The 72,089-nt window shown below is 30.1% G+C and overlaps 1 long non-coding RNA gene across 1 annotated transcript; it reads left to right on the top strand.

Moving 5' to 3' along the window:
- The first annotated feature begins 35,852 nt into the window (after positions 1-35,852).
- LOC119613074 lies at positions 35,853-65,702 on the top strand. The gene is made up of 3 exons (XR_005232203.1): positions 35,853-35,890; positions 36,121-38,234; positions 65,538-65,702. It is a non-coding gene; the product is annotated as an uncharacterized LOC119613074 (long non-coding RNA).
- Positions 65,703-72,089: the final 6,387 nt, after the last annotated feature.

The following is a 72,089-nucleotide window of genomic DNA, read 5'->3' as shown; positions in this document are numbered from 1 at the left end:
ATTATTATGGTGTTAAAATTTTATTGTCAAAAGGAAAAAGCACCGAAAAAAAGAAAAATTAAAGACTATTAAAACTTTATTATTTTTCCAATAAAGTAATATAAAGGAAGGGGACAAAAAAAAATAATCAAAATTACAGTTTTCCTTTATGACTACTACTCGTAGATAGTTGGTGATAGTTGATTCCTTTTTTCTTCATTTCTTTTCCGGTTAGCTAGTGAATTAATATTTAGTGACAAGTTTATGGAATTTTAACGATAATGTCCACTATTTTAATGGAAATTCATATTAAATAAATGGAAATATATTGTTTTTAGTATAAAAGATGGCTGGTAGTAGGGAAGTAAATTCAACCTGGGGTTCATTGGTTTATTGAGTGGAAAATGTAAACATTCATATATGTTAATGGAATAGCTAAACGAGATTATTAATCATTTAACATATCATTAAGTAAATTTAACTTAATGTAGTTTAAATAAATGAAAAAAAAAAAATTAAATAAAGTTTCACCTAAAAATATGCTTTAGTTACAGACTTAATTAACTCCTGTAAGTATTCCTACTCAATTTGAAAAGCTTTGTTGGTTTGAGAAAGGGAGAGAGAGACATTCTTGGTCATTAAAGTAGTAATTAACTTTAACCATTTACTATATGTTTTTCTATAAAAAGCTATATAATTTCCCCTAAAAGTATATATTACTTAGCAAAGCTACCTATTCCAACTTAAGACTTATATTTTATTTCCAAAAATAAATTATTTTTTATTGAACATATCATAAAACACATTTTGTTTGTAAGAAAACGAACTCAATTCTTTCTTAAATATAAACAAACACCTAAAAATAGGCTTTATTTCGACAACTAATTTACTCCTATAAGTATGTTACCTTAAATCATTCAAATTTTCATTTAAATAATTTTTATTTTGCTTTAAAAATTTTTAACAAACATTAAACACTTACCACAAAATATGTGCTAATATCCTTTTGTAATGACCACACTTCTGCAACAATAACAAGAAAAAAAGGATAATATAATAAAATAAATTTAATGCAAAAATATATAAAAAAGGCAAGACAATGGGAAAAAAGTACTAAAACCAGCAGCAAAAAAGTAGCATGTGGTGTTTATGGTAATTTTTAATATTGTGGTTTTTCAGTTGGTTCACTTACTTGAGGAAAAGTAGGGAGTAACAAATTGTTTTAAAAATAGGAAACTTTTATAGGAGACCTTTTAGATAACGAACTAGACTAAGGTCTATCAGTCAGTCTGTCCGTCCATCTGTCCGTATGTATAAATCGGAATGGTTTACGTGATTACCTGCCTTATTTCATGGAATTTACGCTATAACATCACTTCCGTTTACTGATTTTCTCTATTGATTCACCAACAGCACCTAGAGATGTTATCGCTATACCGAAGTACGAATCCCACAAATAAGTCAAAAACAGGTTCACTTAATCGTAAATAACTTTTAAATTAATAATGATTTTCTACGGATTGGTCCATAATTGGTCATATATCCTATGTAAGGTCCACTTCCGAATACCTCCTCATCGTAAATAACTCATTAATAACAACAGTTATCGGGACGAAATTATAATCGAATTTGTTTTGTATATTTTCAAATCATTCTGTGAATATTATTCCCGATCGGCCGAAAATCACCAAATCGTAAATAACTCATGAATTGATAATGATATCATCGATAAATGAACATCTAGTTATTTTTCGGAACGAGAGTAGTATATGGGCTAGTCAATAGTGTAGTCCATAGTTTAACGAGTAGACTAGTCCACATACAGTTCAACAGATCTGTCTATTTGTTAGTCAATAGACCAGTTCAATAGACCAGTTCAATGTCAAGTCAATATACCAGTTAGTAGAAGAGTCCATAGAACGGTAGTCCACAAACTAGTCAATACTACATAGCTTAGTCAAATGTCAAGTCATTCGACTAGTCTATAGTATAATCAATTGACTTGTCAATAGACAAGTCTAGTCAATGGACTAATCCATAGAATTGTCAACAGACCAGTTCATATGTTATTCAATATATATTAGTCTAAACTACTTTATAGCTTAGTCATAATACAAATCATTTAACTAGTCTGTAGTCTAGTCAATATGCAAAGGCGTAGTTAATGGTCTAATCGAAAGACAAGACTATAGACTAGTTTATAGCTTAGGCATTGCATGGTCTAGTCTATTAACTATTACATCCCAGCAGTTCGACGGGACAGTCCCGAACTGACCACTTAACCTACCACTTGTGGTGGCCCCTAGCCACCTGACTACCCAGGTGACCAACCATTTTAACATGGGCTTGTCCTACGAGGAAGTCAATCGTCACTCTACACCCTACAAAGATACAGTAAAGAGACGATTGCCTCCGCTCTCGCTTACAAAGGGGATACTAAAGTGACGACTGTCTTCATTCTCGTTTACAAAGAGTTTATTTGTGACGAAAGACCAAAAACATACGAATTGGAGGTGGTAAGATATTAATGGAACTAAAATTTAAAAATTTCAAGTGTCTACTCTCTAGAATACTATGGGACAATAATGTGACGATTGACCCGAAAGATATAAATTTGAGTCAACCAGATGGTGGCACATTATTAGAAAGTAACAATCATTTCTCCAAAAGATGGGTAAAATAGCTACTTTCGGAAGTACAACAAAAAAAAAAAAAAAAACAACTTAAAGTATAATCTCTAGGTTACTTGAGGACAGTAAAGAGACGACTGTCTTCGCTCCAGCTTACAAAGAGGACACTAAAGTGACGACTGTCTTCATTCTCGATTACAAAGGGTACATTCGTGACGAATGACCCTAAACATACGAATTACGATCATCCAGGTGGTTAACTATTAGTGGAAATTACTGTCTTTTTCGTATGCATTGACTCTTTGTCGAACTGCTGGGATATAGTAGTAAAAAAGTGTAGTCCAGAACTGATGATGCCGCTGCCACCGATATAATGAATTTATTGCACTTATTAAATCTTATCTTTGCCTTACTATAGGCTACCTTATTGTCTGCGGATTTATCTAAGTGTATATGTTTAGCATAGTTTTAGACGGTCTGCAATAATACCATTAAGTAGAACAATACTTAGGCGTTAGTTGTTACTTATCAACTATTTATGTATGCAATAATAGTAAGCTGTAGAAAAAATTTTATTTAAATATTTTAAATAATTTACTGCAATATCTAATATAATGTCATAAAAAATTAGTTTTCATGAAAATTTGCCTACATTTAAGACTTTAATAAAACTACTAAAAGTATGCTAAGAATTTTTGTTTAATGACAAAACAATTATAAATAATGTGATAGTCAATCACAAAGTTTAACCAATACTTAATATTTTTTTATAAAATTTTAATCTTAATATCCTAATACACTTTGTCCTAAAGGCAATTCTTAAGAAACATTTCTGAAAGTTTATGTTCAAATTGATTGAAAAAATGGTCTTTATACATACAACTTAACATAAAGACATTTTAAACATTTGTATCTCTGGTTTTATACTTTCTTTTTTAAATGTCTGGTTTTTACTTAAATCCTTTAAAACTTATTCAAAACCTTTATTAAACCATCGCTTTAAAACGCTTTACCATTTAATTGAAATTTGTAAACCAAACTTATAAAACATTTATTGCTAAAATTCCTATATATATACATAAGTATTAGCCTCATTAAATATTTTTTAAACTTTCTTATATCTTTTAAGTTTTCAAAACATTTTACAGACATTTAAATATTATTTAAGCTCAAAATATAATTTAATTTTTACGCAACTTTTTCAATGTTAATAATATTCTTGCCATTCAAACATTTTCTTTTATCTTCAATTTTAAGTAATTTTAAAAAGAAATTTCTTTATTTTTAACAACTTCACAGGCACTTTTGATTAACCCTTGTAGCTGAAGACCAAAAACACAAACTTTTTGCTTTAATAACACAAAAAACAAGACACATGAAACAACAGCAACAAAACCTTGGCATAATCCAATTGCTTAAACATTTGGAAACTGTAAATAATATGAAAAAATAAAATAAAACTTCATCTGCTGCTCGTTTTGCCCAACTTATTTCGAAAAAATCTGTCCTGTGGCCGCCCTTGTTGTTAAAGTGTGCTTGTAAAGAAAATTTGTATGAAAAAAAACTTGTTTCTTTGGAGTTTATTGGTAACAAATATAAAAAAATCCACAAAAATAACAAAATGTGAAAAAACATGTAAATTGGGTCGTCAAACGACAACCGCAGTAATTGAAAATTAAATTTCATTTTATTGCCAATGTTGTGAAACATTTTTACACACATTCTAAACTTTATTAATAAAAAGTACATGTATTTAGATACAAACATACGCACTTGCAAAATATCATTTTACACACACATTAACTTCCTGCAAAAGGCACTAACCCAACAGACATTAGGAAGAGAAAACTGTAGCGACTTTTGCAGACACCAGAGTTTATTAGCTTTCGGCAGTTCTAGTCCTTTCTAGTTCAGTTCTAGTTCAGTTCTAGTTCAGTTCTAGTTCAGTTCTAGTTCAGTTCTAGTTCAGTTTCTAGTTCAGTTCTAGTTCAGTTCTAGTTCAGTTCTAGTTCAGTTCTAGTTCAGTTCTAGTTTCAGTTCTAGTTCAGTTCTAGTTCAGTTCTAGTTCAGTTCTAGTTCAGTTCTAGTTCAGTTCTAGTTCAGTTCTAGTAGTTCAGTTCTAGTTCAGTTCTAGTTCAGTTCTAGTTCAGTTCTAGTTCAGTTCTAGTTCAGTTCTAGTTCAGTTCTAGTTCAGTTCTAGTTCAGTTCTAGTCAGTTCAGTAGTTCTAGTTCAGTTCTAGTTCAGTTCTAGTTCAGTTCTAGTTCAGTTCTAGTTCAGTTCTACTTCAGTTCTACTAGTTCAGTTCTAGTTCAGTTCTAGTTCAGTTCTAGTTCAGTTCTACTTCAGTTCTAGTTCAGTTCTAGTTCAGTTCTAGTTTCAGTCTAGTTCAGTTCTAGTTCAGTTCTAAGTTCAGTTCTAGTTCAGTTCTAGTTCAGTTCTAGTTCAGTTCTAGTTCAGTTCTAGTTCAGTTCTAGTTCAGTTCTAGTTCAGTTCTAGTTCAGTTCTAGTTCAGTTCTAGTTCAGTTCTTAGTTCAGTTCTAAGTTCAGTTCTAGTTCAGTTCTAGTTCAGTTCTAGTTCAGTTCTAGTTCAGTTCTAGTCAGTTCATTAGTTCTAGTTCAGTTCTAGTTCAGTTCTAGTTCAGTTCTAGTTCAGTTCTAGTTCAGTTCTAGTTCAGTTCTAGTTCAGTTCAGTTCAGTTCTAGTTCAGTTCTAGTTCAGTTCTAGTTCAGTTCTAGTTCAGTTCTAGTTCAGTTCTAGTTCAGTTCTAGTCAGTTCTAGTTCAGTCTATTCAGTTCTAGTTCAGTTCTAGTTCCGGTTCTAGTTCAGTTCTAGTTCAGTTCTAGTTCAGTTAGTTCTAGTTCAGTTCTAGTTCAGTTCTAGTTCAGTTCTAGTTCAGTTCTTAGTTCAGTTCTAGTTCATTCTAGTTCAGTTTCTAAGTTCAGTTCTCAGTTCAGTTCTAGTTTCAGTTCTAGTTCAGTTCTAAGTTCAGTTCTAGTTCAGTTCTAGTTCAGTTTCTAGTTCAGTTCTAGCTTTCGAGTTCTAGTTTTTCAGTTCTTAGTTCAGTTCTAGTTCAGTTCTAGGTTCAGTTCTAGTTCAGTTCTAGTTCAGTTCTATTTCAGTTCTAGTTCAGTTCTAGTTCAGTTCTAGTTCAGTTCTAGTTCAGTTCTTAGTTCAGTTCTAGTTCAGTTCTAGTTCAGTTCTAGTTCAGTTTCTAGTTCAGTTCTAGTTCAGTTCTAGTTCAGTCTAGTTCAGTTCTAGTTCAGTTCTAGTTCAGTTCTAGTTCAGTTCTAGTTCAGTTCTAGTTCATTTCTAGTTCAGTTCTAGTTCAGTTCTAGTTCAGTTCTAGTTCAGTTCTAGTTCAGTTCTAGTTCAGTTCAGTTCAGTTCTAGTTCAGTTCTAGTTCAGTTCTAGTTCAGTTCTAGTTCAGTTCTAGTTCAGTTCTGTTCCAGTTCTAGTTCAGTTCTAGTTCAGTTCTAGTTCAGTCTCTAGTTCAGTTCTAGTTCAGTTCTAGTTCAGTTCTAGTTCAGTTCTAGTTCAGTTCTAGTTCAGTTCGTTCAGTTCTAGTTCGTTCTAGTTCAGTTCTAGTTCAGTTCTAGTTCAGTTCTAGTTCAGTTCTAGTTCAGTTCTAGTTCAGTTCTAGTTTCAGTTTCTAGTTCAGTTCTAGTTCAGTTCTAGTTCAGTTCTAGTTCAGTTCTAGTAGTTCAGTTCTAGTTCAGTTCTAGTTCAGTTCAGTTCATCAGTTTCTAGTTCAGTTCTAGTTCAGTTCTAGTTCAGTTCTAGTTCAGTTCAGTTCAGTTCTAGTCAGTTCTAGTTCAGTTCTAGTTCAGTTCTAGTTCAGTTCTAGTTCAGTTCTAGTTCGTTCTAGTTCATTCTAGTTCAGTTCTAGTTCAGTTCTAGTTCAGTTCTAGTTCAGTTCTAGTTCAGTTCTAGTTCAGTTCTAGTTCAGTTCTAGTTCAGTTCTAGTTCAGTTAGTTCAGTTCTAGTTCAGTTCTAGTTCAGTTCTAGTTCAGTTCTAGTTCAGTAGTCTAGTTCAGCAGTTCTAGTTCAGTTCTAGTTCAGTTCTAGTTCAGTTCTAGTTCAGTTCTAGTTCAGTTCTAGTTCAGTTCTAGTTCAGTTCTAGTTCAGTTCTAGTTCAGTTCTAGTTCAGTTCTAGTTCAGTTCTAGTTCAGTTCTAGTTCAGTTCTAGTTCAGTTCTAGTTCAGTTCTAGTTCAGTTCTAGTTCAGTTCTAGTTCAGTTCTAGTTCAGTTCTAGTTCAGTTCTAGTTCAGTTCTAGTTCAGTTCTAGTTCAGTTCTAGTTCAGTTCTAGTCAGTTCTAGTTCAGTTCTAGTTCAGTTCTAGTTCAGTTCTAGTTCAGTTCTAGTTCAGTTCTAGTTCAGTTCTAGTTCAGTTCTAGTTCAGTTCTAGTTCAGTTCTAGTTCAGTTCTAGTTCAGTTCTAGTTCAGTTCTAGTTCAGTTCTAGTTCAGTTCTAGTTCAGTTCTAGTTCAGTTCTAGTTCAGTTCTAGTTCAGTTCTAGTTCAGTTCTAGTTCAGTTCTAGTTCTAGTTCAGTTATAGTTCAGTTCTAGTAAGTTCAGTTTCTAGTTCAGTTCTAGTTTCAGTTCTAGTTCAGTTCTAGTTCAGTTCTAGTTCAGTTCTAGTTCAGTTCTAGTTCAGTTCTAGTTCAGTTCTAGTTCAGTTCTAGTTCAGTTCTAGTTCAGTTCTAGTTCAGTTCTAGTTCAGTTCTAGTCTCAGTTCTATTTCAGTTCTAGTTCAGTTGTATAGTTCAGTTCTAGTCAGTTCTAGTTCAGTTCTAGTTCAGTTCTAGTCAGTTCTAGTTCAGTTCTAGTTCTAGTTCAGTTTCAGTTCAAGTTCTAGTTCATTTCTAGTTCAGTTCTCGTTCAGTTTCTAGTTCCAGTTCTAGTTCAGTGTTCAGTTCTAGTTTCAGTTCTAGTTCAGTTTCTAGTTCAGTTCTAGTTCAGTTCTATTCAGTTCTAGTTCAGTTTCAGTTCAGTTCTAGTTCAGTTCTAGTTCAGTTCTAGTTCAGTTCTAGTCAGTATCTCGTTCCGTTCTAGTTCAGTTCTAGTTCAGTTCTAGTTCAGTTCTAGTTCAGTTCTAGTTCAGTTCTAGTTCAGTTCTAGTTCAGTCTAGTTCAGTTCTAGTTCAGTTTCGTAGTTCAGTTCTAGTTCAGTTCTAGTTCAGTTCTAGTTCAGTTCTAGTTCAGTTCTAGTTCAGTTCTAGTTCAGTTCTAGTTCAGTTCTAGTTCAGTTATAGTTCAGTTCTAGTTCAGTTCTAGTTCAGTTCTAGTTCAGTTCTAGTTCAGTTCTAGTTCAGTTCTAGTTCAGTTCTAGTTCAGTTCTAGTTCAGTTCTAGTTCAGTTCTAGTTCAGTTCTAGTTCAGTTCTAGTTCAGTTCTAGTTCAGTTCTAGTTCAGTTCTAGTTCAGTTCTAGTTCAGTTCTAGTTCAGTTCTAGTTCAGTTCTAGTTCAGTTCTAGTTCAGTTCTAGTTCAGTTCTAGTTCAGTTCTAGTTCAGTTCTAGTTCAGTTCTAGTTCAGTTCTAGTTCAGTTCTAGTTCAGTTCTAGTTCAGTCTAGTTCAGTTCTAGTTCAGTTCTAGTTCAGTTCTAGTTCAGTTCTAGTTCAGTTCTAGTTCAGTTCTAGTTCAGTTCTAGTTCAGTTCTAGTTCAGTTCTAGTTCAGTTCTAGTTCAGTTCTAGTTCAGTTCTAGTTCTAGTTCAGTTCTAGTTCAGTTCTAGATCAGTTCTAGTTCAGTTCTAGTTCAGTTCTAGTTCAGTTCCTCGAGATAAATACAATTCTATCCTATGAGAATACTGATACTGCGATGAATTTGAACGTGGAAGACAATTCTGGGGTACTTTAGCGATAACAAATGTTTGCAGGGACATGTTTTCTCTCCTACCTTTATAAAAATTGGAAGTTATTTATCAGAACTTATTAGCTGCGCATTATTTTGTTCATATGTTTTTAAAAACACGAAAAGGTTATAAATTATATTTATTTAGTGAAAGTTAATAAAATGCTATAGAGTTCAACAAAGAGAATAGGACTAATTCGGAATCAGGTGATATGTTCTCTACACAAGCTATTACAAATCATTCAGTACTTGTAAAATTTGTATTAAATAAAAATACAAAATTTACTGTCGAATGTTTAGAGACCGCGAGTGGTTGTAAGGCACTCGTCCGATTCTCGTTGAACACTAAATTTATTTATAAAACTAAAAACTTAATAACTAAGAACAAAAATCTTAAAACTAACCTAGAATACATGTTTTAAACACATGTGCGAGAAATAAGGGTTGTTTTACACATGTGTAAACCCAACGCACATGCGTATGTCTTATCATAACAAACTCATTATTTATATACATATGTATGATAAGAACGTCAGTGTGAACTGATAAGGGTTTCTTATATATTTTACCCAACCTACACTTCATACATTCTTAAACTAAAATTTAAACTAAATACTTAGGAATGAGGAAAATACAAACATCATTAATGCAGATGTTGGTATTTTTGTTTGTGCGTTTTTATTGCAAACATATTTTCCTAATACGAGTCAACTAATCGAATAGATATTATGACTTAACCTGCGCATAAAAATAAGCATTTAAATCATGTTCAAATAGATATGTTTGAACAGTACTTTAATTGTTATTGTTAATTTTAAACTGTTTCCGAATTATAAAGAGTTTAAGTGGACTCTAATAAAAAAATTGTATCTGCATTATTGGTCATAGACCAGATGCTTTGATTTCGTATATACCAAATCGATTTTTAATTTAATATTTAAACATTTTTATACCACTGTTCTACTAACAAATAAATATAAATTCAAAAATGTGCTTGTGAGTTTTAACAAATGTTTTATGACAATATAATTATACGCTTTATTTAAATAAAAAAACATGTGATATGTATGCATGTGTAAAAAACATGAAAAAGGAATTTTTTATAAGCCCCATTAAATTGATATCCTTTACGCACACACACACATATACACAAAACACATTAGTTAGAAATAAAAATATAAAAGCAAAGTTAAATACTGTCACCATTAATATTAAAGGACATTTTAATATGGTTTTAAATTTACATATTTTCTTGAGGGTAAGAGGGTGTTAAGTTGAGTTACAAATGTTTAGAATGAGTATTTTTGTTTTGGAGGTATAAGTATAATTATGTTTTAATTATTTAAGTTTTTAATTGTATGTAATGGTGCTAATTATAGTGGTTTAATGCTTTGTATCAATTTAATAAGTTTTTTATAAAGAACAGTTATATAAGTTGATATACAGAAATAAATACTCTCAAGAAAAGTCTCACCGTGTAATGGTGATTCATTCAGTTCTGAAAAAGTTGACAAGGCTTCCCTAACATCGTCTATAATTTAGTATACAGTTTAGTCTACAGTCTAATTTATAGTCTAGTCTATAGTCTAGTTTATATTTCAGTCTATATTTTAGTCTATAGTCTTGTCTATAGTGCACTCTATAGTCTAGTCCGCAGTCAAGTCTAGACTCAAGCCTATAGTCAAGTCTATAGTTTAGTCTAGACTCAAGCCTATAGTCAAGTCTATAGTCAAGTCTATAGTCTAGCCTATAGTCTATTCTATAGTCTAGTCTATAGTCTAGTCTATAGTCTAGTCTATAGTCTAGTCTATAGTCTAGTCTATAGTCTAGTCTATAGTCTAGTCTATAGTCTAGTCTAGTCTAGTCTATAGTCTAGTCTAGTCTAGTCTATAGTCTAGTCTAGTAGTCTAGTCTAGTCTATAGTCTAGTCTAGTCTAGTCCTATAGTCTAGTCTATAGTCTAGTCTATAGTCTAGTCTATAGTCTAGTCTATAGTCTAGTCTATAGTCTAGTCTATAGTCTAGTCTATAGTCTAGTCTATAGTCTAGTCTATAGTCTAGTCTATAGTCTAGTCTATAGTCTAGTCTATAGTCTAGTCTATAGTCCTAGTCTATAGTCTAGTCTATAGTCTAGTCTAGTCTAGTCTATAGTCTAGTCTATAGTCTAGTCTATAGTCTAGTCTATCAGTCTAGTCTATAATCTAGTCTATAGACTAGTCTAGTCTAGTCTATAGTCTAGTCTATAGTCTAGTCTATAGTCTAGTCTATAGTCTAGTCTATAGTCTAGTCTATAGTCTAGTCTATAGTCTAGTCTATAGTCTAGTCTATAGTCTAGTCTATAGTCTAGTCTATAGTCTAGTCTATAGTCTAGTCTATAGTCTAGTCTATAGTCTAGTCTATAGTCTAGTCTATAGTCTAGTCTATAGTCTAGTCTATAGTCTAGTCTATAGTCTAGTCTATAGTCTAGTCTATAGTCTAGTCTATAGTCTAGTCTATAGTCTAGTCTATAGTCTAGTCTATAGTCTAGTCTATAGTCTAGTCTATAGTCTAGTCTATAGTCTAGTCTATAGTCTAGTCTATAGTCTAGTCTATAGTCTAGTCTATAGTCTAGTCTATAGTCTAGTCTATAGTCTAGTCTATAGTCTAGTCTATAGTCTAGTCTATAGTCTAGTCTATAGTCTAGTCTATAGTCTAGTCTATAGTCTAGTCTATAGTCTAGTCTATAGTCTAGTCTATAGTCTAGTCTATAGTCTAGTCTATAGTCTAGTCTATAGTCTAGTCTATAGTCTAGTCTATAGTCTAGTCTATAGTCTAGTCTATAGTCTAGTCTATAATCTAGTCTGTAGTCTAGTCTATAGTCTAGTCTATAGTCTAGTCTATAGTCTAGTCTATAAGTCCTAGTCTATAGTCTAGTCTATATAGTCTAGTCATATAGTCTAGTCTATAGTTCTAGTCTATAGTTCTAGTCTATAGTCTAGTCTATAGTCTAGTCTATAGTCTGGTCCAATAGTCCTAGTCTATAGGACGTAGACTATAGACTAGAAGATAGACTAGAATATTGACTAGAATATAGACTAGAATATAGACTAGTCTATAGACTAGACTATAGACTAGAATATAGACTAGAATATTGACCAGACTATAGACTAGTCTGTAGTCTAGTCTATAGTCTAGTCTATGTCTAGTCTATAGTCTAGTCTATAGTCTAGTCTATAGTCTAGTCTATAGTCTAGTCTATAGTCTATGTCCTATAGTCTGGTCAATATTCTAGTCTATATTCTAGTCTATAGTCTAGTCTATAGACTAGTCTATATTCTAGTCTATATTCTAGTCTATAGTCTAGTCTATAGTCTAGTCTCTAGCTAGTCAATAGTCTTAGTCTATAGTCTAGTCTATAGTCTAGTCTATAGTCTAGTCTATAGTCTAGTCTATAGTCTAGTCTATAGTCTAGTCTATAGTCTAGTCTATAGTCTAGTCTATAGTCTAGTCTATAGTCTAGTCTATAGTCTAGTCTATAGTCTAGTCTATAGTCTAGTCTAGTCTAGTCTATAGTCTAGTCTATAGTCTAGTCTATAGTCTAGTCTATAGTCTAGTCTATAGTCTAGTCTATAGTCTAGTCTATAGTCTAGTCTATAGTCTAGTCTATAGTCTAGTCTATAGTCTAGTCTATAGTCTAGTCTATAGTCTAGTCTATAGTCTAGTCTATAGTCTAGTCTATAGTCTAGTCTATAGTCTAGTCTATAGTCTAGTCTATAGTCTAGTCTATAGTCTAGTCTATAGTCTAGTCTATAGTCTAGTCTATAGTCTAGTCTATAGTCGAGTCTATAGTCTATTCTATAGTCTAGTCTATAGTCTAGTCTATAGTCTAGTCTATAGTCTAGTCTATAGTCTAGTCTATAGTCTAGTCTATAGTCTAATCTATAGTCTAGTCAATAGTCTAGTCTATAGTCTAGTCTATAGTCTAGTCTATAGTCTAGTCTATAGTCTAGTCTATAGTCTAGTCTATTGTATAGTCTATAGTCTAGTCTATAGTCTAGTCTATAGTCTAGTCTATAGTCTAGTCTATAGTCTAGTCTATTGTCTAGTCTATAGTCTAGTCTATAGTCTAGTCTATAGTCTAGTCTATTGTCTAGTCTATAGTCTAGTCTATAGTCTAGTCTATAGTCTAGCCTATAGTCTAGTCTATAGTCTAGTCTATAGTCTAGTCTATTGTCTAGTCTATTGTCTAGTCTATAGTCTAGTCTATAGTCTAGTCTATAGTCTAGTCGATAGTCTAGTCTATAGTCTAGTCTATAGTCTAGTATATAGTCTAGTCTATAGTCTAGTTTATGGTCTTGTCCATAGTGTAAAATATATGTTAGTCAATAGTCTAGTCTGAAGTCTAGTGTATAGTCCAATCTGTAGCTGTCCTCTAACCATAAAAAGTGTAGAAGGTTTTTAAACTTATAATTGAAATGATAACAAAACTTACCCAAATAATGAGTCTTGTTGTGTATAGTTCTGGATCTGGATGTTTATTTATATTCTGCACTACGTAGTAATATTTGAATAATATTAAAATTTTGAATAATATTTGGATTATTGTTTTCAATTATTTTTATATTTTTTAATTTATTTATATTATTTTAAAAATTTTTTTAAAGACTTATTTCGTTATATAAAAGTTTTGTTGTAATATTATTTATATAAATTTATATTAGTTTTAAATATGGTTTAGATTAAGATAAGATATGTACTTAAATCGTGTTACGTTTTGTTCTTAAAGAACTTGATATGTATGCGATATTTAAGAATTTCTTTTGTTATAAAACTAACTCATGTGTTAATATGAGCTTTGAGTTTTGTTAATATGAATATTATTTAGATTTTTTTAAAATAATTAAGTTTTAGGTTATAAAAGCATTTTCTATGTAAAAAAGGCTTTTTTTGATATGTTTAGTTGATAATGTGTTTTAATTTTTAGTTAAATTAAAATCTCATTATTTTTATATTTATTTTTTTTTTTGCTTATAAGCTAATTGATATGTAAGTGATAATGAGTTTATATTCTGTTTAAATATTTATAACATTTTTAATTTATTTTTTTTTTTTTTGTTTGTTTTTATGTAAATTTTTTTAAATTATATTGATAATTAGTATGTTTAGCTGATTTTTAATTACAAACCATGGTTGGTTTTATTTAAGGGAGTGGGTATAGTTTAGTATTATGATTATTTTAGTAATACGATATAAAATTTAGTTAATTATATAAATATTTAGAGATTTGTAATTATTTTTATGAAAATTGTTAATTTTATATATTTATTTTGAAATTTTAAACACTGATATGTATTTGATAAGAATTATATATTTTATGTTTAATTTATTTATTTTAATTTTTTTTGTAATTTTTATATTTGTTTATTAGTTTTTAATAATTATTTTTTATTTTTTTAGTTTCCTAAGGTATATTTATATTTTTATTTACTTTTTATTTTTTTAATATTTAAATTAAATATTTTTAATTTTAAAACATTTTATTATTTTGTTCCTTGCAGCAGGCTTTTCTCTTAATTAGTTACTCTGAAGAGTATTTGTATTATTTTCTTTTAATTTTTTTTTGCTGCAGCAATTAAAAAAAATTTTCACTTTGTTTTACTTTTAAGAATATTTTAAAACTTTGAAGAATTCATTTTCTTTTCCTTTTTCTTCTATATAAGTATTAGTTTCAATATTTTTTTATTTATATTTATAATTTTATTTATATTTTATATTTATTTTTATATATTTTGTTAAATATTTTATTTTTTATTATCTCATAAATTATCTTAAAATTTTCGTTTGTTTTTATTACTGTGTTTTTTTCCTTTTTTTAATTTGTATTTTTTTTAGTTTTTTACTTATATTTTCTTTTTTTTTAGCAAATATTGAGATTCAATATTTTTTTTAATAAAATTGCATTTTGTTATTTAAGTTGTGTGTTCATTTATTTTCATTTCATATTTATTTAATTTTTTTGTTTCATTTAAATTAATTGATTTCATATGCTCTTTTCATATTTTCCAATTTTTTTTTTAAAATTTAGTGTTCAAATCCGCTTTTGAATTAACTGATTAATAATGCTAAAAATAATAAACAAGAAATTAGTAAGAATGTTATGCTCGATATCGGCTGCTTCATACGGTTCCGATTCGTATTTATATCTTCCACCAAAGCTTCTTTATATTTTTAGTTTTCGTAGTTAAGGCTTAGACCTTGAACTAGACTCTGAGTTTTGCTAAGACTAAGTTTATATATGTTTGAGTCTACAGTCTATTCAATATTCAAATTCGAGGGTATAATTAATAATCTAGTCTAGAGTTTAGTCCTTTCTGTAATATCTTGTATGTTCCGGTCTATAATCTGTCATTTGGTCTGTGTTCTAGTTCTGTTCTAGTTCAGTTCTAGTTCAGTTCTAGTTCAGTTCTAGTTCAGTTCTAGTTCAGTTCTAGTTCAGTTCTAGTTCAGTTCTAGTTCAGTTCTAGTTCAGTTCTAGTTCAGTTCTAGTTCAGTTCTAGTTCAGTTCTAGTTCAGTTCTAGTTCAGTTCTAGTTCAGTTCTAGTTCAGTTCTAGTTCAGTTCTAGTTCAGTTCTAGTTCAGTTCTAGTTCAGTTCTAGTTCAGTTCTAGTTCAGTTCTAGTTCAGTTCTAGTTCAGTTCTAGTTCAGTTCTAGTTCAGTTCTAGTTCAGTTCTAGTTCAGTTCTAGTTCAGTTCTAGTTCAGTTCTAGTTCAGTTCTAGTTCAGTTCTAGTTCAGTTCTAGTTCAGTTCTAGTTCAGTTCTAGTTCAGTTCTAGTTCAGTTCTAGTTCAGTTCTAGTTCAGTTCTAGTTCAGTTCTAGTTCAGTTCTAGTTCAGTTCTAGTTCAGTTCTAGTTCAGTTCTAGTTCATCTAGTTCAGTTCTAGTTCATTCTAGTTCAGTTCTAGTTCAGTTCTAGTTCAGTTCTAGTTCAGTTCTAGTTCAGTTCTAGTTCAGTTCTTGTTCAGTTCTAGTTCAGTTTTAGTTCAGTTCTAGTTCAGTTCTAATACAGTTCTAATTCATTTCTGGTTCAGTTCTAGTTCTGTTGAAATGTATATAAGATATGAGGTGGAACTAAAAGCCGAACGCTCTTAACTTTTAGCGAAGTAACCAAAGGCGGGTATAAGACACGTCATACAAACATATCACGTCACGTCATATTCACAAAAATTGGTCTTGTTCGGTCACAGAATTGATTAATAATTAAATTGATCTTAAATGATCTTAAACATTTTATTTTCTATAGCTTAGACGTTGATTTACTCTGTGGACTATTCTATATCATTTTCTATAATTTAATTTAAAATGTGTACATTTTTATATTAAATTGTGATTTCAACTTTAACCATTGTTATAAATTTCAGATTGGAAAGATGTAGTTTGTAGGCTTAGTATAATATTTTAAATAATATGCAGCATTTCTTAATCAGAATCTTAATAAATTTAAAGATTTTAGGCCCAAAAACTACACATTTTCCATTTCTTAAATATGTCCATTTTATTATTTTTATTCGTGCACTTTTTTGTTGTTTTACCTTACTCCAAATGGGTTTCGTTTTGAACACTCTCTTCCTTTATATTATTTTAAGATTTGGTTTCTCTTTGAGTTTTTTATATAAACTCTTTTTGTTCAGATTCTACAAAGTCGTCAAAATGTTTAATAATTTCATATATATTTCACTATATAGAATATCTGAACCAATATTTTGAATCTTAGTGTTTTAGATGTATTTTTACTTGATTTAAAACATTTTCTTTTCTAGAATATTTTAGATTCTCTCTTAGTTGAAAACTCTGTCTCTCTTTATAACGTTTTTTTAACACTCTTCTACACTTTTGTTTATATTATTTACTCTCTGTTTTTATATATAAACACTCAGTTAGTTAACACACTTTCTCTCCTTCGCTCTCTGTCTTTCCATACTTTTTTTTCTCACATTCCACTTTTCTTATTGTTGTTATTGCTTCTTTCTTTATAATTCCTTTATTTATTTGCTTATACTTTTTGCACTTAAATTTCGTTTAAATTACACACAGAAGACCTTTGGCCAATGAAGAAATGAAAAATTAAAGAGAACTGGCCAAAAAAATCGGCAACAGCAACAACAATTTACAATTTCTTTTTTCTGATGTATACTTTTCGGCTTAGAAATATCAACTTTTCTACTGCCTACTTTAACAATAATATTTATGGAATATTTTTTTATTTATTTATATTTTGTTGAAGATATCTTTTTTAATTATTTATATTTAACTTAATTTAGCAATTGACTTTTAGGGATTTGTTATTATTTAAAAACACCTTTCTGTACATGTATGCTTAAACATTAATAAATACACAATACTTAGCCTACTTTAAGGCGTTATTAAATGATATGTATAATTTTTATAGGATTTATAATTAAAAAAAGTTTAGTTAATTTCTTTATTCTGTTTGTTTATTATGTTTGCTATTAAATATCAAAGTTCATTGGCAAAATGTACAAAGCACTTTATAGTTTTATATGCGTAAATATTGTTTTTTTAACTTTATGCCATTATTTTTAATTTATTTTATTAACAATACACCATAATCTCTGTTTTTTAATTATTTTCTTCACCAGCCACCGCTTTTCTTAAATAAATTTTAACTTTTCCCCAGTTTTTTCGTAACAAAAGTAGTGCAAATTTTTAGTTTTTCTATTTTCTTTTAGAGAATTTCCAATGTTGAAAAGTTGAATGTTAAACATTTACTCATTGATTGTTGTACTGGTCCATAACGGTGAAGTGAAATTCTATGAATTTTTCATGTTTTGTACTCATTCCACCCATATGATGAGATGTTAAAGATGTTACAAAATCTCCCTGTAGAGATTTTTATTTTAAACGGCTTGTATAAGGGAAGTTTATAAGGGGGGCTTTTTTGTGATTAAAATGTCTCGCCAGTTCGCCTTATTAATGCTGCTTTTAAATATTTTATTATTACAGCCTAAAAGTTTACTTTATGTTTGACTTCTTTGTCTCAAATTTATCTCACTTGTCCACTTTGTTTTTGATTTATAAATTTATATATAAAACATTTTGCAAATTTCTTAACTGCATGTGATTTTCCTTTTTAACTTTTTCTTTATTATTTTTAAGTGTGGGGGTAGTTTAATGTCAACATTAATATTTTAATAGGGGTAACAAATTTCTTCATTTTATATTCTCTGTTTATATTTTGTTTGTTTTGTGAGAGTCTCTTAGAGCAATTAACTGTCAAATTTTGACATATCGGTTTCATATTGAAGCGCATGCTTCAATTTGTTTCTAGTCATTCTATTACAATTTCTCTATTACATTTAGCTGGTATTACAACCAGGGTTGTTATCTAAGCTATATTGTTTGTTGAGTAAACTAAGAATAGATTTTTCTTTACAGTGCTTGTCAAACTAAGAGTAGTAAAGACACTCTGCTACAGCATGGAAAAAGTGTCTGAGAAAAAAAATTAAAAATGTCTTTATAACATAGCAGCAGTGTTACCATTTTGGCATTTTTGCAGCTAGATTTAGCATTTTTTATTTTGATTTAGCTGTAAAATTTTAATTTAGCATTTGGCATTTTATTTAGCATTTTTATAAAATATTTTTAGCATTTTTAGCTTTCTTTGCAATTTTAGTATATAAACAAAAAAAGACAAATTTTTGCAAAAAAAAGATTTATATTGGAAATAGGTTTAACCGGAAAAAATCAGAATTAAATGTCTACCCAAACACAAGCAACAAGAAATATGAGAAATGTAATAATTTACACTGTAATTCAAAATAATGCAAGAAGATTCATGAAGATAAATAACTTAAAATTACGCCAATACAAGTGAATACTTTAAAATGTTGTATTCTAAAATATATTTCTGGAACCCAATGCTTTTTTAAAGTCGAGGTGATAGAAAAAATTCAAGAGATTTCATATATTTTTACAAATACGTTCAGTACGCTATTTTACAAAAAAATACTTTTTGTTTGCTCATGGAATAAAACATATAATTTTGGAAAAGGCTATGTATGACGGTTAATTAACAAATTTTATTTTTTCCTATATGAAATAAAGAGGTTTTAATTTTCTTGTTAATTTATTGAAAATAAGTATTGAAAAAAATCGATAATATATAATTAAGACTTTCTCATCCTACTTTCTGTTATTTTTATTTTTACCAAATTTTTAGTAATTTTGTTGTCACGTTTTTTTTTTTTTAATTAAAAAAAAAAAAAATACATAAATTTCGAAAATATTATTGACAATTTATTCCAGAATTACAAACTTACGGATTTGAATATATCTCTCAATTCATTTCATACATTCTCATATATATTTTTTCGAAAAAATCTTGGAAGTATGAGTTATAAACCTGACATCTATTCACCGAGATTTAAAATTATTTCAACGGAATTTTTAATATTTTTGTGACATGAAAACCATTTTTAAAGTGTTTTGAGGAAGACAAATAAAATTGTTTATATAAAAAAGTAAAACTAGAAATATTATACTTTTCCTTCCGAAAACACATATAGGTTTTATACCATGAGCAACTAGTGTAATTAATAGAGTTTTAATGTAATTTTTGCATTCAGAAATATTTTAAAGTTAGAGACATTACATATTGCTAAATTTACAAAAATTTTGAAATAATTTTTAGCATTTCTGTTTATCTTAATACCACGGAACTTAATTTTTTACCCTACTCCACTATACTAATCAAAGCAATAAGCACGTATGCTTTTTGATCCAATGACAAAACCTTTTAAAAATGGTTAAAGTCCGTCCTTTATTTATATACAAATGTATAAAGCCTTTCTCAGAAAATTAGTTTAAATATATCGGAACCAAGGTTCCATTCAACATAAATGCTTTATTACGAAAAATAAATCAAATTTTATACTCATATGGTCAACCACGGCAGAATATACTTTCTTACTTGATATAAATTACAATGAATTTCACTTACAAATTAATATGAATTGTTCATAAAAACACTTTTAGCATTTTTTTTGGCATTTTAAAATCAATTTAGCATTTTTTCTAGCATTATTTTGGATGGGATTTAGCAGCAACATTTTTTGAGACCTGGTCACACTGCATAGCAGTAAAATTTCGATTACGATTAATAATTAATTAAATTATTTTTCAAAAATAATCGTAATGATTATTTAATTCTCTGGTATAAAATTTCTGATTATTAACTGATTACGATTAAAATTAATCTAAAAATAATCAGGATTAATTAAAATTAATGAAAATAATCAAAAATAATCAGAATTAATCAAATAATTAATTTGATTATTTTCAAGGATTAATTTTGATTATTTTTGATTAAATTCAATATATTTGGTACAATTCTCTATCTTTTTACATTACGTGTAATGGAAAACTGTTTTTCAAGTTACAAACTATTCGATTATATGACTGTTTTATTGAAAACAATATATTTATCAAGTTTATTTCGATTGAAAATCTTGATCTCAGTACAAGATACTAGAAAAAAAATTACTGCAATCTTTTCGAAATGGGTCTCAAAAAATCCGTAATTTTTAGCGGATTGCCGGAAAAATAATTAAATTTATATTAGAGTTTTTTTTTCGGAGGAAATTATACTAAATATATGGAAAATAATCAAAATTAATCCTTAAAAATAATCAACTAATTTTTTGATTAATTTTGATTTTTTTTTTTTGATTATTTTCATTAATTCCAATTAATCCCTGATTATTTTTAGATTATTTTTAATCGTAATCAATAATTAATTTAAAAAATTGAAAATAATTGTTAATTAATCATTAATTTTACCTATTTAATAAAAATAATCTAATTAATAATGATTATGATTATTAATCATTATTTTACAGCTATGCTTTATAATGAAATTTTTTTAAATTTTCATAAAAAATGTTCCATGAAAAAAATGTTAAAAAAAATACTGAAAATGGTAGTAAGTTACATTTTAGTTATTTAGTTAGTTAGTTGGTTAGTTAGTAGTAGTTAGTTAGGTAGTTAGTTAGTGGTTCGTTAGTTAGTAGTTAGTAGTTAGTTAGTTAGTTAGTTAGTAGTTAGTTAGTTAGTTAGTTAGTTAGTTAGTTAGTTAGTTAGTTGAGTTAGTTAGTTAGTTAGTTAGTTAGTAGTTAGTTAGTTAGTATAGTTTAGTTAGTTAGTTATATAGGAGTTTAGTTAGTTAGTTAGTTAGTTAGTTAGATATTTAGTAGTTAGTTAGTTAGTTCGTTAGTTAGTTAGTTAGTTAGTTAGTTAGTTAGGTTAGTTCGTTAGTTAGTTAGTTAGTTAGTTAAGTTAGTTAGTTAGTTAGTTAGTTAGTTAGTTAGTTAGTTAGTTAGTTAGTTAGTTAGTTAGTTAGTTAGTTAGTTAGTTAGTTAGTTAGTTAGTTAGTTAGTTAGTTAGTTAGTTAGTTAGTTAGTTAGTTAGTTAGTTAGTTAGTTAGTTAGTTAGTTAGTTAGTTAGTAGTTAGTTAGTTAGTTAGTTAGTTAGTTAGTTAGTTAGTTAGTTAGTTAGTTAGTTAGTTAGTTAGTTAGTTAGTTAGTTAGTTAGTTAGTTAGTTAGTTAGTTAGTAGTTAGTTAGTTAGTTAGTTAGTTAGTTAGTTAGTTAGTTAGTTAGTTAGTTAGTTAGTTAGTTAGTTAGTTAGTTAGTTAGTTAGTTAGTTAGTTAGTTAGTAGTTAGTTAGTTAGTTAGTAGTTAGTAGTTAGTTAGTTAGTTAGTTAGTTAGTTAGTTAGTTAGTTAGTTAGTTAGTTAGTTAGTTAGTTAGTTAGTTAGTTAGTTAGTTAGTTAGTTAGTTAGTTAGTTAGTTAGTTAGTTAGTTAGTTAGTTAGTTAGTTAGTTAGTTAGTTAGTTAGTTAGTTAGTTAGTTAGTTAGTTAGTTAGTTAGTTAGTTAGTTAGTTAGTTAGTTAGTTAGTTAGTTAGTAGTTAGTTAGTTAGTTAGTTAGTTAGTTAGTTAGTTAGTTAGTTAGTTAGTTAGTTAGTTAGTTAGTTAGTTAGTTAGTTAGTTAGTTAGTTAGTTAGTTAGTTAGTTAGTTAGTTAGTTAGTAGTTAGTTAGTTAGTTAGTTAGTTAGTTAGTTAGTTAGTTAGTTAGTTAGTTAGTTAGTTAGTTAGTTAGTTAGTTAGTTAGTTAGTTAGTTAGTAGTTAGTTAGTTAGTTAGTTAGTTAGTTAGTTAGTTAGTTAGTTAGTTAGTTAGTTAGTTAGTAGTTAGTTAGTTAGTTAGTTAGTTAGTTAGTTAGTTAGTTAGTTAGTTAGTTAGTTAGTTAGTTAGTTAGTTAGTTAGTTAGTTAGTTAGTTAGTTAGTTAGTTAGTTAGTTAGTTAGTTAGTTAGTTAGTTAGTTAGTTAGTTAGTTAGTTAGTTAGTTAGTTAGTTAGTTAGTTAGTTAGTTAGTTAGTTAGTTAGTTAGTTAGTTAGTTAGTTAGTTAGTTAGTTAGTTAGTTAGTTAGTTAGTTAGTTAGTTAGTTAGTTAGTTAGTTAGTTAGTTAGTTAGTTAGTTAGTTAGTTAGTTAGTTAGTTAGTTAGTTAGTTAGTTAGTAGTTAGTTAGTTAGTTAGTTAGTTAGTTAGTTAGTTAGTTAGTTAGTTAGTTAGTTAGTAGTTAGTTAGTTAGTAGTTAGTTAGTTAGTTAGTTAGTTAGTTAGTTAGTTAGTTAGTTAGTTAGTTAGTAGTTAGTTAGTTAGTTAGTTAGTTAGTTAGTTAGTTAGTAGTTAGTTAGTTAGTTAGTTAGTTAGTTAGTTAGTTAGTAGTTAGTTAGTTAGTTAGTTAGTTAGTTAGTTAGTAGTTAGTTAGTAGTTAGTTAGTTAGTTAGTTAGTTAGTTAGTTAGTAGTTAGTTAGTTAGTTAGTTAGTTAGTTAGTTAGTTAGTTAGTTAGTTAGTTAGTTAGTTAGTTAGTTAGTTAGTTAGTTAGTTAGTTAGTAGTTAGTTAGTTAGTTAGTTAGTTAGTTAGTTAGTTAGTTAGTTAGTTAGTTAGTTAGTTAGTTAGTTAGTTAGTTAGTTAGTTAGTTAGTTAGTTAGTTAGTTAGTTAGTTAGTTAGTTAGTTAGTTAGTTAGTTAGTTAGTTAGTTAGTTAGTTAGTTAGTTAGTTAGTTAGTTAGTAGTTAGTTAGTTAGTTAGTAGTTAGTTAGTTAGTTAGTTAGTTAGTTAGTTAGTTAGTTAGTTAGTTAGTTAGTTAGTTAGTTAGTTAGTTAGTTAGTTAGTTAGTTAGTTAGTTAGTTAGTTAGTTAGTTAGTTAGTTAGTTAGTTAGTTAGTTAGTTAGTTAGTTAGTTAGTTAGTTAGTTAGTTAGTTAGTTAGTTAGTTAGTTAGTTAGTTAGTTAGTTAGTTAGTTAGTTAGTTAGTTAGTTAGTTAGTTAGTTAGTTAGTTAGTTAGTTAGTTAGTTAGTTAGTAGTTAGTTAGTTAGTTAGTTAGTTAGTTAGTTAGTTAGTTAGTTAGTTAGTTAGTTAGTTAGTTAGTTAGTTAGTTAGTAGTTAGTTAGTTAGTTAGTTAGTTAGTAGTAGTTAGTTAGATAGTTAGTTAGTTAGTTAGTTATCGAGGTCAGAATTCCTAGACTAGATTGACATATTATATCACTTACACTTTGGGTTGTCGTTATGGATCCATTTTTTCATCGCAACTACACGCCGTTCAAGTAGTATATCTGGCCTTCGAGGTCCTTCAGATTTCTCTCTTATTTTACTCCAATTCGCGCTTTTGTATGGATCCTGGTGCTCGTAAACGTTCTAAAATTGCTGCTTTTGATTTTCCCTTGATTTTGTAAAAGCTTGTTGAGATGGTCAATAATCTGTATGAATTAATGCTTTCAATTATTGATCTTTAAACTCTTTTGGTTGGTCTGGACAATCATTGCCTCCCATAACCAAATCACCACTTCAGAGACGTACAAATCAATGGAACACATTTACCTATCCTTCGGTATTTCTTTGCTACAAGCTACGTCAAATGTTATGAATTCTGAATTTCGCAATAATACTTGTAACATTACATTGTACATTTCTTAATTTCTTAGTATTACTATTTATAAAATTATATTCAAAAGCTGCAACCTTTTGCTATTTTTATTATCATTAATATTATGCCAATGTTTTTGTCTTTTCTCCAAAACTCAAATGTCACATTATAAATATCATATTAATTTAAGGTATTCTTTAGAAATTACCTTAAAACTTTTAAAATATTAAACACCCACACATGTCTTTCACTGATTTAAACTCCTTTCAACTTCATGTACGTCACACAGCTGTGTATATTACTACTTGTGGTCCAGCAGAAAATTTGATGCTTATTTTTTATTCTCCTGTAAATTTTCATTAAACGTACATACATATGTATATATATAATTATAAATCAGTACCTAACTCAATATAATAATGGTTTAGACAAACAACACAACCAACACATTTATGCACTTACTACACACACAAAATTTACGTTTTCATACAAAAACATAAAAGAAATTTCATCATCGTCATCAGCGCTATCAACAGCCAGCTAACAATAATGAGCATTCATACAACAATGTGTGTAGATACTGGTAGTTTTACAAGGAGTCAAGTTATCCTTTTGGTTGTATTAATAAGTCATAGTTGAGTTCGCTTGTCCAGGACAGTCTCCCTGAACTGCCTGGTTGTATAAAATGTGTGTATGAACTTGTAGTTGTTTACTTAATATTATCAATCATTAAAAATCTACAGCAGCCCAAAATGAAATTAGTTACGCACACAAACACACAGATCAACATCAAGTTGATTACGTAGGTTTTCACTGAACAATGACTACCAAAACAAACTATGTGCCATTCACCCCCCACACACACCGTTGCAAAGCTACATGCCACAGCAACAATAAAAAACGACAACAACATCACACTAAATTAAGGATATTGCAGCAACAACCATAACAGCTGCCATCACAGCAAAGTAAGAGCAGCAAAATGTTATATGTATTTCGAAATTTTTGGCAGGATTTTTTTAAAAAAAATTTAAATATTAGTTATAGTCACTAACTTTTTATTAATGGTCCATCATAGTCGCAACAACTAATCTCCTCAATTTGAATTTATTTTATAGGTGTAGAAATTTATTAAAATTTTTTTTCTTACATATTTTGAATTGAACGAAATGTGCACAGTACTTTATGATAAAATTGAGTAAATTCTCTTTCTCTCTTTAAATCTAAAGCAACTCTCTTCCTGCCAAACTTGATTTAAAAACTCAATACTCGAAATTCATTGAGCAGCTGTTGTACAAAGTAGCAAAACACTACCCAGTAAAAATTGGAGCTTACATGCAAGCAGGTTTGTAAGGGAACGAAGCTATTTTCTCTCTTACAAACCTGCTTCGATAAGGCATGATTTTTATATAGCGAATTCCCACTTGGAAGCATTCCCACTAGTAAGCTTAAATATTATTTAAATATTTCACTTACAATCTGCTTCTCTGTAAGGGATAGTAGTAAGCTTTTAATTTTTTTCAGCTTACATTATGAAATTACTCCTATCATTGGTATTCCCTTATTTCCTGCTTCTCAGTAAGGCTTAATAGTAAGTGAATACAGATGCATTTACTTCCCTTTTTAGCTTCCTAAAGTATAAAAATTGTTTACTGGGTAATATGATAGATGAATCTAAAGGTATTAAATGTTTAAAGGATAGTTTTCATAAGAGTATCCGAATAGAGAACATTTTCTATAGAAACATTTACATAAACAGCAAATTTTCTATAAGAAGTTACATTGCTATAGAAGAAAAAAAAGAAACAGTCTCCAAATGAAGGCAATTTTCTATAAGAGAACAGTATCCAAACGAAGATAATTTCTTATAAGAAAGCTGTCTCCAAACGGCGACATATTACCGGAAACGGAAACAATTTTCTATAAGAAAGCTATCTCTAAATGGAGAGAAATGTTTCCAATTGAGACCATCTTCTATAAGAAAAGTGATGTCTCCAAGAAGAGACTGTTTTCTATAAGATTAGTAACTCCAAGAGGAGACTATTTTCTATAAGTAAAGTGTCTCTACTAGAAGACTAATTTCTATCAAAAAACTATCTCTAATTGGAGACTATTTTCTATTAGAAAAGTATCTGCAATTGAAAATTATTTTCTATAACAAAAGGGTCTCCAATTGAAGACTATTTTCATTAAGAAAAGTATTCCAGTTGGAGACATTTTCTAATTGGAGACTATTTTCTATTAGAAAAGTATCTCCAATTGGAAATTACTTTCTATAACAAAACTGTCTCCAATTGAAGACTCTTTTCTATTAGAAAATTGTCTCTAGTTGGAGACTATTTTCCATTCCAATTGGAGACAATTATCTAAAAAAAATATGTTCCCATTGGGAGACTATTTTTTATAAAAAGGTGTCTCTAATAGAAGACTATTGTTCCTAATTGGTGACTCTTTTGTTATAGAATAATATCTATAAGAAAAGCGTCTTCAATTAAAGAAATTTTTCTATAATAAAAGTCTCTTCAGTTGCAGACTGTTTTCTGTAAAAAAAGTGTTTTCTATTTGGGACAATTTTCTATTAGAATAGTTTCTCTAGTTGAAGACAATTTTCTATAAGAAAAGTTTCTCCAATTGGAGACTATTTTTTATTAGAAATGTGTCTTTAATTGGAGACTATTTCGTATTAGAAAAGTATAGCCAATTGGAAATTATTTTCTTTAAGAAAAGTGTTTGACACTTTTCTTATAAAAATAGGGAGACACTTTTCTTATAGAAAATGGTCTGCAATTGGAGACACTTCCCCTATAGAAAATTGTCTCCATTTAGAGACTCTTTTCCTATAGAAAATTGTCTCCATTTAGTGACACTTTTCCTATAGAAAGTTGTCTCCATTTAGAGACACTTTTCCTATAGAAAATTGCCTAAACTTGGTGACACTTTTCCAGTAGAAAATTGTGTCTAATTAAAGAGACTTTTCTTATAGGAAAAGGTCTTTGATTGGAGACTCTTTTCTTATAGAAAAATGTATCTAATTGTAGACAATTTTCTTGTTAAAATGGAAAATTGTCTACTAATGGGAACATTTTTCCTATAAACAAGTTATTTGCTTATGGAGATACTGTTTCTTTAAGAAAATTACCAAACACTTTATTAATCATTAATATTTCCTTAGGGAAACAAATCTTATGTCCGATTTAAACTTAAAACTAAGAATGAAATTATATTATATTAAAATACCAGCCACTTCAATATAAACATATGCACAAGATAATATTCCTTTACACATACGTCATCTGGTATTTACGTTACTGGCTCAAAATACTAAAAACCACTTCCTATGTCTTCAAATACCCCTTTAAATCATGACAAGCATCAGCGTAACAAAAATAAACCCTAAAAAAACTTATATAAATTATTTTTGCCAAAATAATAACAAAGGCAAACACAAACACACACAAAATATTATTTTATACACATTAAAAAATTTATTCCACAACTACGACAACAGCGGCAACAACAATAGCGATAAGTTAAGGATACACATGCAGGATATGAAAGTCTAAAAGAAAGAAAAAAAAAAAAAAAACAATCAACAACGATATGATGCAAAAGGAAATACAGGGGTAACAAGAGTTATCAGCCATAGATAGATAAAGAGAGAAGGAGAGGGAGAGAGAGAAAAGGAAAGAAGAAAAAAAAAAGACAAACAAAGAACAAGCTGAAAATAAAAATCAATAAAAAGCTCAATGACGTCAGTATTAAGTATACATACTACGTCTAAAATTATGTATGCAATAGTATGTGTGTGTGTGTGTGTATGTGAGTAAGATTGTTGTTATGAGATTTGCCAAAGGTTTAGTTGTGTGTACAGAGATACATAGAGTTTACAGCCAGTAGTAGTTGTAATAGTAGCTGCAACAAACAAAAAAAGTGAAAACTCATTCATTGTAAAAACCACCACAATGGCCACCATCCACCATCATCCTCATCAACTGCACGCCATCACTTTACTCTATACAATAAAAGATTTTTGGTTTCAATCACAGCAAGAACAACAACAATATTAGAGAATACTACAGCAGCTGAGTTTAAATAGCAAAAAAAACACACGCATAGTTAAGCCTTAAAATTATATCTTAGAAAGCTGACGTATGTTTTTGTACTATATTATATCAAACAAAACAGCAACAACCAAATACTCATCAACGTCTGCTACAACAACTAAAGATAATGTCAGAAAAAAATATATTGTAGTAAAAATTGAAGCAGATCTGTGTCATAAAGGAAAAATGCGTAAAATTTACAAACTTACAATGCAACCCACTCATATTTACAACAGTTCAATATTTACTATGTTACACAGAAGGATTTACTCAAAATATTAATACAACTTTTACAACTTTTACGATGGGATGGTATATAATTTCCTATAAGAAAAGTGTCTCCACATGGAGACTATTTTAGTTGGATACTATTTTCAATAAAAATTTACCTCCAATTGTATACTATTTTCTATAAGAAAATGCGTCCAATGGGAGACAATATTAAAAATAATTTCTCTAGGAAAAGTGTCACCAATTAGTCTCTATTGTCTACTAGAAAAATGTCTCCAATAGAGATAAGTGCCTCGAATGATAAGACAATTTTCTATAAGAAAAATACGATTTTTCATGTCTTCAAATGTCTATAAGAATAGTGTCTTTAATTGGACACTCTTTTTTAAAAGAAAAATGTCTAATATAGAGACAATTTTCTATAAGGAAAGTCTTTCCAATGCGAGATATTATTCTATAAGAAATGTACTTCCAATGGGAGACACTTTTCTATACGAAAAGTACTATTGGGCACTATTTTCTATAGGAGAAAGAAAAATGTCTCCAATAGATAAAATTTTATAATAGGAAAGTGAATTCAAAGGAAAACAATTTTTTATAAGAAAAGTTTTTCCGCTAAGAAAACTATTCTAAAAGAAATATCCCTCCAATATAAGAAAATTTAATATAGAAACATTTTCTCTAATGGAAAACAAAAATGACGACCTATTAGACAAATTTTCTACAAGAAAACTGTCTAAACATTGTAAACTATTTTCTCTAAGAAAACTGTATCCGAATATAAATCATTTCCTATAAGAAAATGACTCCAATAGTCCCCAATCTCTCATAAGAAGTTAGTTAGTTAGGTAGTTAGTAGTAGTCTAGTTAGTCAGTTAGTTAGTAGTTAGTTAGTTAGTTAGTTAAGTAGTTAGTTAGTAGTTAGTTAGTTCGTTAGTTAGTTAGTTAGTTAGTTTAGTTTAGTTAGTTAGTTAGTTAAGTTAGTTAGTTAGTAGTTTAGTTAGTTAGTTAGTTAGGTAGTTAGTTAGTTAGTTAGTTACGTTAGTTAGTTAGTTAGTTAGTGATTAGTAGTTTAGTTAGTTAGTTAGTTAGTTAGTTAGGTAGTTAGTTAGTTAGTTAGTAGTAGTTAGTTAGTTAGTTAGTTAGTAGTTAGTTAGTTAGTTAGTTAGTAGTTAGTTAGTTAGTTAGTAGTTAGTAGTTAGTTAGTTAGTTAGTAGTAGTTAGTTAGTTAGTTAGTTAGTTAGTTAGTTAGTTAGTTAGTTAGTTAGTTAGTTAGTTAGTTAGTTAGTAGTTAGTTAGTTAGTTAGTTAGTTAGTTAGTTAGTTAGTTAGTAGTTAGTTAGTTAGTTAGTTAGTTAGTTAGTTAGTTAGTTAGTTAGTTAGTTAGTTAGTTAGTTAGTTAGTTAGTTAGTTAGTTAGTTAGTTAGTTAGTTAGTTAGTTAGTAGTTAGTTAGTTAGTTAGTTAGTTAGTTAGTTAGTTAGTTAGTTAGTTAGTTAGTTAGTTAGTTAGTAGTTAGTTAGTTAGTTAGTTAGTTAGTTAGTTAGTTAGTTAGTTAGTTAGTTAGTTAGTTAGTTAGTTAGTAGTTAGTTAGTTAGTAGTTTAGTTAGTTAGTTAGTTAGTTAGTTAGTTAGTTAGTTAGTAGTTAGTTAGTTAGTTAGTTAGTTAGTTAGTTAGTTAGTTAGTAGTTAGTTAGTTAGTTAGTTAGTTAGTTAGTTAGTTAGTTAGTTAGTTAGTTAGTTAGTTAGTTAGTTAGTTAGTTAGTTAGTTAGTTAGTTAGTTAGTTAGTTAGTTAGTTAGTTAGTTAGTTAGTTAGTTAGTTAGTAGTTAGTTAGTTAGTTAGTTAGTTAGTTAGTAGTTAGTAGTTAGTTAGTTAGTTAGTTAGTTAGTTAGTTAGTTAGTTAGTTAGTTAGTTAGTTAGTTAGTTAGTTAGTTAGTTAGTTAGTAGTTAGTTAGTTAGTTAGTAGTTAGTTAGTTAGTTAGTTAGTTAGTTAGTTAGTTAGTTAGTTAGTTAGTAGTTAGTTAGTTAGTTAGTTAGTAGTTAGTTAGTTAGTTAGTTAGTTAGTTAGTTAGTTAGTTAGTTAGTTAGTTAGTTAGTTAGTTAGTTAGTTAGTTAGTTAGTTAGTAGTTAGTTAGTTAGTTAGTAGTTAGTTAGTTAGTTAGTTAGTTAGTTAGTTAGTTAGTTAGTTAGTTAGTTAGTTAGTTAGTTAGTTAGTTAGTTAGTTAGTTAGTTAGTTAGTTAGTTAGTTAGTTAGTTAGTTAGTTAGTTAGTTAGTTAGTTAGTTAGTTAGTTAGTTAGTTAGTTAGTTAGTTAGTTAGTTAGTTAGTAGTTAGTTAGTTAGTTAGTTAGTTAGTTAGTTAGTTAGTTAGTAGTTAGTTAGTTAGTTAGTTAGTTAGTTAGTTAGTTAGTTAGTTAGTTAGTAGTTAGTTAGTTAGTTAGTTAGTTAGTTAGTTAGTTAGTTAGTAGTTAGTTAGTTAGTTAGTTAGTTAGTAGTTAGTTAGTTAGTTAGTTAGTTAGTTAGTTAGTTAGTTAGTTAGTTAGTTAGTTAGTTAGTTAGTTAGTAGTTAGTTAGTAGTTAGTTAGTTAGTTAGTTAGTTAGTAGTTAGTTAGTTAGTAGTTAGTTAGTTAGTTAGTTAGTTTAGTTAGTTAGTTAGTTAGTTAGTTAGTTAGTTAGTTAGTTAGTTAGTTAGTTAGTTAGTTAGTTAGTTAGTTAGTTAGTTAGTTAGTTAGTTAGTTAGTTAGTAGTTAGTTAGTTAGTTAGTAGTTAGTTAGTTAGTTAGTTAGTTAGTTAGTTAGTTAGTTAGTTAGTTAGTTAGTTAGTTAGTTAGTTAGTTAGTTAGTTAGTTAGTTAGTTAGTTAGTTAGTTAGTTAGTTAGTTAGTTAGTAGTTAGTTAGTTAGTTAGTTAGTTAGTTAGTAGTTAGTTAGTTAGTTAGTTAGTTAGTTAGTTAGTTAGTTAGTTAGTTAGTTAGTTAGTTAGTTAGTTAGTTAGTTAGTTAGTTAGTTAGTTAGTTAGTTAGTTAGTTAGTTAGTTAGTTAGTTAGTTAGTTTTATTCACCCCTACTGTACGCCCTCTCTTGGCAGTATTTTAATATTTGATGACAACAAAAATATTGTTATACCTTTACTCTGCTTTTCACTTTTTACGTTGCTGATATTATTGTCATTCTCTCATTATTTTTGTTGTTGCTTATTTTTGTGATAACATTTTGGTAGGAAACTTTATTTTTGTTGTGGTTGTTGTTTTGTTTGCAAAAATACAAAGCAAACGGAAAAATGTGAAATAGAAAAAAAAATTGGAACACAAAAAAAAAAAACAGATAATGTTTGACAGCATGATTTCGTTTTGTAGATAAAATGTCCAAGATAACAAGAAAACCGTTTTTCGTATTTTTAATTTTTTGATATTTGTATTTTTGTGAGTGCGCTGTTAACGTAATTTTGTTGTTTTTAACCCACATACACGGGACTTTTTATAGGTGAGTGAGGGTTGAGCATTTAGAAGGAGATAAAAACTGATGATTTTTCTATTTAATATGGTTTCGATTTTAGGTTGGGTGAAGTGGGAGGTAAGAGGCTGGGGTATATTTTCAAGAAGAAGGAGGAATGAAAGTATTATTTTAATTTTAAAAATTTATATGGTTAAATATTAAAGTACTACAGTTAAGTCTGTTCACATAAGTTTAAAATTTTCTTTGATTTGTTTTTATATTCAACGAAATCTTAAAATATATTAATTTCTGCCAATTACTTTGATATATACATATATTTAATCTTAATTAAAAAATTAAATAGGTTTAAAATTAAGAACACTGGTGCGTATGATTATTATTATAATATGTACAAAAAATAAATATTACTTATACGTCATCGAAGAACTGTTTCATTTATGATTAAAACAAGATTTACATAACATTTGGGAATCAAATACATACAGTTCTAGTTCAGTTCTAGTTCAGTTCTAGTTCAGTTCTAGTTCAGTTCTAGTTCAGTTCTAGTTCAGTTCTAGTTCAGTTCTAGTTCAGTTCTAGTTCGGTTCTAGTTCAGTTCTAGTTCAGTTCTAGTTCAGTTCTAGTTCAGTTCTAGTTCAGTTCTAGTTCAGTTCTAGTTCAGTTCTAGTTCAGTTCTAGTTCAGTTCTAGTTCAGTTCTAGTCAGTTCTAGTTCAGTTCTAGTTCAGTTCTAGTTCAGTTCTAGTTCAGTTCTAGTTCAGTTCTAGTTCAGTTCTAGTTCAGTTCTAGTTCAGTTCTAGTTCAGTTCTAGTTCAGTTCTAGTTCAGTTCTAGTTCAGTTCTAGTTCAGTTCTAGTTCAGTTCTAGTTCAGTTCTAGTTCAGTTCTAGTTCAGTTCTAGTTCAGTTCTAGTTCAGTTCTAGTTCAGTTCTAGTTCAGTTCTAGTTCAGTTCTAGTTCAGTTCTAGTTCAGTTCTAGTTCAGTTCTAGTTCAGTTCTAGTTCAGTTCTAGTTCAGTTCTAGTTCAGTTCTAGTTCAGTTCTAGTTCAGTTCTAGTTCAGTTCTAGTTCAGTTCTAGTTCAGTTCAGTGCAGTTCTAGTTCGGTTCTAGTTCAGTTCTAGTTCAGTTCTAGTACAGTTCTAGTTCAGTTCTAGTTCATTTCTAGTTCTAGTTCAGTTCTAGTTCAGTTCTAGTTCAGTTCTAGTCAGTTCTAGTTCAGTTCTAGTTCAGTTCTAGTTCAGTTCTAGTTCAGTTCTAGTCAGTTCTAGTTCAGTTCTAGTTCAGTTCTAGTTCAGTTCTAGTTCAGTTCTAGTTCAGTTCTAGTTCATTTCTAGTTCAGTTCTAGTTCAGTTCTAGTTCAGTTCTAGTTCAGTTCTAGTTCAGTTCTAGTTCAGTTCTAGTTCAGTTCTAGTTCAGTTCTAGTCAGTTCTAGTTCAGTTCTAGTTCAGTTCTAGTTCAGTTCTAGTTCAGTTCTAGTTCAGTTCTAGTTCAGTTCTAGTTCAGTTCTAGTTCAGTTCTAGTTCAGTTCTAGTTCAGTTCTAGTTCAGTTCTAGTTCAGTTCTAGTTCAGTTCTAGTTCAGTTCTAGTTCAGTTCTAGTTCAGTTCTAGTTCAGTTCTAGTTCAGTTCTAGTTCAGTTCTAGTTCAGTTCTAGTTCAGTTCTAGTTCAGTTCTAGTTCAGTTCTAGTTCAGTTCTAGTTCAGTTTCTAGTTCAGTTCTAGATTCAGTTCTAGTTCAGTTCTAGTCAGTCTAGTTCAGTTCTAGTTCAGTTCTAGTTCAGTCTAGTTCAGTTCTAGTTCAGTTCTAGTTCAGTTCTAGTTCAGTTCTAGTTCAGTTCTAGTTCAGTTCTAGTTCAGTTCTAGTTCAGTTCTAGTTCAGTTCTAGTTCAGTTCAGTTCAGTCTAGTTCAGTTCTAGTTCAGTTCTAGTCAGTTCTAGTTCAGTTCTAGTTCAGTTCTAGTTCAGTTCTAGTTCAGTTTCTAGTTCAGTTCTAGTTCAGTTCTAGTTCAGTTCTAGTTCAGTTCTAGTTCAGTTCTAGTTCAGTTCTAGTTCAGTTCTAGTTCAGTTCTAGTCAGTTCTAGTTCAGTTCTAGTTCAGTTTAGTTCAGTTCTAGTTCAGTTCTAGTCAGTTCTAGTTCTAGTTCAGTTCTAGTTCAGTTCTAGTTCAGTTCTAGTTCAGTTCTAGTTCAGTTCTAGTTCAGTTCTAGTTCAGTTTCTAGTTCAGTTCTAGTCAGTTCTAGTTCAGTTCTGTTCAGTTCTAGTTCAGTTCTAGTTCAGTTCTAGTTCAGTTCTAGTTCAGTTCTAGTTCAGTTTAGTCAGTTCTAGTCAGTTCTAGTTCAGTTCTAGTTCAGTTCTAGTTCAGTTCTAGTTCAGTTCTAGTTCAGTTCTAGTTCAGTTCTAGTTCAGTTCTAGTTCAGTTCTAGTTCAGTTCTAGTTCAGTTCTAGTTCAGTTCTAGTTCAGTTCTAGTTCAGTTCTAGTTCAGTTCTAGTACAGTTCTAGTTCAGTTCTAGTTCATTTCTCGTTAAGTTCTAGTTCAGTTCCATTCCATAAACAAGTCTTGCACACATTATCACGAAGATATTATGCCCTCTTAAAAATTTAAATATACATTTAAGTTTAAGAATGCACTCCTTTCCGAACTGTTCACTTTACTATGTATTTAGCTTTAAACTGCTGCACTTTGCAACAAACCATAACAACCAGCAGATAAATTATTTTAGTTCAGCTACACCTATTCACTGCACCCTTAGGATGTAAAAACAACAAATTTTATTCCCTAAAACTCAAAGCTCGACGCTCTTTCTTTGATAACTTCTATTACAATAAAAAAAACACTCACCGCCACTAACAACAACAGTCTCAAAGACTCACACACTCACCATAAACCAGAAGTTAAAACTAAAAGGTGTTGAAGCAAGAAACGAATTCATTAAGCGAAGGAAAAAAACAAAATAGAGTAGGTACAACAATAACCATAAGAAAACAACAATAATTAACATAACAGAGAACAAATAGAAAAAAATAGCTAGGAAATAATGGGTAACGGGTTACAGATGTCAACAAATATAACAGAAATCAACACATAAATAAACTCAAGGAGTTAATGTAAAGAAAATTGAAAAACATAAATACAAGGGGAGAAAATTTGAGAGCAAAAACGAAGTCAGTTATTTAGGGGAACTGAAATGTTTTGATTATTAAAGGCAATAGAGTAGATTAACGGTTAATGACAAAAAGGAGTTTATTTAAGATTAGATCTCATGTTAGGTAAAAACTATTGCTATACGATCAGGCCCGACTAGTCTATTGAGGCTATGAACTGGCCTAAGAACCAGTCTATGAACTAGTCTATTGGCTAGTATAAGGATTAATCCATTGATAAGTCCATATACCAATCTAAGCTATTCTTAGAATAGGCAATAGAATAGTATTCTATCATCTAGTCTATGGACTAATCTATGGACTTGTTTATGAACCAGTCGTTTGACTAGTCTATAGCGTAGTCTATTGACTTTATTATTGGCTAGTCTTTAGAATATTATTTTGACTTTTTATTTGTAGAATAGTATATAAAATTATCTATAGAATAGTTTACAAAATTAGTATATAGAGCAGTCTAATATCTAGTCTGTTGGCTAGTCTATTAAATGTCATCTGGATTGATCAATTAACTAGTATTTGTCCTAGTTTATTGACTTGTTCATTGTCTAATCTATAGACTAGTCTGTTGACCTGCCTATTGTTGGTCATGGGCCAATCTATTATCTAGTCTATTGAGTAGTCTATGGACTAATTAATGAACTGGTCTATTAACTAGTCTATGCCCTAGTTTGTGTCCTAGTAGATGGCCTATACTATAGCCTAGCATTTGGCCTAGTCTATCTCCTGGCCTATTGATTAATTTGTGATCTAGCCTGACAAGTCAACTGAATAATGACTAGTTTTTTGTCTGGTTTATAAACTAATCTATGACTTAGTCTTGTAGACTAGTATATGGACTACTCTATACTATAATATGTGAAATAGTCTATAAATCAATCTATGCATTAATGTAGGCCATAGTCTATTGACTGAACTATGTCCTAGTCTATTGAATAATCTTTAGCATATTCTATGAACCAGTCTATGGAATAGACTATGAAATAGGCTATGAACTAGTCTCTTGTCTAGTCTATACTCTATGATTATGACTATTTTTCAGACTAGTCTATGTGCTGCTCAATGGAGAAGTTCATTGGTTAATCTTTTGGCCAGTCTATTGTCAAGTCTATTTTCTAGACCATTGACTACTCTATTGATTTGGATATCGTCTAGTCTACAAACTGGTTAGCTGACTAATTAATGGAGTATTCTATTAAGTAGAAAACTAACCATTCTATGAAGTAGTAGAATGACAAAAGCTTTTGAAATAGTACGATAAATTTAAAAAATAAAACCGCTATATTTACAAACTGACAGCATACATTAACAAAAACGAAATAAACGAATGACAAGCAAAAAAGGAAAACGAAATAAAGAAAAAACGGGAACATATTGTCATTCGCAAAATTCACCACTAACTAACATGGTGAATTCCTTTAGACATTTAGGAGCTGCTGATACTTAAAGTTAACAGCTCCTCTACAGATGAACTAGTAGTCGTTGTCGTGTAGTGGTGTCGCCGTCGTCGTCGTCGTAGAGCGCGTAACAAAAAACAAATTAAGACAAACTTGAAGAAAAAATACATATATATATATATATACACAAACATATATATATACTGAGTTAAAAAAAAAGAAACTTTCAGTATATAACAAAAAATATAAAAAAAGAAAGAAACTTCAAGGAACAAAGTGTACAAAAAAAAATTATATATATAAATGTAGATAAACTTTTTTTCATACATAAACTATTTAAATAGAAAAAATTTTTAGGAAAACAAAGAAAATTTATTTAAAAGAAATCTTTAAGTGAAAAGCAAAATGATTAAATATGCAAAAAGTGATTTTTTCACACTAGCTGAAAAGAAAAACGGAAAATTTCTGTATACATTAAGAAGAAAAATGTAAAAAAGAGGAAAAATTTAAAGGTGTTTTGGAATAAAAGCTAATTTAAAACTAAAAGTGAATTTAAAAATTTAATATTCAATATTATTTTAAGGGAAAATGTGAAAATTTTTTTAAAATCTTTAGCATATGAAAAGAAAATCAAGCAGAAAAAAAATTCTCCATGTAAATAGCTGTGTATAACCATGAACAAGAAGAAGAATAAGCAATTCGAGGAATATATGTAACCAGGCAGTAAAAGGGCAATTAATCAGAGGAAAACGCAAAAAAAAGTGTGTTTTTTTCATATACAGAAGAGCTCTTGGAAATTCACCATACAAAACAAATAGAATAGAACGAACAAAAATATAGAAAAAGGAAAAAAGAAAAAAACAAATATTAACAACACATTCTAAATGAAACGAAAGAAATTGAAAAATAACAACAACAGCAACAACAATAGTGCAAAGAAAGTGTGAAGAGATTTTGATTAAAACAACAACAACAACAACAATAAAACAACATATACCAAATAATCATAATAACAAGTTTAATAAGCAAAAGAGTTCAACTAACTGTTAAAAGTTACTCTTGAAATAAATTCACCACTACCACTACCGACCCGTTAACTTTTACCACTTACACTCTCTAACACAGATATACTAATAACAAAATAAACAAATAATTAAAAGGAAAAGAAAATAATTATAGAATTCTTTTCAGAATTGTTTAATAAACATTAAACATTTATTTTGGAGTTATAATTAACTAAAGTTTAAGCTTTAAAACTTAACTCTCCCTCTCTTTACCACAAGCTCTCTGCTATATTCTCAACTTAGATGTTATAAAAACGGGATAACAGGAATGTATAAGTTTCGCTCTCTCTCTCTCTGATTTGACAAGAACATAAGAAAATCCTTAAATTTCACCTGTTTTCTTTTCTTGGAAAAAAGGGAAATTTTGTAAAAAAAAGTGGCCAAAAATTTCTTCACAACAGAAAACCTTTTTTTTGTAAAATAAAGCAAATATCTAAAGTAATTGTAAAAAGTGTAAATAATTTATTTAATTAAATAATTATTATTAAATATTTAAATGAAAAAAGAAAATTAAAACGTGCCTCTATAAATTAAACCTAGAAAAAATTTAAACAAAAGAAAAAAATCCCCCATAAATTATTAAAAAAATAACCCCCCAAAAAACAAAAAAAAAAAAAAAAGAAAATCATTAAATTCCTCTACTCTCTGTTAAACATTAAACGCTCTCTATCTCTCTTTATAATCGAATGCTCTGGTTCTATTCCTAAATTAACCATAACTCCTTATTAACAAGAGGTGAATTTCCTGTTCGTCTATACTAAATGTTTAAATTTTTGTTCATATTCGTGGTTCATATCATTTGTTATTAATGTTCAAAAGTCATCATTCAAGTTAAAAGCTTTAAAAAAAAACAACAAAAGCTAATAATACTTAAACCTTTTTAACATCAAATACTACAAATAATAAAAATAATAATAAAAAAAATAATAACAAAAAAACTGCTCCTCATAAATTTCTGCTCTCTTGCCGCCCTCCCTCTCAACCTCCAATACCACAACTGCTTGAGTAAATTGCTATACCACAAACAAAAACAACAACAACAACATCTTTATCTATAACAAAAAAGAGCAACAAAATTACTAATAACCATTGTATGCAACATGTTTCATTAATTTATAACTAATTAACAAACAAACATACTTACTTACATACATATAAATATATAAACAAATAAAAATTAAACATAATCCAAAAACAAGTAAATATTATTAAATATTTTCCCCAAAATAAATTTATATAAATAAGTACATAAATCACTAACCTTACACAATTAAACAAAAAACCAACAACTACTACTACTACTACAACAACCAAATTAAGGATTATTTGACAAAAAAAAAAATAACAACGAATATTTACACAACGCTGTTTACAAAACATATAAACAACACAAGAAATATAATAATTGTAAGTAAAATGTAAATATTTCTATTTCTTGTGTAATATCTTAAGAAAGAGTTAAAAATCAATCATACGTCTAGATGAAATTTTGAACATTTGAAATAGTTTTCTGTATAAAGTATGCGCCATGGAGCACGGCATCTGACTGACAATCTGGCAATTTCCTAATTCGACTAGACTAGACTATAGACTAGACTAGACTATAGACTAGACTATAGACTAGACTATAGACTAGACTATAGACTAGACTATAGACTAGACTATAGACTAGACTATAGACTAGACTATAGACTAGACTATAGACTAGACTATAGACTAGACTATAGACTAGACTATAGACTAGACTATAGACTAGACTATAGACTAGACTATAGACTAGACTATAGACTAGACTATAGACTAGACTATAGACTAGACTATAGACTAGATAGACTAGACTATGACTAGACTATAGACTAGACTATAGACTAGACTATAGACTAGACTATAGACTAGATAGACTAGACTATAGACTAGACTATAGACTAGACTATAGACTAGACTATAGACTAGACTATAGACTAGACTATAGACTAGACTATAGACTAGACTATAGACTAGACTATAGACTAGACTATAGACTAGACTATAGACTAGACTATAGACTAGACTATAGACTAGACTATAGACTAGACTATAGACTAGACTATAGACTAGACTATAGACTAGACTATAGACTAGACTATAGACTAGACTATAGACTAGACTATAGACTAGACTATAGACTAGACTATAGACTAGACTATAGACTAGACTATAGACTAGACTATAGACTAGACTATAGACTAGACTATAGACTAGACTATAGACTAGACTATAGACTAGACTATAGACTAGACTATAGACTAGACTATAGACTAGACTATAGACTAGACTATAGACTAGACTATAGACTAGACTATAGACTAGACTATAGACTAGACTATAGACTATAGACTAGACTATAGACTAGACTAGACTATAGACTATAGACTAAGACTAGACTATAGACTAGACTATAGACTAGACTATAGACTAGACTATAGACTAGACTATAGACTAGACTATAGACTAGACTATAGACTAGACTATAGACTAGACTATAGACTAGACTATAGACTAGACTATAGACTAGACTATAGACTAGACTATAGACTAGACTATAGACTAGACTATAGACTAGACTATAGACTAGACTATACTAGACTATAGACTAGACTATAGACTAGACTATAGACTAGACTATAGACTAGACTATAGACTAGACTATAGATAGACTATAGACTAGACTATAGACTAGACTATAGACTAGATATGACTAGACTATAGACTAGACTATAGACTAGACTATAGACTAGACTATAGACTAGACTATAGACTAGACTATAGACTAGACTATAGACTAGACTATAGACTAGACTATAGACTAGACTATAGACTAGACTATAGACTAGACTATAGACTAGACTATAGACTAGACTATAGACTAGACTATAGACTAGACTATAGACTAGACTATAGAGAATAGACTAGACTATAGACTAGACTATAGACTAGACTATAGACTAGACTATAGACTAGACTATAGACTAGACTATAGACTAGACTATAGACTAGACTATAGACTAGACTATAGACTAGACTATAGACTAGACTATAGACTAGACTATAGACTAGACTATAGACTAGACTATAGACTAGACTATAGACTAGACTATAGACTAGACTATAGACTAGACTATAGACTAGACTATAGACTAGACTATAGACTAGACTATAGACTAGACTATAGACTAGACTATAGACTAGACTATAGACTAGACTATAGACTAGACTATAGACTAGACTATAGACTAGACTATAGACTAGACTATAGACTAGACTATAGACTAGACTATAGACTAGACTATAGACTAGACTATAGACTAGACTATAGACTAGACTATAGACTAGACTATAGACTAGACTATAGACTAGACTATAGACTAGACTATAGACTAGACTATAGACTAGACTATAGACTAGACTATAGACTAGACTATAGACTAGACTATAGACTAGACTATAGACTAGACTATAGACTAGACTATAGACTAGACTATAGACTAGACTATAGACTAGACTATAGACTAGACTATAGACTAGACTATAGACTAGACTATAGACTAGACTATAGACTAGACTATAGACTAGACTATAGACTAGACTATAGACTAGACTATAGACTAGACTATAGACTAGACTATAGACTAGACTATAGACTAGACTATAGACTAGACTATAGACTAGACTATAGACTAGACTATAGACTAGACTATAGACTAGACTATAGACTAGACTATAGACTAGACTATAGACTAGACTATAGACTAGACTATAGACTAGACTATAGACTAGACTATAGACTAGACATAGACTAGACTATAGACTAGATATAGACTAGACTATAGACTAGACTATAGACTAGACTATAGACTAGACTATAGACTAGACTATAGACTAGACTATAGACTAGACTATAGACTAGACTATAGACTAGACTATAGACTAGACTATAGAACTAGACTATAGACTAGACTATAGACTAAGACTAGACTATAGACTTGTGAAATGATTTATGCTTGTCTATTTGCAAATATTTATGTTTTTTGTCTATTTGCAAATAGCTACGTACTATTTTTAAGAAATAGTTAAACATCAATCATACGCCTGGGATGAACTTTTAAATTTTTAAATTGTTTTCTATTTCATCATTTTGAAACTTTGCCTTAAAAGAGAGTAAAAATTAAAAATATTGCAAGTGAAGTTGCTTCAGTCACAAAACACTTAGAACTGGTATAAAGAATCGAAGTGTCGATTGTGCAATATTGAGAAATATGATGAGTCTATGACACGTATGGAATATTAAAATAGTACTTACTTATTATTGTATTTTCAATGTATAAGTCGCTTGTGAATTAGTCTATTGATTAATCTGTATACTGGTCTACTGAAGACCCTATAGTATTGAATAGTCTAATCTAATCATTTAAAAGTAATACTAAATATGTTTCAAAGTGTATGAAGTTCTTTAAAAATCATATAGTTTTAAAGCAGCTGATTCTTAAATTCTTTCTATTTACAAATACATATACATATATTTTGTTCACTCTCATTTTCCCCACGCAGTTTGAATATTTTATTTCACAACATTGTCATATTTTTCTTTGTATTCCTTCGAATGCAAACAGCGTTTGTTGATAATGATTATGATGATGGCGATGATCAATCCATTGTATTTATTTTCAAAATTGCGTCATAATTTAAGTCAACAGCAAATATAGACGTATGTGTATATAAATAAATGAATCAGTATGTGTGCATTGTATTGTATATAATAAAAAATAAATATGTATAAATATAAATAAAAAAAACAAAAAGACATAGACAACTAAATAAATACTTAATAAGAAGAACTAACAGATACATACTCACACAATGATTTATGATAATCAACACTTGTGAAGAGAAAATTAGGGTTGGGAAAACTAATTATTTTGAACAGTTTGCACACTTCCATATTTTAAAATCAAAGAACTAAAGAAAATACATGCAGTGAATACATGGGTAAACTTACAAAACAGTCATAAAACTTATCAGACCCTATCTCTTTGGACGTGGGTACAAAATTTCACTACTATTTTTCTGTTCACATGTATTCATTGACATTTACAAATACAAATGTATTGGCATTAGGAAAATAATGTCATTGTCTTTGATTATAAAGTAATTCTAATACTAAGTTTACAGTGCAATGGTAATTGTAATGACGGGTTAAAAAAACTATTTAAATTGAAGGTGTGGCCTTAATGCGTAAAAAACAATAAAACTACATACACACTAAGAGACGAAAAGACCTATAGACCTTTCAGTAGTGATTTAATTGTCATTATATCTTTCGATATCTCAACAATGTGCAAGATATCAATGTATCCATTTTCAGCAACAGTAGCTACAGTTGGAGATACTTTCCGAAAAGAAATTTCTCCATTTGGAATCACTTCGATTAAAGGAAGTTCACCAATAGAATTTAACCACCTTGTAGTATGAATATCACTTCGCGATAGTGTCACCGAAATGCAGGGCTAAAATAGTACCGACTATAACTACACTATACAACAAATTATTAACTTGCTTACTAACACATTGACATTATCGGCATACACACATATACACACTAAATTACTCTATAAAATTTTGCAATTTGCATAAATGAATTTAATTAAGCGAGACCATACCACAGCAAAACAGGCCTAAAATAGTACGTAATACAATGAAAGTAACAAACAAACAACAATTTAATGACACAACAGGTTTCCATGATTGATTTTAATTTATTGATTTGCTGCAGCAAAACAAAAGACATGGGTAGGGGTTCAGTTAAACGACGTTTAGTCATTGTAAAGGAATAAAAAATAAAACGTCACAGACTGCTGGATATCATCATCATACTAAATACTACGGTGTAGTAAACAGACAAAAATAATATCCATGAATTTCAAAATGAAACTCATTAAACCGTTTAGTAACTACGTCACAAAGCAGTCAGTTAATCAGACGTACAGGGTGAAGTAGTTCTTAGAATTTGGATTATATTGTCAATATTTAAACATGTTACACCGATAAAATGTCTAAACGAATTTGAGTCAAAACTCGAAACGTTCAGTTCTAGTTCAGTTCTATTTCAGTTCTATGTTCAGTTCGTTTAGTTCTAGTTCAGTTCTAGTTCAGTTCTAGTTCAGTTGTTCAGTTCAGTTCAGTTCTAGTTCAGTTCTAGTTCAGTTCTAGTTCAGTTCTAGTTCAGTTCTAGTTCAGTTCTAGTTCAGTTCTAGTTCAGTTCTAGTTCAGTTCTAGTTCAGTTCTAGTTCAGTTCTAGTTCAGTTCTAGTTCAGTTCTAGTTCAGTTCTAGTTCAGTTCTAGTTCAGTTCTATTTCAGTTCTAGTTTCTAGTCAGTTCAGTTCTAGTTCAGTTCTAGTTCAGTTCTAGTTCAGTTCTAGTTCAGTTCTAGTTCATTTCTAGTTCAGTTCTAGTTCAGTTCTAGTTCAGTTCTAGTTCAGTTCTAGTTCAGTTCTAGTTCAGTTCTAGTTCATTCTAGTTCAGTTCTAGTTCAGTTCTAGTTCAGTTCTAGTTCAGTTCTAGTTCAGTTCTTCTAGTTCAGTTCTAGTTCAGTTCTAGTTCAGTTCTAGTTCAGTTCTAGTTCAGTTCTAGTTCAGTTCTAGTTCATTTAGTTCAGTTCTAGTTCAGTTCTAGTTCAGTTCTAGTTCAGTTCTAGTTCAGTTCTAGTTCAGTTCTAGTTCATTTCTAGTTCAGTTCTAGTTCAGTTCTAGTTCAGTTCTAGTTCAGTTCTAGTTCAGTCTTTCAGTTCTAGTTCAGTTCTAGTTCAGTTCTAGTTCAGTTCTAGTTCAGTTCTAGTTCAGTTCTAGTTCAGTTCTAGTTCAGTTCTAGTTCAGTTCTAGTTCAGTTCTAGTTCAGTTCTAGTTCAGTTCTAGTTCAGTTCTAGTTCAGTTCTAGTTCAGTTCTAGTTCAGTTCTAGTTCAGTTCTAGTTCAGTTCTAGTTCAGTTCTAGTTCAGTTCTAGTTCAGTTCTAGTTCAGTTCTAGTTCAGTTCTAGTTCAGTTCTAGTTCAGTTCTAGTTCAGTTCTAGTTCAGTTCTAGTTCAGTTCTAGTTCAGTTCTAGTTCAGTTCTAGTTCAGTTCTAGTTCAGTTCTAGTTCATTCTAGTTCAGTTTCTAATTCAGTTCTAGTTCAGTTCTAGTTCAGTTCTAGTTCAGTTCTAGTTCAGTTCTCGTTCAGTTTCTAGTTCAGTTCTAGTTCAGTTCTGAGTACGTTTCTAGTTCAGCTTCTAAGTTCAGTTCTAGTTCAGTTCTAGTTCAGTTCTAGTTCAGTTCTAGTCTTTCAGTTCTAGTTCAGTTCTAGTCGTTCTAGTTCAGTTCTAGTTCAGTTCTAGTTCTAGTTCAGTTCTAGTTCAGTTTAGTTCATTATAGTTCAGTTCTAGTTCAGTTCTAGTCATCTAGTTCAGTTCTTAGTTTCAGTTCTAGTTCCGTTCTAGTTCAGCTTCTAGTTCAGTTCTAGTTCCGGTTCTAGTTCAGTTCTAGTTCATTCTGTTCTAGTTCAGTCTCTAGTTCAGTTCTAGTTCAGTTCTAGTTCAGTTCTAGTTCAGTTCTAGTTCCGTTTCGTTACGTTCTAGGTTTCTAGTTCTAGTTCAGTTCTAGTCAACTCTAGTTCAGTATAGTTCAGTTCTAGTTCAGTTCTAGTTCAGTTCTAGTTCCGTTCTAGTTCAGTCTAGTTCAGTTCTCGTCAGTTCTAGTTCAGTTCTAGTTTCAGTTCTAGTTCAGTTCTAGTTCAGTTCTAGTCAGTTCTAGTTCTAGTTCAGTTCTAGTTCAGTTCTAGTTCAGTTCTAGTTCAGTTCTAGTTCAGTTCTAGTTTCAGTTCTAGTTCAGTTCTAGTTCAGTTCTAGTTCAGTTCTAGTTCAGTTCTAGTTCAGTTCTAGTTCAGTTCTAGTTCAGTTCTAGTTCAGTTCTAGTTCAGTTCTAGTTCAGTTCTAGTTCAGTTCTAGTTCAGTTCTAGTTCAGTTCTAGTTCAGTTCTAGTTCATTTCTAGTTCAGTTCTAGTTCAGTTTCTAGTTCAGTTTCTAGTTCAGTTCTAGTTCAGTTTCTAGTTCAGTTCTAGTTCAGTTCTAGTTCAGTTCTAGTTCAGTTCTAGTTCAGTTTCTAGTTCAGTTCTAGTTCAGTTCTAGTTCAGTTCTAGTTCAGTTCTAGTTCTAGTTCAGTTCTAGTTCAGTTCTAGTTCAGTTCTAGTAGTTCTAGTCAGTTCTAGTTCAGTTCTAGTTCAGTTCTAGTTCAGTTCTAGTTCAGTTCTAGTTCAGTTCTAGTTCAGTTCTAGTTTCAGTTCTAGTTCAGTTCTAGTTCATTTCAATCTATCTTCCTTACTTTTTAAGTTCCACCTCTTTACTCCCCATAATTTGCACTTCTTTAATATGGTTTCTTTATTTTTTCTATATTTAGTTTTATAATTTTAATAAAATAAATGATGACGTTAATGTATCATCATGTATTCATTTGGTGATAGAACGATAACTTCTTCAAGTATGATGTTGTTAGAAAAGAATTTCCCATGACTTTTTTTTGTACAAGAAATAGAAGAACAAAGAACAGAAAGTAAATAATTTAACAAAGAGATTTGTATAACAAAATATAGAGAAAAATATTTGACTTTTACGAAACACCAGCCATGAATTACAAATCAAGTAATATGCATTTTTAAAACATCATAACTTCAAAAATCTAATAGGGTGGAGCAGAGAAATTTTTTTTGCATAAACTAAATATTGTATTAGACTATAGACCAGACTATATTATAGACTAGATTATATACTAGACTATAGACTAGACAATAGACTAGATTATAGACTGGACTATAGACTAGATTATAGACTAGACTAGACTATGGACTAGAATATAGACTAGACTATAGACTAGACTATAGACTAGACTACAGACTAGACAATAGACTAGACTATAGACTAGACTATAGACTAGACTATAGACTAGACTATAGACTAGACTATAAACTAGACTATAGACTAGACTATAGACTAGACTATAGACTAGACTATAGACTAGACTATAGACTAGACTATAGACTAGACTATAGACTAGACTATAGACTAGACTATAGACTAGACTATAGACTAGACTATAGACTAGACTATAGACTAGACTATAGACTAGACTATAGACTAGACTATAGACTAGACTATAGACTAGACTATAGACTAGACTATAGACTACTATAGACTAGACTATAGACTAGACTATAGACTAGACTATAGACTAGACTATAGACTAGACTATAGACTAGACTATAGACTAGACTATAGACTAGACTAGACTAGACTAGACTAGACTATAGACTAGACTATAGACTAGACTATAGACTAGACTATAGACTAGACTATAGACTAGACTATAGACTAGACTATAGACTAGACTATAGACTAGACTATAGACTAGACTATAGACTAGACTATAGACTAGACTATAGACTAGACTATAGACTAGACTAGACTAGACTATAGACTAGACTATAGACTAGACTATAGACTAGACTATAGACTAGACTATAGACTAGACTATAGACTAGACTATAGACTAGACTATAGACTAGACTATAGACTAGACTATAGACTAGACTATAGACTAGACTATAGACTAGAATAGACTAGACTATAGACTAGACTATAGACTAGACTATAGACTAGACTATAGACTAGACTATAGACTAGACTATAGACTAGACTATAGACTAGACTATAGACTAGACTATAGACTAGACTATAGACTGACTATAGACTAGACTATAGACTAGACTATAGACTAGACTATAGACTAGACTATAGACTAGACTATAGACTAGACTAGACTATAGACTAGACTATAGACTAGACTATAGACTAGACTATAGACTAGACTATAGACTAGACTATAGACTAGACTATAGACTAGACTATAGACTAGACTATAGACTAGACTATAGACTAGACTATAGACTAGACTATAGACTAGACTATAGACTAGACTATAGATAACTATAGACTAGACTATAGACTAGACTATAGACTAGACTATAGACTAGACTATAGACTAGACTATAGACTAGACTATAGACTAGACTATAGACTAGACTATAGACTAGACTATAGACTAGACTATAGACTAGACTATAGACTACTATAGACTAGACTATAGACTAGACTATAGACTAGACTATAGACTAGACTATAGACTAGACTAGACTATAGACTAGACTATAGACTAGACTATAGACTAGACTATAGACTAGACTATAGACTAGACTATAGACTAGACTATAGACTAGACTAGACTAGACTATAGACTAGATTATAGACTAGACTATAGACTAGACTATAGACTAGACTATAGACTAGACTATAGACTAGATTATAGACTAGACTATAGACTAGACTACACAGAGAAAACAGATTCGTTGTGATAACCGAATTTGTTTCCAATCGAATTCAGTCGGTTCTAACAACTATCCCAAAATTCGATTGTAATTGCTGTATAATTCGGTTAGTATTACTGAATATATAGTATACACAACTATTTTTATTTATTATTCGGTAATCTGGATTGAAATTATTGGTATTAGGAACTGAAATATTATTTATAGAAAAACAATTTGTGGATTATGTGTATTTAAAAATATATTTATTTTGTGTAAAGTATTTACAATAAAATATAAATATGTATAAACTTACAAAACGTATATATATAAAATAACGCATCCCCTTTAGCTTTGAGATTTTCATGGTAATAAACATAGCATTTATGTACCAGGGATTTTGCTCTTGATTCACTATCTTTCCACGCCTTTCCGCTGCTGTAAAATTATTAAAAATTATAGAAAAATGACACAAAATATATTATAAGATATGAAATATACCAAACATTACCTTTTTTTATCCAAATTTCTGCATTAATTTATCCTCAAATGTAATTAGTTTTTTTTAAATTATAAATTCGTTTTATTTTATTTATTTTTGTATACGTCAACTATAATTACCAATTAATCGGTTGTGAACATCGAATTTGGTTCCTTTAACCGTAATTAAATTTTAAATAATTTTTTCAATTGATAATTGGTTGCAGTGCTCAATATTTTTTACTTTCTACTGTTTTTCGGTTGTAGTGACTAATATTTAATGTTCTTACGTTTTAATCCTAAATAAAAGTCGGCTGCATTTACTGAATTGACAAATGAATTTAATAACCGATACAATTCAGTTCAAATTATTGATTTAGAAATTGTTAAAACCACAATTCGATTAGTATTATTGGTTTTTAATACTAAATATAGAAAATCAGTTAAGTATACAGTTTTTCAATAACAGCAATACAATTTTAATTAATTTAACTAAACAATTATCATGGTAACCGATTTCCAATCGATCTGTTTTCTGTGTGTATAGACTAGACTATAGACTAGAATAGAGACTAGACTATAGACTAGACTATAGACATGACTATAGTCATGTCTATACTAGACTATAGACATGACTATAGACTAGACTGTAGACTATAGACTAGACATTAGACTAGACTATAGACTAGACTACACAGAGAAAACAGATTCGTTGGAGTAACCGAATTTGTTTCCAATCGAATTTAGTCGGTTCTAACAACTACCACATAATTCTATTGCAGTAACTGAAAAAATCGATTAGCATTTCCGAATACATGAAACTCCGAATTATTTTAAAAAATAATTCGGTAATGAGAATTGAAACTATTAGTATTTACAACTGAAATATTAATTATTATGCATTTATTTGTGGATTTTATTTATAAACAATAAAATTTTATAAAATATGTAAAATTGTTTTTAGATACACACATTTTAAATACTTCTCGCATCTCATTTAGGGGAATATTATGTACATGTTTGACCTTTGGTTGGAGCGACTTTTCTTTCAGTTTTTGGCGAAATATTCTACGTTGAACAGTTTGCATTTCTTGTAGATTTAAGTTACTTGCTTTAATTCCTGCAAACGCAATGAAATCTCTTAAAAGCAACTACAAAATGGATTTTTGATTGAACATTACCTTTTTCTATTTTATACGCCTGTATCATTAAACATCAAGCCGCAACAGCAATTCCATTTATCTTTTCCAAATATTTGTAAATAACAATTTTTTTAAATAAATATTTTTGTAGACGTCAACAAAAACTACCAAATAATCGGTTGGAAATTTCGAATTTATTTAGACTATTTAACTTTTTCTACTGATAATTGGTTGTGATGGCGGAATAATGTTTATTTACCTAAAAATTTGTAGCTTCAACCTATTTTTCGGTTACAAATACTAATATTTGAAATAATTACATTTGAACGCTAAATTAAATTCGGTTGTATTTACCGAATTAGTAAAAAAAAATTATATGAAAGATTAATTTGGTTAATATAATAATTTGGAAATTGTTTAAACCATAATTTGATTACAATCATAGATTTTCAGTTCTAGATATAGAAAATTACTTAAATGTATAGTTTTTTAATAGCGGCGATGGAATTTTAGTTAACTTTACTAAATATTTATAATGGAAACCGATTTCTTATCGATCTTTTTTCTGTGTGTATAGACTAGACCATAAGCTAGACTGTAGACTAGACTATAGGCTAGACTATAGACTAGACTATAGGCTAGACTATAGACTAGACTATAAACTACACTATAGACTAGACTGTAGACTAGACTGTAGACTAGACTGTAGACTAGACTATAGACTAGACTATAGACTAGACTATAGACTAGACTATAGACTAGACAATAGACTAGACTATGGACTATACTATAGACTAGACTATAGACTAGACTATAGACTATACTATAAACTACACTATAGACTAGACTGTAGACTAGACTGTAGACTAGACTATAGACTTGACTATAAACTAGACTATAGACCAGACTATAAACTACACTATAGACTAGACTCTAGACTGGACTATAGACTAGATTATAAACTACAATATAGACTAAACTATAGACTAGACTGTAGACTAGACTATAGACTAGACTATAGACTAGACTATAGACTAGACTATAGACTAGACTATAGACTAGACTATAGACTAGACTATAGACTAGACTATAGACTAGACTATAGACTAGACTATAGACTAGACTATAGGCTAGACTATAGACTAGACCATATACTAGACTATAGACTAGACTATAAACTACACTATAGACTAGACTATAGACTAGACTATAGACTAGACTATAGACTAGACTATAGACTAGACTATAGACTAGACTATAGACTAGACTATAGACTAGACTATAGACTAGACTATAGACTAGACTATAGACTAGACTATAGACTAGACTATAGACTAGACTATAGTATAGACTAGACTATAGACTAGACTATAGACTAGACTATAGACTAGACTATAGACTAGACTATAGACTAGACTAGACTAGACTATAGACTAGACTATAGACTAGACTATAGACTAGACTATAGACTAGACTATAGACTAGACTATAGACTAGACTATAGACTATACTATAGACTAGACTATAGACTAGACTGTAGACTAGACTATAGACTAGACTATAGACTAGACTATAGACTAGACTATAGACTAGACTATAGACTAGAATATAGACAAAATATAAACTACACTATAGACTAGACTATTGACTAGACTACAGATTAGATTATAAACAAGACTATACAGTAGACTATCGACTAGACAAGTAGGTAGTTCTATTCTTATTAAAACCACCCTAATCCTTAATTTCATCAATAATATAAGGACCAAGCACCAAATGACTGCATGCATATATTTCAAACATTTTTTTCTCATACTTCAATATAAATTCTGCTCATCCAACATGTGGGTGTCATGTATTCTAAAAACAAAAATGTCATCATCGTCAGTACAACATTTTCCATAAAGTTATTAGTACTCCCTCGCTCTAGAAGCTCAAAACAAAGAGTCATAAACTCTAATATCAAAATAAAAAAAGCAGTATGTGGGTGCAAGGTAACGACAACCAAATATCCAAAAGAATACTTTTAGTAATTTATCAGTTTCTAACTTCAAATTAAGTTGAAGGTTGGTTAATGCTTGCTGTGTGTGTGTGTGTATTAAAAAGGTCATTGTTTGATTTGACTTACAAAGAGAAAAAAAAAAAAAGAATAATGAAGTTAATAAAATTTCAGCTTCATTGGCCACACACTGTAAAAATATGCAGTCAGTTGTTGTTCGTTATACACCTGTGGCCAGGAAATTAGTTGAGAGTTAGTTTCTTTTTTTATTATAAAATAAGTTTTAAAATTGAGAAATTTTATTATTGCAGTGCAGTTTTTATAATTTCAATTATTTTTAAATTTTAGTCCGACATCTACCTAATTTTCTGTCCACATGTGTTGCTTGTAGAAATACGATTGTGTATTTTGGTTTATTTTTAAGGATAAAAATAATTTAAAATTACTTGCGGGGCTATTGACATTTTATTAAATTTTCTATGCTTTTTTTTTTTGAGTTACTCTATTTATATTTATTACAATTTTTTGTTGAACTGAATGAAATTTAAAGTTCAAGGTTTGCGTTTACAGAGTTATTAAGGAATTAATACAATGAAATGTTTAAATATTAAATTTCGAATCATTTTGCAAACTACAGTGGTACGCAATAAGCAGATTCTTAGTTGAATTCATTTCTAAGCAAACGTTGCTACACGACGTATGAGTATTATTTAATTTGAAAATTTTCTTACCCTTTAAATATCAATGTTTGCCATCAAAAGCAAAACAATTTGTCTGTATATACATACATATGTATGTATATGTATTACGTTGTCATAACTTATACATACAAATTTATGCAATTATAGAAAAACATTTATTACTTATGGCTCGTTTAAAATGATTTTAAGCAATAAAACTTTGTGAAAATACTTTTTGGCTTACAAATCATATTTTGTTTGCCAAATTGCAGTATACTAACTGTTTTTATATACATACATACATATAGTGGCACTAGCTTAATCTAAAGTGTTTTGGTTTATTTAAGGTTTTGTTTTTTCACCCTGTTACTCAAAAGGCCTTAGGTTCATTGCTCTTGTGAAGAGAATTGTAAAGGCCAGTGACATTTCCAAATGTAATTAGAAAAAAAGATTTTATGGTGCAATTTTCTTAGTGTTTCGTAAAAGAAAATAAAATTTAAAATAATTACTGCTTAGTTAAAAGACATTTTATAGAAAAGAAGAAGAAGAAAAGAACGCTTCCATAAATCCATTGAAAAGAGTGAAGTAGGATTGGCTGGGCAGTTGAATATGTGGTGGGTGTCATGAAGACCCACATGCAGGACATTCGTTGGGGACAGCACGGTCTATACTAGACCAGTAGGCATTGAGCCTGTTACTCCACTCCGATCTTAGTTGTGCCAGAACTACTCTTGTTTTCAGCGGCAGGTCTTCTTCCGGGTCTGCTATGGGTGACCTCCAAGTACGACATTCATGCGAAATCCTGCGACCGCGGAATTTATGGCTTCTCTATGAATGTCGTTTTAAGCTGCCGTATACAAGGACTAATCCAGTGGATCCTGCACATATCTGCATATGTTTTCCTCGTACATACGAAAATCCTTCCTGACATGCCTTGGGGGATTATCCAACTGTGTGATATTATCCGATGACATCACAAGAGGAACTGTTTAGTCAACATGACATTGTGGTCCTTGACTGGGATCCTTTCTTCATGCAGGCGATGTTCCTAGGTAATTTATAGGCAGCCCGTTACAGTCCTTAGGGCGGCATTTAGACAGCTTTGAATGTTTCTCCACTGGGTATCACTGAGCGAAGGTGACCACACTGGAGCAGCATAATAAACCACTGACCGACCAAACATTTTATATGTAGCTAACAGTGGCGAGCACTGAGGAAGTAAAGAGATTGTGACCCCCAAGATTTTTGTGTGGTGCACGGTTGGAATTTGGACTCCATCGACTACGATGCCAAGGGTTAGGTTTACTTCCTTCGTCCAGGTGATAAAAAGTGTTATAGACGACTTTGCTGGTGATAATTGCAGGTTACGCGCAGTGAAGAACATAAAGAGATTATTATGGAATAAGGTTCAATACAATAGGTTAGGTTGATAGGAGAATGTATACTACATCAAATTCAAAGAAATACACCTAGGCCACTACCCAGCCTGTAGTGCGCTCCTTTTCATGAAAAAATGTTCACTGAACGTATTATTTTTCAATGTTCAGAAACTCAGTTTCATGGACGTAATTGCTAAGAATGTTAGGGAGGAATGTTATTTCCTGAATAACATCACTTCCAAGATACTTGGAACTATCTTCGATGAATGCCTGACAATGGCAAAGAAAATACTCCAGAGTTTCACTGTATAGATGTGCTCGTAATGCTGTGTGTACACTCAGAATACGTAACATCATACTAACCTCAGACTTGCTCATTTTGAGGATAATTCTGGTCCTGCCATATTTTTAAATAAGCTTTAGTTGCACTGAATGCTTTTGCGTTCGTCAGGTTAACTACCTCGAGCTCCCTGCCCTTCCCTTTAAAGCTATTACGTTTACCCTTTCGTTGCCGACCACTAACGAGTGGACTGATGAAAACCTTACCTCTGGGAGAGGGTTCAGTTAATGCTTCCTTACAATCCAATACAATCTTAGATTCAATTCTATCACCTGATATCGCCCTAATTTCCTTCTGGTTGTCGGCCATTTTTAATTTAATCCAATTTAAACATTCCATTATTCCTCGGACTTCTGCCTGGAAGCTTGAATTATGATTAAGTAAATGTTGGTATATTTCTGTTTCTGGGTTTTCAATATAGAACCCCAGGCCCACCCTTTCCCCCAATTTACAGCCATCTGTGTAGCATCGGATTTCTACTAGTTTTTGCTCTAATCTACCGCTTGACCCAGATTCTATCTGGGATCAGCGTTTCAAAGCTTTCGGCATATTCTGTATCTGGTAAGCGATCAGGTACGTCCAATGCTTGTGTATAACCTTCCCATATGTCCCTTAAACATTGTCCGCTTTTGGCCAGTTCGCATAAAGTAAAAAACCGTTCGGCTGTAAGCGACGCCTCATATTTTAAATATGTTTCAATGGGTGGAATGTCTAGCAACGTTTCCACAGCCTTGATTGAAGTAGTACATATGGCACCACTTATACCCAGCAGCATGTGCACTGAACTCCCTGTATTAATTTGATATTACACTTTTTGTCCAAAGCATAAGCTAAAATTGGTCTAATTACACTTTTATAAAGCCAATTTGTCATAGTAGGACTAAGACCCCATTTTACGTCTATAGTTTCCCTACATATCGCATAGCACCGATGTTGATACTATCGTATATGTGGTGTCTCCATTTTAATTTCCGGTCAAGGACTACAGCTGTACATGTAATTGTTGTACATGTAATTCATCATACTAGCTTAGTGCTTTTTCTTTTTAACGATGTTTCTCTTCTGTCTATCTTTAGGATCACTGCAAAGGATCTTCGTGATTCTACCCAAAGCTTTATAAAGTATGTATATATCTTATGGATCCTTATAGATAGTAAAGTCGATTATGTCATGTCCTGTCTGTCTGTTTGTTTGTTTAATTGTCTGTCTGACTGTCTGTCTGTCTGTCCGTCCGTCCATCCGTCCGTCTGTCTGTCTGTCTGTCTGTCTGTCTGTCTGTCTGTCTGTCTGTCTGTCTGTCTGTCTGTCTGTCTGTCTGACTGTCTGTCTGTCTGTCTCTCTGTCTGTCTGTATCTCTGTCTGTCTGTATCTCTGTCTGTCGTTCATGTCGCTCTGTTCTTCATAAGGTTCATCAGAAACCTCTATTCTTATTTAATGTATTTACTTGTAACCATTCATCACTAAGAAAAACAAACTATCACCATCCATGCCCTTAAAAAGAAAGAAAAACAAAAACTATTTTTTGTTGTTTTTGTTTATCTACCAACATTAAAATCGTTAACTGTGTCACATTTTAAAAGGTCAATTAAAATATCGCCCACAAGTGGCACAATTTCTTTCACCACTAAGTACTTTATTGTACTTTAAATACAACTAATTGAAATTCAACTACTCATGTCCTTTTCGATTTCCGTTTTTCTTTTCTTTTGAAGTTAACAACTAGCGGATGAAAATAAAAACGATTAAATAAAACAATAATATAGAAAAAAAGAACAAAAATAATCTACAATTTAGGCCAATAGACCAGAAACAGTTTTACAGTGTATTGGTTGGTAGAACACGCGAATGGGTGCAAACCTTTTGTTTTCACAAAATGATGGTTTTGGTATTGAATGCAGTTTTTATTTCCAATGTTACTGGATTTTTTTTTTTTTTTCATTATTTCTTGTTGCTGTTATTGCTTTCATTTGTAATGAATTATTTTAACTTCATTGTCATCATGCTGTTGTGTGTGTATCGTTTATTGTACAATTTTTTTTTTTTGCAATTATCCTTGATATACATACATATATTTATCTGGTGACTGACTGTGGCTATGTATGATTTTTTAAATCCATATGATTTTAACAGTTTTATTGAAAAGAGAAAATTCACCTCTAGAAGAGAGAAATGTTAAAAGAAATTCACCAAATTACTGTTAAAAAATGTTTCATAAACCAAGTGTTTCCTATACGAGAGAGTAAAATAATTTCTCTCTTTTTGTGTTTAACTGTTTCTTTTTTAACTTTTATTTTCGGGATAAAATGCTTTATTTTTCTAAACGTGTTGTATTTCGTGAGAGTAAATTTTGTTGGGAAATTATCTCTCTTGTTTATGCTCTTTTGGGCCATTTGACACATAAATAATAAACATGTGATTTTGAGGTTTTTTCTTAAAAAAAAAACTTAAGAAACTGTAAATATTTTTTTTCATTCTTTTTCGGTTTAATTTAGTTTAAATTAATATTTAAAATATTTCAAGGTTTTCATAAAATAAATGAAAAATTCTAATAGTTTCTTTAAAATTCCTAACTCTTACTAGCTTACTTTCACTTTAACGGATATGACCTATTTTAGAATCTTTTTAATTTCCGTTAAATTTCAAGCAACTTGTCTCAACAAGCGTATGTGTTTAAGGAAACGATGACATAAAAAACTTAACATTAACTATTTCCTCCCTTTAGCTTTTTGTCTAAAATACCAAAGTGCAGCTATTGTTTTCAAATTTCTTTCTTCTACATCTTTCACAAATTTAAGCTACAAACATTTCTTTCTTCGCTTTTCTGTCTGTTTAATTTCCATAATTAACTCTCATTCTGTATTCCCCTGCCACTGTGTAATCTGTGAGTTTTGTTTGTGCTTATTTTCTACATAATTTATGCCATAAATATTTAAATTACAACACTTTACATTTACATATAAAGCTGTAAATACGTGTGTATTTGTTTAAGTTTCTTTTCGTTTTTTTTTTTTTTTTTTTTATTCGCCTTATCTTAACACAAATATCTTCAGTATCTTATGCAAGCGTCTTTGCTACAAGATGTCAATCGATATTTATGATACACTGGGATTATACTCTGCAGTATTTGTTAGGCTATATAGTATATAAATGTATTTCTGTGAGTTTATTAGGGTAGAGTTTAAATTTTTTGTTATGGAACGAGAATTTTTTAGTTAATATTTACAATTGTAATTTTACATAAATAAAGATTACAATAAATATTTAATATCACTGGCAAGTATTTCATCTTTTATGTGCAAAACATTGAAATACCTACTATTTATCTAAGACTTTAAATGATGTAAACAATTGGTAAAATATATAAAAAGGTTACAAATCGTATTTTTTTAGAAAATTTTTATATACACAGAAAACAGATCAGTAGAAAATCAGTTCCCAGTGCAGAACTATGGTAGCTAAAATTAAAATTTGATAACAACTATTGAAATACTGTAAAAATAAATGTTTTTCAATATTTGGAATCATAAAACTATGATTGTAATGAAATTACGTTTCTATCAATTTTCAAAATAGTTAATGTAACAGATTTATATCGTTCTTAATAATTCGTTGAATACAACCGATTTTACGTTGTCTACATGATTATCTACATGACGTAAATAATTGCTAAACTAGGTTCAAATAAAGGAAAAAGAATTTGTAAGAAAAGGAAATTATGGAGGAATATACTTTACATAATGTAAATTATATAATAGAACCGAACTAAACTAGAAGATAACTAGAACATAACTAGAACTGAACTAGAACTGAACTAGAACTGAACTAGAACTGAACTAGAACTGAACTAGAACTGAACTAGAACTAGAACTGAACTAGAACTGAACTAGAACTGAACTAGAACTGAACTAGAACTGAACTAGAACTGAACTAGAACTGAACTAGAACTGAACTAGAACTGAACTAGAACTGAACTAGAACTGAACTAGAACTGAACTAGACTGAACTAGAACTGAACTAGAACTGAACTAGAACTGAACTAGAACTGAACTAGAACTGAACTAGAACTGAACTAGAACTGAACTAGAACTGAACTAGAACTGAACTAGAACTGAACTAGAACTGAACTAGAACTGAACTAGAACTGAACTAGAACTGAACTAGAACTGAACTAGAACTGAACTAGAACTGAACTAGAACTGAACTAGAACTGAACTAGAACTGAACTAGAACTGAACTAGAACTGAACTAGAACTGAACTAGAACTGAACTAGAACTGAACTAGAACTGAACTAGAACTGAACTAGAACTGAACTAGAACTGACTAGAACTGAACTAGAACTGAACTAGAACTGAACTAGAACTGAACTAGAACTGAACTAGAACTGAACTAGAACTGAACTAGAACTGAACTAGAACTGAACTAGAACTGAACTAGACTGAACTAGAACTGAACTAGATACTGAACTAGAACTGAACTAGAACTGAACTAGAACTGAACTAGAACTGAACTAGAACTGAACTAGAACTGAACTAGAACTGAACTAGAACTGAACTAGAACTGAACTAGAACTAGAACTAGAACTAGAACTAGAACTGAACTAGAACTGAACTAGAAGACTGACAGAACTGAACTAGAACTGAACTAGAACTGACTAGAACTGAACTAGAACTGAACTAGAACTGAACTAGAACTGAACGAGAACTAGAACATGAACTAGAACAGAACTGACAGACTAGAACTGAACTAGAACTAGAACTAGAACTGAACTAGAACTAGAACTGAACTAGAACTAGAACTGAACTAGAACTAAACTGAACTAGAACTAAACTGAACTAAGAACTAGAACTAGAACTAGAACTAGAACTGACTAGAACTGAACTAGAACTGAACTAGAACTGAACTAGAACATGAACTAGAACTGAACTAGAACTGAACTTAGAAACTGAACTAGAACTGAAACTAGTAACTGAACTAGAACTGAACTAGAAACTGAAACTAGAACTGAACTAGAACTGAACTAGAACTGAACTAGAACTTGAACTACGAACCTAGAACTGAACTAGAACTGAACTAGAACTGGGAAAAAAACTAGAACTGAACTAGAACTGAACTAGAATCTAGAACGACTAGAACTGAACTAGAACTGAATAGAACTGAACTAGAACTGAACTAGAACTGAACTAGAACTGAACTAGAACTGAACTAGAACTAGAACTGAACTAGAACTAGAACTGAACTAGAACTAGAACTGAACTAGAACTAGAAAACTGAACTAGAACTAGAACTGAACTAGAACTAGAACTGAACTAGAACTGAACTAGAACTGAACTAGAACTGAACTAGAACTGAACTGAACTGAACTAGAACTGAACTAGAACTAGAACTGAACTAGAACTGAACTAGAACTGAACTAGAACTGAACTAGAACTGAACTAGAATGAACTAGAACTGAACTAGAACTGAACTAGAACTCTGAACTAGAACTGAACTAGAACTGAACTAGAACTGAACTAGAACTGAACTAGAACTGAACTAGAACTGAACTAGAACTGAACTAGAACTGAACTAGAACTGAACTAGAACTGAACTAGAACTGAACTAGAACTGAACTAGAACTGAACTAGAAACTGAACTAGAACTGAACTAGAACTGAAACTAGAACTGAACTAGAACTGAACTAGAACTGAACTAGAACTGAACTAGAACTGAACTAGAACTGAACTAGAACTGAACTAGAACTGAACTAGAACTGAACTAGAACTGAACTAGAACTGAACTAGAACTGAACTAGAACTGAACTAGAACTGAACTAGAACTGAACTAGAACTGAACTAGAACTGAACTAGAACTGAACTAGAACTGAACTAGAACTGAACTAGAATGAACTAGAACTGAACTAGAACTGAACTAGAACTGAACTAGAACTGAACTAGAACTGAACTAGAACTGAACTAGAACTGAACTAGAACTGACTAGAACTGAACTAGAACTGAACTAGAACTGAACTAGAACTGAACTAGAACTGAACTAGAACTGAACTAGAACTGAACTAGACTGAACTAGAACTGAACTAGAACTGAACTAGAACTGAACTAGAACTGACTAGAACTGAACAGAACTGAACTAGAACTGAACTAGAACTGAACTAGAACTGAACTAGAACTGAACTAGAAAAATCGTATTTTTTTAGAAAATTTTTACACACACAAAACAGATCAGTAGAAAATCAGTTCCCAGTGCAGAACTATGGTAGCTAAAATTAAAATTTGATAACAACTATTGAAATACTGTAAAAATAAATGTTTTTCAATATTTGGAATCATAAAACTATGATTGTAATGAAATTACGTTTCTATCAATTTTCAAAATAGTTAATGTAACAGATTTATATCGTTCTTAATAATTCGTTGAATACAACCGTTTTTACGTTGTCTACATGATTATCTACATGATAAATAATTGCTAAACTAGGTTCAAATAAAGGAAAAGAATTTGTAAGAAAAGGAAATTATGGAGGAATATACTTTACATAATGTAAATTATATAATAGAACCGAACTAAACTAGAAGATAACTAGAACATAACTAGACTGAACTAGAACTGAACTAGAACTGAACTAGAACTGAACTAGAACTGAACTAGAACTGAACTAGAACTGAACTAGAACTGAACTAGAACTGAACTAGAACTGAACTAGAACTGAACTAGAACTGAACTAGAACTGAACTAGAACTGAACTAGAACTGAACTAGAAACTGAACTAGAACTGAACTAGAACTGAACTAGAACTGACTAGAGAACTGAACTAGAACTGAACTAGAACTGAACTAGAACTGAACTAGAACTGAACTAGAACTGAACTAGAACTGAACTAGAACTGAACTAGAACTGAACTAGAACTGAACTAGAATGAACTAGAACTGAACTAGAACTGAACTAGAACTGAACTAGAACTGAACTAGAACTGACTAGAACTGAACTAGAACTGAACTAGAACTGAACTAGAACTGAACTAGAACTGAACTAGAACTGAACTAGAACTGAACTAGAACTGAACTAGAACTGAACTAGAACTGAACTAGAACTGAACTAGAACTGAACTAGAACTGAACTAGAACTGAACTAGAACTGAACTAGAAGAACTAGAACTGAACTAGAACTGAACTAGAACTGAACTAGAAACTGAACTAGAACTGAACTAGAACTGAACTAGAACTGAACTAGAACTGAACTAGAACTGAACTAGAACTGAACTAGAACTGAACTAGAACTGAACTAGAACTGAACTAGAACTGAACTAGAACTGAACTAGAACTGAACTAGAAACTGAACTAGAACTGAACTAGAACTGAACTAGAACTGAACTAGAACTGAACTAGAACTGAACTAGAACTGAACTAGAACTAGAACTAGAACTGAACTAGAACTAGAACTGAACTAGAACTAGAACTGAACTAGAACTGAACTAGAACTGAACTAGAACTAGAACTGAACTAGAACTGAACTAGAACTGAACTAGAACTGAACTAGAACTGAACTAGAACTGAACTAGAACTGAACTAGAACTGAACTAGAACTGAACTAGTACTGAACTAGAACTGAACTAGAACTGAACTAGAACTGAACTAGAACTGAACTAGAACTGAACTAGATCTGAACTAGACCTGAACTAGAACTGAACTAGAACTGAACTAGAACTGAACTAGAACTGAACTAGAACTGAACTAGAACTAGAACTGAAACTAGAACTAGAACTAGAACTGAACTAGAACTAGAACTAGAACTAGAACTGAACTAGAACTGAACTAGAACTAGAACTGAACTAGAACTAGAACTGAAGTAGAACTGAACTAGAACTGAACTAGAACTGAACTAGAACTGAACTAGAACTGAACTAGAACTGAATTAGAACTGAACTAGAACTGAACTAGAACTGAACTAGAACTGAACTAGAACTGAACTAGAACTGAACTAGAACTGAACTAGAACTGAACTAGAACTGAACTAGAACTGAACTAGAATGAACTGAACTAGAACTGAACTAGAACTGAACTAGAACTGAACTAGAACTGAACTAGAACTGAACTAGAACTGAACTAGAACTGAACTAGAACTGAACTAGAACTGAACTAACTGAACTAGAACTGAACTAGAACTGAACTAGAACTGAACTAGAACTGAACTAGACTGAACTAGAACTGAACTAGAACTGAACTAGACTGAACTAGAACTGAAACTAGAACTGAACTAGAATGAACTAGAACTGAACTAGAACTGAACTAGAACTGAACTAGAACTGAACTAGAATAGAACTAGAACTGACTAGAAACTGAACTATAACTGAACTAGAAAACTGAACTAGAACTGAACTAGAACTGAAACTAGAACTGAACTAGAACTGAACTAGAACTGAACTAGAACTGAACTAGAACTGAACTAACTGAACTAGAACTGAACTAGAAACTGAACTAGAACTGAACTAGAACTGAACTAGAACTAGAACTGAACTAGAACTGAACTAGAACTGAACTAGAACTGAACTAGAACTGAACTAGAACTGAACTAGAACTGAACTAGAACTGAACTAGAACTGAACTAGAAAACTGAACTAGAAACTGAACTAGAACTGAACTAGAACTGAACTAGAACTGAACTAGAACTGAACTAGAACTGAACTAGAACTGAACTAGAACTGAACTAGAACTGAACTAGAACTGAACTAGAACTGAACTAGAACTGAACTAGAACTGAACTAGAACTGAACTAGAACTGAACTAGAACTGAACTAGAACTGAACTAGAACTGAACTAGAACTGAACTAGAACTGAACTAGAACTGAACTAGAACTGAACTAGAACTGAACTAGAACTGAACTAGAACTGAACTAGAACTGAACTAGAACTGAACTAGAACTGAACTAGAACTGAACTAGAACTGAACTAGAACTGAACTAAACTGAACTAGAACTGAACTAGAACTGAACTAGAACTGAACTAGAACTGAACTAGAACTGAACTAGAACTGAACTAGAACTGAACTAGAACTGAACTAGAACTGAACTAGAACTGAACTAGAACTGAACTAGAACTGAACTAGAACTGAACTAGAACTGAACTAGAACTGAACTAGAACTGAACTAGAACTGAACTAGAAGAACTAGAAACTGAACTAGAACTGAACTAGAACTGAACTAGAACTAGAACTGAACTAGAACTGAACTAGAACTGAACTAGAACTGAACTAGAACTGAACTAAACTGAACTAGAACTGAACTAGAACTGAACTAGAACTGACTAGAAGAACTAGAACTGAACTAGAACTGAACTAGAACTGAACTAGAACTGAACTAGAACTGAACTAGAACTGAACTAGAACTGAACTAGAACTGAACTAGAACTGAACTAGAACTGAACTAGAAACTGAACTAGAACTGAACTAGAACTGAACTAGAACTGAACTAGAACTGAACTAGAACTGAACTAGAACTGAACTAGAACTGAACTAGAACTGAACTAGAACGAACTAGAACTGAACTAGAACTGAACTAGAACTGAACTAGAACTGAAGTAGAATGATTTCTTCTAAAATATACCACCCTAATAGAATTTACTTGCAACATTCTCTGGTTTTTATAAAAACTCAGCTGGGTAACTGACCTTTTTTCCTGTGGTGTTTCTACATACTTCTCGTATTGTGTAAAATATTTTATAAAAAAATAAAAATTTCATAGAATTTGGAGTTTTTTTTTTGTTTTGCATTGCATAAATAATAAATAAACTGCAATGCAACATTGTGGCAACAAATTTAATATTGTTCCACATTCTTTTTTGCTTCATTTATTTTACATATATGTATATGAAGTATCCTTTTTATATTAGGGAAGTGTTTAAATATTGGAGTTTTTCACGTTTAAGTTGACAACTCTGGTACCAAACAAACTGGGAACGAGAAACTTGTATTATGATTTTAAATTCGAATTATAAATAAGCACCAACCTAATGAAAAATTTTTTTTCTTCTTTTGTCATGTATACAGACATATGTATGTATGTATGTATGTATATGTATATATGTATGTATACGTAAGCATTTTTTGCATTTACAATGAGTTTAGCGATTTGTATTTCTTTTTGCTAAAGAAATAATAAAAGAATTGTCAATTATTATCGAATTATAATACCAAATATGAAGGACTCTTGACTCTTTGTTTATCAATTGATCATATGGGACCACATACTATTATACATATAGTTATAGAGTGGAAAGGAAAAAAATTGTATTTTATTTAAATGGTTCTTTCTACAAAGGAAATTTCAATGCTATTAATGTATAAAGAAGAATTTTAAAATAGTTGGTGTTGATTGTATAAGAATTTATAAGAGGGAACTTTTTGGTACTTATTTGTTCCTAAGCTGGTACTTTTTTGTAATCTATATATATAAAAGAGTAGCGTTACTGACTGACTGATTCATCATCGCACAGCCCAAACGGCTGAACCTAGAATCATGAAATTTTAACAGTAGATGTGTTTTTGGTTATGTAGATCCACTAAGGATTTTTTGAAATTTGTAAATTTACGGGTAAAAAGGGAAAAAAAACGGGTAAAACAGGTTTTCTTAATTATCTTACACAATATTAGTGATACAAAACAAAAAATTTAATTGCACATGTATCTACTCTTAAAATGAGCAGATGGGTGTTTGGTACTTTTTTGAAATTCGTACTTTTAAGGGGTAAAAATGTGTAATAAAGGTGATTTTGGTACCTTTTTTGGCCCTTTATAACTTTTGAACTAATTAACATAATAAAATTTTTATAAATATTTTGGATACATCTCCCAAAATTATGAGACACCTGTTTCGTACTTTTTTAATATTCAGTCCTTTTTGGGTGTAAAAGGGGGAAAACTGCATTTATGGTACTTTTTTTAGCACATTAAGAAAACTTTTTCGGTTTATTGAATTATTCCTATTAAATTACGGACTAACTCTGTAATATTTATTGTAATAAAATTTTTGCTTTATCTCTGGGGAAAAAAGTACTAAAAAGGGAAAAAACAGGAAATTCATTGAGCCAATTTTTATAAAATTTGAAAGAGTAGTTTATTTATTCACACAAAATAAGCTGTTGGTATATTTTTTTGGAATTCGAGTACCAAATTCGAGTAAATTGTTTGGTACTTTGAATCGTTTGAGTTTTATCTGTTATATATAGATTTAAATACGGAACATTTTGTAAACTTAATTCTCGAAAAAGTATATTTCTAAGCGAAAATGTTAAAAATTGTACTCTTTTTATTAGTACTTTCCACTTAGGTAAAATTTATTCCACTTTTGGTACTTTTTCTTCTTTCAAATGATATTCTTTGTATGTTCTTTAATATGAACTCAAAACACATATTTATTAAACATACACGGTCCTCATTGAATAAGATTTTTTAAGAGAGAACTTTTTAGTACTTTTTATCTCATAAATTGTACTTTATTAATTTTCTAAAATATTCAATCTAGGAAGATTAATTTTGGGAACTATTTGGTACTTTTCTATTCTTCAAATGGTACCTTTTAGATTCTTTATAATGGTTAATCGGAACACACGGTCCTTATTAAATCAGAATTTATTGAGAGAGATTTTTGTACTTTTTCGTTTTTCCGATGGTACTTTTTGATATTTTTTCGATATTGAACAGAGATAATGAAAATAAAATTTAAAATGTAGGGACCTTAGTGAATGAGAATCTACTGAAAGGGACTTTTGGTACTTTTTCATTTATCAAATTATATTTTTTGAATTGTATATAATATTGAACAAAGAAACATAAAATTTTTGATTAAATGATAATCTATTAGAGGTATTTTATAGTACTTTTTTTCAAATAGTACTTTCGAAATTTTCTATAATGTGTAATCTAAATGAATGAAACTAAAAATACAAGTTTCTTACTGAATGCGAATTTAATCACGTAATATTGAACGTATAAAACTGAAACAATAAAAAAAATATTTAATCAATTATAATTTTTTTATAAAAGTAAACAAAGTGTTGTACGTATTTAATTTAAGTTAGGGTAGCGAAGCACCCAGGGTATGCTAGTATTTTAGTTAGACATACGGAAAGATGAATGAATGACAATGTTCAAGAGTGGACTTTTGGGTACATTTTTAGTATCAACCTGGTACTTTTTGAATTTTCTATAATATTGAACCTATATTTTATATAATAAATATAAAAATTTCTAAATTAATTAAGAATATATTATTTTCATTACAGATTCACTCCAATAACAGGCAACGGATGTAAATTAAAACCAATTCGTTTAAAAGTAAACAAAATTTTAACAAAAATTACATGATAACAGTTTCTACATAAAATTAAATAAAAAAAAACTAAAATTAAACTAAATAAATATTACGTATACGCCTTGGTAAAGCTAATATTCAAATATAAATAAATAAAAATTTTCTTTGAAACTATAAAAAAGAAACAAATACAACTGTAAATATTATAGAAATTAAAACAAAATTTCAACGAATAATAAAAAGAGTATTGACAGTAAATAAAATAAATATTTTATTTGAAAATTAACCAAACAAACTTTTAATTTTTAATAAATTATTATTGTATATTTAAAAAGAAAATAAAAAAATTCCATAAATTTAGTCTGTGATTAAACTGAATTCGAATTAAATAAAACATTAAACTAAATAATTTAATTAAAAAAAAAAAAACACTAAATAAAACTACAACTCAATATATAAATTTAAATAAAATAAAAAAGATAAATTTAAATATTTAAATATTAAATAAATTTAAAAGAAATTAAAAAAGCTTTAAAACAACTTATTATTAATAAATATTATTTAATATAAAATATTAAACAAAAAAAAAAAAAAAAAAAAGAAAACTTATATAAAATAAATCTTCCATTAAACTAAAACCAATAAAATATATAAATAAATTTAATAAAAATTCTTATTTAAATAAATTAAACAAAACAACAGCACTTAACAGTAACAAACTCAAACTAATCAACGAACTTATAACAAAACAAAATAACACTGAAACCCGGAAACTAAAATAACATAATTGTATAGTTAAACCTCTAAGTCCTTAAAATAATAACAAATTTATAATAAAATTTTGTTTGTGAGTTAAGCTTAAAGCCTTTAAAATATAACATTTTCAAAAATTCCCTTAAAACAAGAGAAATTTAAAAAAATCCTATTCCCCTCAAACTGCAAACAAATATTATACGTAATTTAATAAAAACAAAAACAATAAATAATTAAAACAAGGAAAAAATTTCATTAAAATCTACATACACAGACACACTACTACCAACACGCCAACAAAGGGGGAAACCAAAACACAACAAACAACAAAAACCAAACTTCATTGTCCAGTGCGTGCATTAAAACAGCAACAGCTACAACAAGAACAACAATTGCAAGTAATAAAACAAAGCCATAAAACTACACAAATTAAAATCCAAATTGTAAAAATAACAACAAAATATTTGTAGTAGTCTTTAAACGGACAAAATGGATGAACTGCCAGATTTATCACATTTAACACCCCATGAACGAATGCAAATTGAAAATGTACTCAGGCGTCAGAAACAAGAGGAGGAGCAGCAAAATGAAATTATGCGGTAAGTTAATAATGCTTTAAACACAAACAACATAAACAAAAACATACACAGATACACACATAAACACATATGGACATGCAACAATACTCAACTAACGTCCATGCTGTGGTCTCATTATCCTATACTGCTGGCTAAATTAAGGCCACTAGGACAAAAAGAATTAAAATCTGTGATGACTTGTATATCCTACCAAAACTCGATTTTTGAGTGAAAAATAAAAGTCAATTTTCTGGCTAAACTATAAGAGCTAGAGCAAAAACAATGAAAATATGTGATCACTTTTATTTCCTACTTAAATTCGATTTTTTGAGTGAAAACATAAAAGTCCATTTTCTGGCTAAACTATAAGAGATAGAGCAAAAACAATGAAAATCTGTGATCACTTTTATGTCCATTTTCTGGCTAAACTATAAGAGCTAGAGCAAAAACAATGAAAATCTGTCATCACTTCTACTTCCTACTTAAATGCGATTTTTTGAGTGAAAATATAAAAGTCCAATTTCTGGCTAAACTATAAGAGCTAGAGCAAAAACAATGAAAATCTGTGATCACTTCATAAAAGTCCATTTTCAGGCTAAACTATAAGAGCTAGAGCAAAAACAATGAAAACCTGTGATCACTTCTACTTCCTACTTAAATTCGATTTTTTGAGTGAAAACATAAAAGTCCATTTTCAGGCTAAACTATAAGAACTAGAGCAAAAACAATGAAAATCTGTGATCACTTCTACTTGCTACTTAAATTCGATTTTTTGAGTGAAAACATAAAAGTCCATTTTCTGGCTAAACTATAAGAGCTATAGCAAAAACAATGAAATCTGTGATCACTTTTATTTCCTACCAAAATTCATTTTTTTGAGTGAAAACATAAAAGTCCATTTTCTGGCTAAACTATAAGAGATAGAGCAAAAACAATGAAAATCTGTGATCACTCTTATTTCCTACCAAAATTCGATTTCTTGAGTGAAAACATAAAAGTCCATTTTCTGGCTAAACTACAAGAGATAGAGCAAAAACAATGAAAATCTGTGATCACTCTTACTTCCTACCAAAATTCGATTTCTTGAGTGAAAACATAAAAGTCCATTTTCTGGCTAAACCATAAGAGATAGAGCAAAAACAATGAAAATCTGTGATCACTCTTATTTCCTACCACAATTCGATTTTTTGAGTGAAAACATAAAAGTCCATTTTCTGGCTAAACTATAAGAGATAGAGCAAAAACAATAAAAATCTGTGATCACTCTTACTTCCTACCAAAATTCGATTTTTAGTGAAAACATAAAAGTCCATTTTCTAGCTAAACTATAAGAGATAGAGCAAAAACAATGAAAATCTGTGATCACTCTTACTTCCTACCAAAATTCGATTTTTTGAGTGAAAACATAAAAGTCCATTTTCTGGCTAAACTATAAGAGATAGAGCAAAAACAATAAAATCTGTGATCACTTTTATTTCCTACCAAAATTCGATTTTTCGAGTGAAAACATAAAAGTCCATTTTCTGGCTAAACTATAAGAGATAGAGCAAAAACAATAAAAATCTGTGATCACTCTTACTTCCTACCAAAATTCGATTTTTTTAGTGAAAACATAAAAGTCCATTTTCTAGCTAAACTATAAGAGATAGAGCAAAAACAATGAAAATCTGTGATCACTTTTATTTCCTACCAAAATTCGATTTTTTGAGTGAAAACATAAAAGTCCATTTTCTGGCTAAACTATAAGAGATAGAGCAAAACAATGAAAATCTGTGATCACTTTTATTTCCCACCAAAACTCGTTTTTTTGAGTGAAAACAAAAAGTCCATTTTCTGGCTAAACTATAAGAGCTAGAGCAAAAACAATGAACATAAAAGTCCATTTTCTGGCTAAACTATAAGAGATAGAGCAAAAACAATGAAAATCTGTGATCACTTTTATTTCCTACCAAAATTCGATTTTTTGAGTGAAAACATAAAAGTCCATTTTCTGGCTAAACTATAAGAGCTAGAACAAAAGCAATGAAAATCTGTGATCACTCTTACTTCCTACCAAAATTCGATTTTTTGAGTGAAAACATAAAAGTGCATTTTCTGGCTAAACTATAAGAGATAGAGCAAAAACAATGAAAATCTGTGATCACTCTTATTTCCTACCAAAATTCGATTTTTTGAGTGAAAACATAAAAGTGCATTTTCTGGCTAAACTATAAGAGCTAGAGCAAAAACAATGAAAATCTGTGATCACTCTTACTTCCTACCAAAATTCGATTTTTTGAGTGAAAACATAAAAGTGCATTTTCTGGCTAAACTATAAGAGCTAGAGCAAAAACAATGAAAATCTGTGATCACTCTTACTTCCTACCAAAATTCGATTTTTTTAGTGAAAACATAAAAGTGCATTTTCTGGCTAAACTATAAGAGCTACAGCAAAAACAATGAAAATCTGTGATCACTCTTACTTCCTACCAAAATTCGATTTTTTGAGTGAAAACATAAAGGTCCATTTTCTGGCTAAACTGTAAGAAATAGAGCAAAAACAATGAAAATCTGTGATCACTTTGATTTCCTACCAAAATTCGATTTTTTGAGTGAAAACAAAAATGTACATTTTCTGGCTAAACTATAAAAGATAGAGCAAAAACAATGAAAATCTGTGATCACTCTTATTTCCTACCAAAATTCGATTTTTTGAGTGAAAACATAAAAGTGCATTTTCTGGCTAAACTATAAGAGCTAGAGCAAAAACAATCAAAATCTGTGATCACTCTTACTTCCTACCAAAATTCGATTTTTTGAGTGAAAACATAAAAGCCCATTTTCTGGCTAAACTATAAGAGATAGAGCAAAAACAATGAAAATCTGTGATCACTTTTATTTCCTACCAAAATTCGATTTTTTAGTGAAAACATAAAAGTGCATTTTCTGGCTTAACTATAAGAGCTACAGCAAAAACACTTACTTCCTACCAAAATTCGATTTTTTGAGTGAAAACATAAAAGTCCATTTTCTGGCTAAACTGTAAGAGATAGAGCAAAAACAATGAAAATCTGTGATCACTCTTACTTACTTCCTACCAAAATTCGATTTTTTGATTGAAAACATAAAAGTCCATTTTCTGGCTAAACTATAAGAGATAGAGCAAAAACAATGAAAATCTGTGATTACTCTTACTGCCTACCAAAATTCGATTTTTTGAGTGAAAACATAAAAGTCCATTTTCTGGCTAAACTATAAGAGATAGAGCAAAAACAATGAAAATCTGTGATCACTCTTACTTCCTACCAAAATTCGATTTTTTGAGTGAAAACATAAAAGTCCATTTTCTGGCTAACTATAAGAGATAGAGCAAAAACAATGAAAATCTGTGATCACTCTAAACTATAAGAGATAGAGCAAAAACAATGAAAATCTGTGATCACTTTTATTTCCCACCAAAACTCGTTTTTTTGAGTGAAAACAAAAATTCCATTTTCTGGCTAAACTATAAGAGCTAGAGCAAAAACAATGAAAATCTGTGATCACTCTTACTTCCTACCAAAATTCGATTTTTTGATTGAAAACATAAAAGTCCATTTTCTGGCTAAACTATAAGAGATAGAGCAAAAACACGGAAAATCTGTGATTACTCTTACTGCCTACCAAAATTCGATTTTTTGAGTGAAAACATAAAAGTCCATTTTCTGGCTAAACTATAAGAGATAGAGCAAAAACAATGAAAATCTGTGATCACTCTTACTTCCTACCAAAATTCGATTTTTTGAGTGAAAACATAAAAGTCCATTTTCTGGCTAACTATAAGAGATAGAGCAAAAACAATGAAAATCTGTGATCACTTTTATTTCCCACCAAAACTCGTTTTTTTGAGTGAAAACATAAAAGTGCATTTTCTGGCTAAACTATAAGAGCTAGAGCAAAACCAATGAAAATCTGTGATCACTCTTACTTCCTACCAAAATTCGATTTTTTGAGTGAAAACATAAAAGTCCATTTTCTGGCTAAACTATAAGAGATAGAGCAAAAACAATGAAAATCTGTGATCACTTTTATTTCCTACCAAAATTCGATTTTTGAGTGAAAACATAAAAGTCCATTTTCTGGCTAAACTATAAGAGATAGAGCAAAAACAATGAAAATCTGTGATCACTTTGATTTCCTACCAAAATTCGATTTTTTGAGTGAAAACAAAAATGTCCATTTTCTGGCTAAACTATAAAAGATAGAGCAAAAACAACGAAAATCTGTGATCACTCTTATTTCCTACCAAAATTCGATTTTTTGAGTGAAAACATAAAAGTGCATTTTCTGGCTAAACTATAAGAGATAGAGCAAAAACAATGAATATCTGTGATCACTTTTATTTCCTACCAAAACTCGTTTTTTTTGAGTGAAAACATAAAAGTGCATTTTCTGGCTAAACTATAAGAGCTAGAGCAAAAGCAATGAAAATCTGTGATTACTCTTACTTCCTACCAAAATTCGATTTTTTGAGTGAAAACATAAAAGTCCATTTTCTGGCTAAACTATAAGAGATAGAGCAAAAACAATGAAAATCTGTGATCACTTTGATTTCCTACCAAAATTCGATTTTTTGAGTGAAAACAAAAATGTCCATTTTCTGGCTAAACTATAAAAGATAGAGCAAAAACAATGAAAATCTGTGATCACTCTTATTTCCTACCAAATTCGATCTTTTGAGTGAAAACATAAAAGTGCATTTTCTGGCTAAACTATAAGAGATAGAGCAAAAACAATGAATATCTGTGATCACTTTTATTTCCTACCAAAACTCGTTTTTTTGAGTGAAAACATAAAAGTGCATTTCTGGCTAAACTATAAGAGCTAGAGCAAAAGCAATGAAAATCTGTGATTACTCTTACTTCCTACCAAAATTCGATTTTTTGAGTGAAAACATAAAAGTCCATTTTCTGGCTAAACTATAAGAGATAGAGCAAAAACAATGAAAATCTGTGATCACTCTTACTTCCTACCAAAATTCGCTTTTATGAGTGAAAACATAAAAGTCCAGTTTCTGGCTAAACTATAAGAGATAGAGCAAAAACAATGAAAATCTGTGATCACTCTTACTTCCTACCACAATTCGATTTTTGAGTGAAAACATAAAAGTCCATTTTCTGGCTAAACTGTAAGAGATAGAGCAAAAACAATGAAAATCTGTGATCACTCTTACT

This window comes from Lucilia sericata, unplaced genomic scaffold (assembly GCF_015586225.1).
Source record: "Lucilia sericata isolate MDLA Ls3-8-SP2 unplaced genomic scaffold, ASM1558622v1 Contig001962F_arrow, whole genome shotgun sequence".
NCBI lineage: Eukaryota > Metazoa > Arthropoda > Insecta > Diptera > Calliphoridae > Lucilia > Lucilia sericata.
The sequence above is the reverse complement of the archived record's forward strand: the minus strand, read 5'-3'. Positions and strand labels throughout refer to the sequence as shown.